This window comes from Tympanuchus pallidicinctus, unplaced genomic scaffold (genome assembly GCF_026119805.1).
Source record: "Tympanuchus pallidicinctus isolate F22 unplaced genomic scaffold, pur_lepc_1.0 scaffold4, whole genome shotgun sequence".
Taxonomy (NCBI): domain Eukaryota; kingdom Metazoa; phylum Chordata; class Aves; order Galliformes; family Phasianidae; genus Tympanuchus; species Tympanuchus pallidicinctus.
Genome location: NW_026294758.1, coordinates 39,000,190 through 39,061,137, shown reverse-complemented (window position 1 = coordinate 39,061,137; position 60,948 = coordinate 39,000,190). Strand labels below are relative to the sequence as shown.

The 60,948-nt window shown below is 39.7% G+C and overlaps 1 protein-coding gene across 5 annotated transcripts; it reads right to left on the bottom strand.

Annotated features, from left to right (window-relative positions):
• Positions 1–319: 319 nt before the first annotated feature.
• Positions 320–53,258, bottom strand: CEMIP2 (cell migration inducing hyaluronidase 2). Of its 5 annotated transcripts, none has more exons than XM_052701298.1 (24): positions 53,113–53,258; positions 35,400–35,736; positions 30,478–30,618; positions 29,379–29,940; positions 26,569–26,738; positions 24,998–25,186; positions 20,934–21,103; positions 18,259–18,468; positions 17,660–17,865; positions 17,049–17,118; positions 14,324–14,452; positions 13,180–13,268; positions 11,570–11,701; positions 11,044–11,079; positions 10,195–10,350; positions 9,908–10,085; positions 9,206–9,421; positions 8,295–8,503; positions 7,594–7,779; positions 6,166–6,385; positions 5,526–5,624; positions 4,084–4,232; positions 3,193–3,299; positions 320–2,559 (listed from the first exon to the last, which is right to left on the bottom strand). In XM_052701298.1, the coding sequence occupies exons 2-24, from the start codon at positions 35,722–35,724 to the stop codon at positions 2,363–2,365; spliced, it is 4,146 nt and encodes a 1,381-aa protein (XP_052557258.1). In that variant the 5' UTR covers positions 35,725–35,736; positions 53,113–53,258; the 3' UTR covers positions 320–2,362. The 5 variants fall into 5 exon arrangements, with proteins under 5 accessions (XP_052557258.1, XP_052557256.1, XP_052557257.1 ...); XM_052701296.1 differs by lacking the exon at positions 53,113–53,258 and adding an exon at positions 47,523–47,857; XM_052701297.1 differs by lacking the exon at positions 53,113–53,258 and adding an exon at positions 46,993–47,090.
• Between the last annotated feature and the right edge of the window lie 7,690 nt (positions 53,259–60,948).

Below are 60,948 nucleotides of genomic sequence, written 5' to 3'. Positions count from 1 at the left end.
TTTCTCCTTGCTGCAGGTATTGATGCACATGACTAAGCTGCCGTTCAGCCTTCTCGTCTGCAGGCTACTGTGGATAACAACACTGCAGTGGCCTGCACCACATTGAAATGGCTCTTTATGCAGCAGCTGCGACTTTAAGCCCACAGAGGCCCACTGATTCTGTAACCATTTGCAGCTCTATTCCTAGTATTGCCATTTGGTTTTTGAAGGGTAGAACACACACCATAAACCACCCAGGTGAACTGTTTGAAATAAAATGGTTTATGGTGTTCACACAACATATAAAGTTACTTGATGCAAGAACAGAAGAGACTCAAGCTTTTATTGCTTTGTCAGATGTAAAAATTTATTTATGCTATTTATCAAATGCTTAAGTTCACACAAAAGATGACAGTTTAACTTCAGGTCCAATTGTCTATCAGTACTCCTTACACTTGAGTAGCCTTGAGGTTTCCAAGAACAGCTTTTACAAAAGATGGCTTAAAACAGCAGAATCTCAAACAATGGCCAACTTCAGAAGCCTGAAGGTCACTATCCAAAAGGCATTTCTCTGCTAAGCACGACCCACAGATCAGAACAGTGGAAGTCTTAAGATCATTGCAATCCCCAGACACTAACCCTACTGCACTCGGAGCAAGTAAATCACATAGTCCTGCATTAGTAATACCAAACATTATAGCTAGTCTTAAAAATTTACCACACATACAAAACACTTCGTTTTTTAAGCATTATAGCAACTGTGCATCAAAACAACTGCAAAATACATAATCATCCATTTGGCTTGGTTTTGCAATAAAATAAAATCAGTCATCTGTATGTTAACTTCATCTTGTGTTGTGTTCCTTTCCCCTCCTTTCTTACTTAGGAAAAAAAGGTATTATGATCAGGCAGTTTAATGGTAGCACTGAGGTAGCATATTTTAATTGAATAGAATAATAGGTCTGCTACTGTGCCTCCTCTCCTTTAAAGCACAAAAAAAAATAATCCCCTGTTTTTCAACTTCTTTGGAGAAGACAAGTGAACAGTTCATTTTCAACAGCCACTCCATTTTAAATTCAAAGCACATAGCATCTCCGGATGGGACATATATAACAACAGCTAGAATGAATGAGAACACGTACAGTAACAAGGAACGATGTCAGTTTTATTAGAACTGTAGTTATATTTTCAGCTCTGTGGCACCTATTGTTCCCTATTATGAAATGCATCTTTACAGTCTCTGAAATCTAATTTCAAAGACTAGATTCTTGAAAATGGGCAGCTGTATCTCAGTTCTTCTAAACCATTTCCCCACCACCTATAGAAAAGGTAAAACAATTGCAACAAAACCCAACAGAAATCAAAGACAGCTAATAACAGAAATTACCAACAGGGTTACAATAAAAAGAATCAAAAGTTAAGGCAAAATAGATAGCATGACAGAATGAACTGAGCACACCTTCCTCTCAAAATTCAGAGCTGCGATAGCCTTAATCACAGACGGAGTAGAAGCTCAGCTTCATAACAACCTGAGAATGACCATTTTCTCAGTTCTGCCTTTCTGCTTAAGAGCTTTAAAAGAAAAAGTCCAGCTGTGCCCAGTCTTAACAGACACGTTAACTGATGAAGTAACTCTTACTAGTAACTCCTGTTGGAGTGAGTAGTAAACAGTGATCCTGAAGAATGACAGTCATTTTCTGCTCTTGTCACACCGCTACACATGGCCTCGTAAAAACTCTGTTGCACAGTACACAATCCCCACCCAGCCCAGGCTAGGTCTCCAAATCCCCCCTCTCCACCTTTCGTACAGCAAATCAAAAATTTTACTGCAGTTAAAACTCCTTGAGCACAACTGCAAGCATAATAGGATTTTTTTTTTTATTTTTTTTTTTTAAACACCCGGGAAAGTAATTTGAGAATGTAACTGAACTTCCTACTAAATAAACTCTCAGGAAAACCTGGATACAGCAGAGGGAAAATGCAAGTAAACTAAGTTACAATGACCAATTCAAGCTGTTTAGAGAGACCTAACTGTTAATCTTTCAAGTAATCCAAATAGCACTCCAACACCAGCTATCAAAAATTTAAGGCTTTTATGAACACTCTCTTAAATACAAAAGGAGTATTAAACAGAAAAAATTGTTTACAGTAAATACAAACATCTGAAAAATCTCTGAAACCTGTTTATACAAATACTAATAAATTCTTCCGTATTTTGTACAACTAGAAGGTGCACAGACTGGCATTCAAGCGGTCAATGATGGCAAACGTCTGTCAGATAATAACATGATTTCCTTGAATAATAACACAGTTTAAAATGCCATAAATTAAAAATAAGTTAGTTCACATTTTCTTCCCCCAGTTTTTATGTACAGCTTAGTCTTTAATGAGATCTTGTAGCCTTCTTCAGAAGCTCGAGGTCTTTCCGTCGACTCTTGATAGCTCTGGTACAGCCATATTCTTCCAGTTGCAAAGGGATATACTTTTCTATCTGAATTTGCCCATGACCAGCAGGACTGGTAAACAGCTTAATCCACGATGGCTTAAAGTTTCCTCTGAAGCCCAGGAAGGCCACACTTCCTGCAACAAAAATAGTGCAGTGTTACAGGAGCCTAATTATAACACATGGTTCAGCAAGAGAGAAACACTCTTACAGAATCCTCCTTCTGCCATTTACTCAGTATAGTAATCTAGCCTTAGTGGCACCCGTACCAAATTGGGATACATTAATTCAAAAATTTTCTGTTACTATTTAGTACTAAATTCTCTAAAATCTTCAATTTGAAAACAGAACCATCACAACAGTTATAAAAACTGTTCCCTCACACAGAACTTATGCCACAGCCCTGAAGGGATGAGAACTGCCCCATGGGGTGCATAGAAACTGATCATCCCTCAAAATACCACATCACATCACTGCAACAGGAAATACTGGAGTGGCAGTGGGGATTGCTTAGAAGTAGAGTGCGCGTCCCTCAGATTTGCTGCATGAGACACAACATAAAGGCTTCGGGAAAAAAAGCCCAGGCTTTCTGTATAATCAAGTTACAGAGAACTGGTAGTCACCTTCTTGCTTGCAATATGCTTCATGCATGTTTCCTCTGGGTGACATGAAGCAATGTCTGGACCCAGAAGAAATCTGTGAGGCAGACAAATGTGCAAATTAGGGGGGAACCTAAGTGGTATAAAAGAAATGTGCAAAATTTCACTAACCATTGCTCTGAAGGTAAGGTGGTTTGGCTGTCCCCAAGGACTTAAAGGCTTCTGCTAAGTTATTAGGAATTTCTACCTCGCCTCTTGTGCTCAGTAGAACCACAGACCTGCAATAGAAGCAGTGCAGAGACAACAGTAGTTACAATTGAAGTTTTCCTGGTATCCTACATACTTTTACAGCTGGATGTCTTCGTAGCCCACTTTTGCCCTCTTTCTGAAGAGTTTTTGGGTTAAAGCTGGAAGCTGAAGAGTTTTTGTGTTAAAGCTGGTTTTGTGGAAATAAGACAACATTCTTTGGAAAGTACTATCTAGAAGAGCATACACTTGGAAAAATATTAAAAAAACACCTCCTAAGTTTAACTCAAATCCTCTTAAATAAAAATTTCCAGTGACTTTTGTATATTAAAAAAATAATAATTAAACTCTTGATCCAAAATTAAAATACCAGAAACTGTATTTTCCAGACACTAACTTTCTATCCCCACTTTTTTTTTTTTTTTTTTTTTTTTTTTTAAATGACAATATTTTTCACTCTGGATCTGGAGAAAAGTCACTCCTAACCCAAGTAGAACATCACACAGTTGGTCGGTTTGTAAGAGTCCATAAATACTGAAGCAAAAGTTTTTCCTCTTTTAAGGAAAGAGGTGCTACTACATGAGGTTCAGTTTCTTTTTGAAGTGAAAGGCATGCAACACTGGAGGATTTTAGTGAGTGGCTTTGCTTGCTCTAGCAAAGCAAAGTTATCTGTTATATTTCTCCTTTTTCCTCAACTTCAATACACATTTTGCTCATTTTCAGTGTTGTTACATAAACATTATTAGTTAAAATCTTGTTAGAGAGCAGAAATACAGCTTGCAGAACACACTGGATATAAATGGTCATTACACGTACCTTTGTGGTATTTCAGACTTTAAATAGCCACCTACACGCTTAATGTCTGCTCCGGAAAATAAATTATTTCCTGACACTGTGCCAGTGCAGGCATCAACTACAACAACGAGTATACCATTATCCTTGAAGGAAAACATTGTGTTATTGACCTGTATGGGAGAAAAAAGAATTCATAAATCTACTTTTCATAAATCAACTGTTGTCATACTGTGCATACATAAATCTACTATTCATAAATCAACTGCTGTCATACTGTGCTCAGTGTTAACCTTCATGTGTACAATGGTGTACAGCTTAGAAATGCTCACTTTTCACTGTCATCTCTCTCTTTTTTTTTTTTTCCCCTTTGAGAAGAAACTTTCAGTGAGACTTCTGAATGAGAACCTTCAATCACTAGCTTCAGTGTGGAGACCAGTCAACATTTGGGGAGATAAACTACCTGCTTTGGGAAGCTAACATTCAGATAATGAACCATCTGCACTTCTTGTCAATAGCACAGTTAACCATTCACTGTGGATGCACAATTTTGTCCCAGTGTCACCTTATGCTCCTACTGCTCTAGATACAGCAAGACTCCTGTAGAAGTCTGCACTCAAGTACCACTTTTCTGCCTAAGGAACTCAGAGTTACACTATTTCAACCAACTGGCTTTGCAAAGCACAAGTCACTTAAAGCTTTCTAGTGTGAGCTTATCTGAAAAAGCTATCCTCAGCATCACATGCAGGTCTACTTCAGCATCTGAACAGAAGCAAAGCAAACATTTTATACAATACCACATAGAATCAGAGAATCATTTGAGTTGGAAGAGACCTCTAAAGGTCCAGTTCAAATATAGTTCAACTCCCCTGCAATGAACAGGGACATCTGATTGTTGGACTAGATGAACTGATAGGTCATTTCCAACCTTAATCATTCTACTGACTTTGCTGATCTAATGATACTATTATCTACAGCTAGATTAGGTTGCTCAGAGCACTGTTCAGCCTGACATTGAATGCATCCAGGCACAGGGCATCCATCACGTCTTAGCAACCTGTTCCAGCACTTCCTTCACACTCACTAGGACTGCATCAGAACAAATACTGAAAATTATGGGCTCTTTAGTAACTGACATTTTTTAGGTTAGCAAAACCTAATGTCTTGAACGATTCAATACAGCCATACAGGTTTCATCAGGAATTCAAAGATTTTAAGTTCTTCCTTGCTGGTACAATTTTCACTCTAGTGGCAGAGGATTTGCAATTAGAATACAAAAGGAGGAGTTGGGAGCCTCTTTTTCTAAAATTAGAAGATCAGGCTTCTGACCTACTGTTTTCCAAACCATGAACGAACACTTCTTATGCTGATGAAGAAGTGTGAGATTATCACTATGTAGGGCAGTACAACTGTTCCAATACCAAGATCTACAGAACAAGAAAAATAAAACTACAAAGAATACTCACGGAAATAAATGCTTGCTGAGCTCTGCTTAACTCATTTTTACCAGATAAATTAATCTGCACAAGGAGGTAGTTTTTGTGAGGATCGCTGGTGAATACCATCTGGATGTCAAACAGAACAGTTTAAGTACACATATGTGTATGTCATTGACACTTTATCATGTCATGTTTTGTAACAGGTAACTCATACTCCAAAGTAATATGACATATGAACAGTAATACATCTTATTCCCGTATTTTTCCTCATCATGTATAGTGAAAACACATAATGCAATTTCAAGTTTATGCTAATATGAAAAATCCAAAAAAGAGGTTGGCATTGGCCTTGAAGTATGCCTTGAACTACAGATCTCTGCAGGAAAGCTTTCCTGCATGGTACACAGTTGACAGAGTTGCTCTACTCATGTCATGTATTCTCTGTCACATGTAGAGCAGGAGGCAAAGCACAAATATGGAGCAATGTTTCTCCCTCATGCTGCAACAGCCCTCCTGCCTTCTTGAGCACAGGAAATAAATAACCTGGAATACTGCAAATTGGTAGGTGTTGTATTTTGTGCTGAAAAACTGAAACTATGCCTTTAACACAAGTAGTATGAAACACCAACTACACAGATGATACAAGTTTTTGCTTATTTTCTTTTACCTGAGTTGTGCCACACTTTGTGCACGGTACAGTAGTTTTTACTGGCATCTGCTTTATGACAGCTGGTCCTTGGTAGTACTTTGGGTAAGCTTTTGCCATGCAGTTACTGACCCATTTTGCTGAATCTTTGGTCACAATCTTGATCCTTTCACATCCCTGAGATGAGCAATAACTGTGACCATCCCTATTGTATTTGGCTTGAAGAAATAAAAACAGTAGTCTATGCACACAAAAAGAAAAAAGGGAAGGGAGGTGAGAGATGGAGAAAATAAACTGACTACAAGGAAGTATTTATGTTAAACCTTAGCAGGTACATTTCATGATTTTGAGAAGTAGAAAACTACAGTATTTACTTCTGTACCATTGTTCAAACTTTTTCGAAATATTTACGCTTCACTAGAATTACAAAGTCTCTACTGACATATCTGAAATCTCTAACAATTAAGTGAGATGTTGCTATGAATGCATATGTTTTGATAAGAACAGCCACTCCTCAAAATAGAGGCAGGAAGGTAGGAAACAATAAAACAAGCTGCAGAGCTTATGTATGTTTTCCATAACTGTAGATCTTTATGGATACCAACAACAACTGTTCAGATATTCAGCTGTATTTACCAGCACTGGACAATGTAGTTACACTGCTGCATCTTAAATAAATGCCTGGAAATGCCATTTAGAGTGTTACCAATGCAAAAGGGCCAATGATTTTTCTATTATATATTTAACTGTTATCACTGGTAACTGCTATTACTGTTGTAGCTCTTAGAGAAAGGAAACATAAACAATCTTTAGAGCACTGTCATCTGCCCATTTGCCAGATAAAGAAACAGAGTCCTGTGTTAATCATTTATTTCCACATTAAGTAACAAAATTCTAACACACACAAGTGATGTATGTAGGACTTAATTTCAGTAAATGCTGACCACACCTTAAACCTCTCAGAAGGATCTCTGTATACAGAATATTCTGTGTACAGAAGGCTTCTGTAAAGAAAACTTTTGAAATGGAAACTAGGACTTCCAAATACTATTCACAAGGCTAAAAGTGGGTTTTCAGGAATATATAGTTTCCAAAACAGTCTTGCCACAGAAAAGTTCTCAGAAGTTTAACAAGAATACACAAATTTTCTTTGAAGGGGGAAATTTACTTCCTGCAAGACACCTGTCTGCAGTGCTGTGGATACTACATTTTCCCTAGACATGGGACACAAAATATCTGTGTAACTGCAGTCTTCTTGAGAATGTGTGCTCATAATAACCACTGTATTTTGGAGATTCAAAGTCACATACATTATTCTTTCAAAGAAGTTTTGGACTCCTTTGTAACAGCCTCCCTCCAGCACAAGTGTCTCAATCAGTTCCTTTCATTGCTATCATGCTATCCATTATCATTAAAATCTTTCATCACAGGCAAGTTATAAGGCGTTACCCAGTACTGTTGTCAAAATAAAACTTCTTGTCTGATCGATTCTTTTCAAGCTCCAGCATTGAAGATACAGGTGTGTAGCGTTCTACCTTACTCGACAGAGCAGATGACTTCCTCTGAAAGGTTTCCAGAACTATAGTAAAATCAGTATTTGGTTGATAACAAAGACCAACGCGAATCCAGTCATTCCTGAAAACAAAACAAGTGTACGATTCACCACAGGAACAGTTCAGATGACAATGAGCAGCACACAAGTCACTGCAAAAACATAATTAACAGGAACACAAAGCTTTTAACCCTGCAAGCCTTCTTCCCCACTTTCTTTCACTAATTGTTGCAGTATCCAGTACATCCTTAGAAAACATCTGATTTTATGCTTCAGACATTTATCTAGCTTATCCAACAGTAACATCAAGTACCCCAAAGTATGCAGTTTCAATTTTGCCAAACTTCACTTTTTGGTATATTTTCTTCTACAAATGATTTTTGTTAAAGACACTGCACTAAATATAAAATTGACTTTAGGTGCATGTTTATTGGTTCATCTCCCGCTTTTAATACCTTAATATTTGTAATTAAGAAAAAAAAAAAAAAAGCAAAAATCCATTCTCACTGACAGTTACAAACTCTCAGCACACTAATTCTGCAGCACATTACTTCATTGTTACCTTATGGCTCAATGATATGAAAGAAAGAAAACGTACTTATCAAAGTTAATGAGGTAAAGATACGTGACATTTGGTGCTTTTCCATTCCAATGTATTGTGTAGCCCTTCTGAAGCATTACTACTGGCTGGTACTGCTGAAAGACAGCTTTCTGATTAATCCCTCTAAGAACCATGGGATTGGATGGGTACTCATCTCGTACAATAGCCATGGAAAGATTCTGTCCATTCCATGTTTGAACATAGACCTATACATTACAGAGAAAGAGGAAAGATTTGCAATCTTTAATCAGTACAACATTAAGTGAAACAGTGAAAGACGGACTGTATATGACTGCAGAAGAACTGCTGCAATTTGAGGTTTGCAAATATTTCACAGAACCATAGAATAGTAGGTGTTGGAAGGGAAGAGATCAATCATCTAGTCCAATCCCCTCTGTTTGCCCCTTTTCTTTCAAAAAAGATCCCTATTTGAAAAACTATTTTGCCTGTCTTACAAAAAAATAAAATAAAAAATAAAAACATTGGGGAGAGGGGGAAAAGTACAGTTCCAAAACAGTACCTGACCAATCTCATACAGAACAGGAATCAGACCTGTATGATATTTATATTCAGAAGGTGCGCTCCAATAAGAAAAAGGTGAGAAAAACAACAAGTAGTAAACCTTAAAACCCAGCCTGTGAACAAAACACAAAACGCCAGCAGAAGAAAATGGCTCTAATACAAAACAGATAGGACTTTAACACGGAATTCCTGGCATATATACTCCCAGCGCATTTGCTATTATCTGGAAGCAAGTATTGCAATCTAGTTTGCATCCTGAATGGAATGTTGTATGCCAAAATGGATGAAAATTGTAATTTACATATAAAAGTATTTTAAAAATTCCTTTCTTCCACACACTTTGTTCACATTGTAGATGTTTCTCCAGTAGAAGTCAGAGTACTAGCCTGTGCATAGGTCCCACTGCAGATCACTCCATTCCATTCAGTATTATTAATGCATTTGGGGTGTTGAATCAAGTAGTTATCCATTCTGCCCACATACGTATCTTTATAATCAGTCACTGAACCATCTAGATCATGGAATATTGAGTTCTTGTCACCATCCAGATCTACTTCTTCAAACCAGGGACCAGGTTTTCCAAAGAAGGCTTTCAGAGAAACCTGTCAACAACAATCAAAATGCATACATAGTTCTTTTACTCCAGGTGACATAGAGACTAATACTCTCAATTCTGCAAAAATACAGGAATTTGAGAAGAGTTGATTAAAAAAAACTTGTGGCAAGAGCAATGTAATCGTTTTGTTTTTCAGTAATAGGCTCAGGTCAGCTCTTGATTTTGTGTAATTATGTTGTAACTGCAACTGAAAATTCATTATCAAAGATACACCAGACCTTACAAAATCTCTTTTCAGTTTTACTATCAGTCAAAAAAGAGATCATTAATGAAACTTATTCTACGTATTATTTTTCTTGCCTGGGAAACAAAGCATATCTCAAATGATCTCCACCCAAGACAAACTGTGGAGTATGTTTGCATGCAAAAAAAAAAAAAAATTTTCCATAGGGGCCCTTGGAAAATTATTTAAAATAAAGCAAGAAGAAAACTAATCTACCCGCAACAGCAAAATAACTTCTAATGAACTTACATTTGGACCAAACTTTACAAGAGAAATGTTGTTTCTTGGTGTCATCTGCCAAGGATTTTTCATCAAGAAACCAACTGCACTGGTAAATCTGTCTGGAGTTGGCACAAAGTTCCTGAACGTGCACTTAGTGAGGTGAATAGGCCCATCGTAAATTTGAAAACCTCTAATTGGAAATGTCCTGTTAATAAAAGCAAATATTTACAGCACCCTGTAACAAAAATCATGACAAGCCTAAGCCTGAATATACATTTCTGAGAAACCAGCTCCTTTACTCATGACGTACTTACCGATTTCTAGGCAGAGTGCGCACCTTATTGTCTATTCCTCCAGATCCTGTATATTTATTTTGACCACCATGAAACCCGTAATTCTTGCTCTCCCCTATGAACAGAGATTCGGACACCACTTGGCTGGCACCTTCATCATTTGGAAAGCTCCCATCACTATCAAAGCAATGTCAGGGATAAAAGCTTTTAGCCAAGACTATCCAGCAGACTAAAACACAAGGCACGGTTCTACTCCTACTCTGTAATAGTCTTCATAAAGCAAAGCAGTTCATGTTCTTATTTGTAATATAAAGAACAATAAATTTAATCACTAACAGTCTTTTTGAAAGGACGAAAATCCTTGTGCAGAACTGTACATTTTCTATTCTCCTAGGATAATCAGCACTCTTATTTATAGCCCACTACCACAATTCTAGAACACATTTTTCACAACCTAAGCAGTAGCAGTTTTGGCTTTTTTCTACCCAAGTTATTAGATTTCCTTCCATTGAAAAGAGGCTCTGCTCACTCTAACCATTCACTCATTTCCCTTTACTTGCATTGAACAGCTCAGGAAGAAAATCAAAGCTGCTCAAGGCATCGTGCCATACAGAAAATACTCGTGTAAACATAACCCTTCTGGAGAACAGGTAGCAAATTGTTATGTAAAGAAAGCATAGGTTGAACAAAGAGCAAACTTTAGCAGACGTGTCAATTTGCAGCCTTAATAATATGTTTTACACCACTGGAAATGGACCTAATAGTGAAAATAAAGCCTTAAGAAAGTATACCTATTAATTTTTACTGACAGATTTATGTATGATGTTTTTCTAAACTTTTAAGAAAACACAGCAGTAATTAAATACTCACCTGGCAAATGTCAAACCAATTCCATTGTCTGCAAACCTAAAAGAAAGTCCATAAAATCAAGCTTCAGTCACATCTTCTGGACTATCCTATAATAAAATATTCTAAGACTTCATAGTGATATGCACTGAAGAAAACCTTTGCATTAATAGAATCGAGAAACTATTAAGTAGTTCTTATAAAAATTACGTTTTTAAAAGAAGAAAACAACAGAAAGAAAATACAGCTTTTCATATCTTTTAAGCAGGAACCTGGAAGCTTAAAAGAAAACATAGACATCTCAATAGAAACTAGTAGTCCCAATCAAGTTTTACACTTTATTTTGTAGTTTTTTTTCCTTCATTTAAAGAAGTTTCTCATCTAGCCATATATAAACTTAAAGCAATGGGTTTGTGTAAAAGTATTGGAAACACAGCAGTTCCCAGGTTTAAGCATCAGTCTTCTTTATAACCTTGTTGCAGTATGTTTTCATAAAAACAGCTTCAGGGGAAGCTTCTTAGCAACATGCAACATGCTTCTGGATACCTACCCAGAGTTCTGAATGAGGATATCTCCTCCCCTGACCCAAGCACCATGATCATTGTTTTTGAAAGAGATTAATCCATCAATCAGGGCAGCAACTCGGGGTTTTTCAGGGTCTGCATCTTGATGAGGACGAAACCTGTAGCAGATTAAAAAAAAAAAAACAAAAAACAAAACCCACATATGTTTGATATAAAAATACAGTTTGTTTTATATGGCTCAAATATGTTGGGCTGAGAGAATCTAGAAGATAAATACGCACTCTCACTTGACAGGTAAGAATCATCTCTGCCTCATGTTGGGACTGAGACAAGCCTGAACCATATGCATCTGTAGATACCTACTTCCAGAAAAGCATCTTTCCTGTGCCACAAAGAAGGAACCTAAAATTTCTCTTTCCCGGTAACTGTCGAACTTTTCTGAATCTTGCCAAGTTAATTGATGTGCATTTCCTTTCTTCTCTTGCTTTTTCTCACTGCCCTCTCCAAAGTATCCTCTCCCCACTTCTATTCCAGCATTAATGTCCCAGTTTAATGCAGGGAATTAGTTACTTTGAGGGATACACGGGTGTGCCATTGCACTAGACAAAAAAGGCTAGAGGTTTGTATAAATGTTTGCTATTCAGAGGGCAGGGCACGTCACCATTTGTCTGGCTGCTGTCAAAGATGAACCCCGTCTCATACACTCAAATTTTTACATCCAATCTTCATACCCTGCCAACACACTATAGGTTCTCTCATGCCATTCTACCTCTCTTAAGTTCTTGACTACCCGATGGCAATGCGTAAGACCTGTGGGACTTCTGCCAAAATGTCACAACTTCTGTTAAAAAGTCACAGTCATAACTAACAACTTACTAGCTTCCAATGCAAGAAGTATTAAATATTACCAAATTCTGAAACTTTCCTCTTTGTATCTGCAGCTATCACTTAACTATCCCCATCCTAAGAAGGCTGAATCAAAAATAATCTTATAACTGTATCTTCAGTCTTAGTTCTTGGTTGCCACAACAAAACGTTGATTTTTCTTGTCACTTTACACAGGATAACTTGAAATTTTCCCAGACTCTCCAATATTTTCTCTCACTTTGTAAGCTGAAGATAATGTGGCTGGCTGCACTATCCCAGCAAATAATCTTCAGTAAAAGCATACCACTGAAGTATGATCTCCAAGTCCAGAAGGCACACTAGGAAGCATTCAGAAGTAGGAAAGGCAAGGGAATCTATTACTTACTGCTGTTAGGCTTTTTCCTAACAGTTATTTAAACAGCCATAAATCAGATGCAGATTTTAATATAGGGCTTGACTTTGGTAGCAATTCCAGAAAATATTATAAACTTAATAGCAGAGCATGATTAAAATTATGTTTTCTAGCAGGCTGAAAACTACCCAGGGTCAAGGGCTCAAAAAAAAAAAAAAAAAAAAAAAAAAAGCCAATTCCTTCAGGCAAACTGTTCTTTCTTGCTGCCAAAGAGATGCATAGGTGAGAAAAAAGAAAGGGAACTTATTGCTCATTTATTATTTGTAGTATTTTAAACTTTTTTTCCCCTCATGTGAAGGTACAAACAATCTCAGAACGTTACCATTTTTCATTGACATGGAAGATAATATTCTTTACCTTGCATTGTTGTCCAAGCAAAGATATTCTCTGGGATCATCAGCACTAGCATTAGTTGTTTTAACACCCTTATCAATGAACAAACCAGCCTTTAAAGAAAAGAAAAAAAAGAAAAGGGAGGGTGGAAAAGAATAAATTTCATACTGCCCAACACTGAAAAGACAACAATTACTATATTTTTAAGATTACATTTCATGCAATACACTCTATTAAAGACTCTTAGATCTTTCAGGTTGGCCTAATAGAGAAATAGGATCTTTCCATGCAAATTTGGAAAAAGAACTGGAAATCCCAGGAAAATCACTGCCTGAAGTTAAAAAGAAAAAAAAAAAAAAAAAAAAAAAAAAAAAGTATCAGAAAACCATTAAAGTTCATTTCAAACTTTTTTCACATCTATCTATTTGAGGTTTTACACTTATTTCCAGATGATCTTCTGGAAAATTTGGAAGCCAACCTTGTGGTGAATGCAAAATATTCTCACAAATGCTGCTAATGGAGAAAAAATAGATCGTGCTGTGCAACAATGCTTTGTATTTTAATTTAAAACACAACTGATCTCACTACTAAAGCTGACATCTGCCCAGACAATCATCAACTTGAACCTCAATAATCCAGCATGAATACTTGACAAAATAAAAAAGAAAAAAAGAAGTGTTTGAGGCTGCTGAACCTGAATTACATATACAACATACAGTTACCTGTGATCCAAATTATGTTCAGAATTGAACGCTGCTACATGAGTGGATCCTCAGGCCTGGTCCTGGAGGCAGCTCTTTAAACATGGGTTTTCAGCATATGAACAGCTATCCTTGCTCAAAGATAATGAGCTACATAATTTTTTTTTTCCTCCACAATGCACTTTTGCATTTACTGTGTTTTAATTCCAGTCTGATCAAGTGCCCCAACAGCCTCAGACCTATAACTACTACAACACGGTGCATCATTTCTTGGTATCCCAGATATCCAGTTGTCAAGCAAAATCAATAAAAAGCTACAGGCATACAGATTACACACTGTTCTGTAATATCTAGACAGAGTTGTGCAGTTCAAACAAATTATTCAAGCACCTTAAAATTTAAGCAGACAAATCCTTGTGTAAAATAGTTACCAATGAAGACCTTCAAAATTTTTTAAGGTACATTACCTTAAAATTAGAATGAACCCTGTTGTTATAGAAGATTCCTAGGGGTGTGAGCTCTGACTTTGTTTCAATGCCTAGACCATGAGAATCTCCTGTAGCAATTTTGTGGAACAAATACCATATTCCAGCATCCTGCAAATGAGGAGAGAGAACATAACTCAGAAGAGAGTCTGATACTACTATCAGTTCTGACATATTCACATCTAATCACAAATAAATATATGTTAAGGAGTTGAATATCTTAAACAAGGAAGAAAATAACAGCACACTCCACACCAACCATATGCTGTGGAATTATTTATCAAAATAGTCTCCAAAGCATTCTTCAGTGAAGAAGACCACAAATACAGCTGTACTGTAGTGATAAAGATGCATTAAAAATTGTTTTCTTCTCAGTTAAATCATTTAACATCATACATTTCAGGTCTTCTAATATTTCAAGACAAAAAGAAGAAAAGGCTCATTTTCCTCTGTGATTTCTGTGTTCCATTTCTACACAAATAATCAATTTTATTTTGAAGTTAATCAGGCTATTTACAGAAAAACACTCAAAAGTCTTCCTCTCCTCCTTACTGCTACACTGTAAGATTTGTTCATCTATATTCACATCAGAATGTAACGACAACCAAAAAAAACAAAAACAAAAAACACACAACACAAGCACTTTCAGGAAAGTGAATAGAGACATCCAGAAGCCCAGCCAGTTCAGAGTTCTGTGCCAATAACATGCAGTAATAATTTCAGCATCTGTTCATTTCCTCCACTTCAACATCCCTGCTCTTAAAGAAGCTGGAGTTACCTGCCAAAGCAGACCCATAGAAGTTCCTTTTCTAACTCCATCTGAGTTGAAAAGGGGCAGTGTTGCAACAGCACCCATAACGCAGATATCTAAAGATACAAAATATGTTGCCTGCTTGCTCTGTGCCCTTAGAAAATTTAAAAACAAACAAACAAAAATGAACAGCATAAGGAGTATTAAAGTGTTATAAAAGTAGCAAAGAAAAAAAAAAAAAACAACCGCATACTGTATGTTCCATATAATGAAAAATAGTCTTCACCTTCCTGTTCAAGAAATATGGATAAAGTCCATTCATTCTAGCTTAAAAATCACTCCAAGAATATACTCATTTTCCAAACAGCCCTGGAAATTCTGCTTCTGAGTAACATATTCCCACCCGTAATGATGACATACTGTTACATTTCTGTCATTAACAATTCCAAAGAAAGTGTACATGTTCCACATAAAATACCAAAATCTTACTTCACATATAATTAAATACAGTTCCATGCTTGGCAAAAATCAAGCAATTTTTATCCAAAACACATCTTAATGCTTCAGAAAGAGTTTAATAAACTTCAAAGCTCTTAAAGCACTTGTAAGCACTCAGAAAAAAGAGCTTTTTTCCCCCTCTCATATAGCTGAAACAAAAGAAGTAAGTACTGCTGAAACACCCTTACAATAGGCTCCATTGTAATAAAGAAGTTGGAGAGAGCAATGGAATTATTTGCTTGTGAATTGTTACACTTTATACCCACAAAGCTCTACAGTGGAGTGTTTATATCAAGACAGTTGAAGCATTTTGTTTCTGAAACTGAAGCTACAGACCTTACATGCCAATGCAAGAAACACATATATCAGAATGGCAGAACTTAACCTATACAACACTCTCTGACAACACACGCTACTAATACAGAAGGGATTCTCTACAGAGACAGAAGATGATAGTGAAATAAGGACCTAATCGAGCAACCCATTTTCTATTACCTAGCCAGCAACACTAACGCCAGGTAAAGAAACATTATGTAGATAGACAAAATGGAAAGATACTGTGCTGTGCACTGTTTTTATTCAGTAATGTAGTCAGGCCCTTCTTAGCCATAGGCAGTCAACAAGAAGACAGTTTTGCTCCCACAAAAAAGAAAAAATTAAAAGTTCACAAGAAGCAGCAGAAGTTTTATGATTTTCTGTGTTACAGACATTACAACACACAAATATTTTCAGTCTTACCATATTGTTAACAATGCATTATGTACTTTCTGCCTAAGAATATGCTAGCACACCCACATTCTCCTTCCAGAGTCAAAAAGTCTTTCCTTTACCTATAGTCAATGACCCATTTAGAACAATCCACCTGGAACCACCTGAGTCTCAGCCTCTCATCTGCTTTATAAGCAGAACAGACCCCTGGCAATCCTCCACAGTCTGCACAAAATAGTTCAAAACTACTCTGCGAGCAGCTGAACTGAATAAGGGCTGCAAAAAAATCAAACGTTCACAGTTGGTAAAATCATTATCAGCAATTACTACTGAGAAGCTAGTGACAAAAGACAGACATGAAAGGTTTTCTGCACTTTCTTATTCAGTGAACTATTTTTCATTTCAATGACTGAAGCTATAAAAACAAAGTCCTTCAGAGCAGTGAAACAGTAAACACGTGACAGGGACTACAGGAGGTTCAGAAACAGGAAATACACTAAATCTTGGAAATAAAGGTATTTGTTTTAATGCATACATATTGAGACCACTGACAGATCTACTAATTAAAAAAGGAAGAGGTCTAATCCACACTAACAAAGCCTTGTAATTGACTGGTATTTGTAAAGCCAGTATACTGCCAACCTTAAATATTCACAAGTAGAAAAGAAAAAATGTATGCATTTTTGCATTATATCTTTTGTGAATGACTGGCACAAGTAGTTTGCATTGCGTTTCATCCATGCGCCTTACCTGTGAACCTGCTGCTGCATTACTTATAAGGTGATTGTTGGGATGAGAAATCCAGAAGGTTGAAACTGCCCTGAAATATTCAGAAAAGAAGTTAAGATGGAAAAAGCTCTAGATCCTACAGAAATAACTCACTCTTGAAGCAACCATCAGAAAAGCTAAACTGATGTGTAAAGTAACTACTTCCCACACAAGCACACAGAACTTCAATGCAAAATATTTTACGATAGTTCAGACACTCAGTGCAACTATAAACAGTTTTAATAAGCTTCTACAATACACTAGTGTTATGAAGACAAGCTGCAGGTGGCAGGCTAATGGTACTGGTACCTTAACTCAGCAGCCTTAAAAAAAATAAAAATCAACTTATCAAGTATCACAAGACAACAAATCTCGTTATAAATCAACCCATGTTTTCTCTTCAATGAAACACCATATGTTTTTACTTTTTTGAACAATACTGCCATGTGAACTGCAGTTAAGGTGTCCACATTCACCACAGATCATACAAAAAAGAAAAACAAAACATTCCATCTGTATTTTGTCAAGAGATCATCAGCAGTTTATTTGCTGCAGCTGGTTTGGTTTTAATTTTTTAACAATGAAATACTCACATGCAGTCTGTGGCTGGCACGGGAACGTAACTTCCATACACTTTATCCCTTATGCCAGTACACATGGTGCTGTTTCTATCCGTAGGAAGAATAGTGCCTGGTTTTGTGACTAGTCCAAGGTTGTGGAAGAGAGTATTCCTCTGCTCAATGCCATCCTCTATGAAGAAACAGTGACCTAGTGTGTCATAGCCAATGGTGTCCTTTATCTGCAGAAACACAAGTCCATTATGTCAGTAGCGATAGCATTTACTGAGATTTATTTGACAAGTGCCATTTAGTTTTGCTATCTTGGCACAGCTGCAGAGTGAAGTTTCAGTATCAGTGACTCAGATGATTCAAATATGGAGTTCTATTTCTCTATTACAAACACGCAATGCCTGGATAGCTTAGTTGCCTTCAAGAATCTAAAAAGCAGAATGACAAGATCTGTTAAAAATAAGTCACTGTTTGCACTTGTGTATTTATTCATTACAATAAAAAAAAAATTAAAAAAATCACTCCTGAGCATTTAAACTTTAAGTTAAGGAACTGCTTTTTGCTCTACATGTTCTTCTTAAGATTCAGGTCAACACAGCCTATTTCATTCTCCTGGCACCTACCAGTAAGCCATTAGTTGCATGAATAGTCACACATCTGGAGAAACAGTGATGAATGGAAAGACCATCAAGGTAAGTCTTAGAACTATAACCTCCTTTTTCATCCACATCCCCACAAAGGTGAAAGTGAACAGGGTAACTTCCTATCTGCTGCTGGCCCATTTGCTTTAATTCCACATAGGAGAGATGAACAGATGTAAAATTCTTCAAAATCTAGAAAGATAACGAAAAGTCCAGAATGATTAACTACTTGCTTGTTAACCAATGGAAATTTTAGATAAAACATCACCTATTCCAGATGCACAGTTTTTGCAAGCCAACACTAAGAGAACCAGGACAGCCATTACCGTCCTGCTCTATATCCTACTTTACAAAACAGTGTCATTCATGAACTAGAGTGAAAACTAAATCTTCAGGTGACAAAAACAGAAAATTCCATCAGACTGTACATTGCCACTTTGCTTTTTTAGGCACATTAGATATTCTTTACTGACAACCATGTACCGTTTGAGTAAACAGATGTCTTTGAAGTCACATTAGGTCCTGACTGTACTGAAGCTGTATCTGTGCAGTCAATCCAGCACAGAGTTAAGTCTAATAAAATTACAAAATAGAGGGTCCAGGGAACCTACCAGGAAACCTGATCCAATTAACAGCATAATACCGGGCCAGCTTAAAGATGATAGCTCATCATATCAGAATATCTACAAGGACAGAAACACTCAAGACAGCCCTGCTGCAGCTTGATCCTACTGTCTACTGTCTTACCACTAAGCACCTCCAGGACCTCTGGCACCTACTCTGTGCCCTAAGCCAGCCCCTGACACCTGCAGGCAGATTCACCCTCTTTGCCTTCCCCACCCTGAATAAGCCCTGTTTTCTCAGGTCCTCCTCAGGCATCATGTACTCCAGCACACTTCCAGTTATAACCTAAAACTGAATGCACTCTAGTGAAGAATCAACATCTTTCAGATGAGGACGCAGCACAGATCATGGAACTTCACAGTAATCCTATGTAATATATGATAAAAGAAAATAAGAATAAGCAGAGAAGGCATTATAATGGGGCTAGAGCACTAAAAGGGGAAAGCAAGAGTATTTTCTTCTACCTATTTCAACCTGAAAAGAGAAACCGAGTATAAAAATTGAACTACAAGGTACTGAAATACAGGAAGCTAAAGGGTGAGAGAGCTTTGTTGTTATTTTATTAATTTACCTATACTGGATATTTGGGTATTGTACAAAAATAATACTTTTCATAAGCATAGGTTACCCTCAAGAGAAATGAGCAATAAAGTGATGGACCATTTAGTGTGTTTGCTTACTTTTTGTAGCCTTTTCAGGAAGGACAAGGTTTTTTTTCTTTTATTTGATTGCACAGCTTAAATTTGCATGTCTGAAATACAGAGATGGACTATAACATGTCTTCCTGAGATCTGACTTCAGCACTTCCAGACAAGAATGTGTGGTAAAACTACAAGTGAGTGCCTCTCCCTGCTGTCCCCAGCCCATTTCACCCCTATGCAGAGTTAGCCTGGAACAGACTGAACCCCCAGGCCCTCAACATCTTCCAGTTGACCAGGGTCTCACCACTAGAGCACGTAAGGTTAATGTAAGCTGAAAACGCTTCCAGTGCTGAAACGCAGGCTTAGCAACAGACACTCAGTTTCTCTAAGTAGACTCCTGGGAACAGTTTAACTTTGGTGACTCAAAATATTTGTTTTCTGCTCTGCCTGCAAGGCATCTGAGGGGCCTTGCTGCCCAGCACCCCTGTGGAAATCAAGATCACATTTAATGAGACTCACAGCTTGCCATTTATCTTCTTTCCTTACATTATCTGAAACATAAAAGATTGGCTTAAGCTCATCTATTTCCCTTGCACACAAAAGCTGCCACACAGTAGGGAAAGGGAGCATTTTCTTTCCCACTATTATGTACACCGCTATAAAACTAAAATCTGCATCCAAATCCATTGAAAAGGGAGATTTAAACTGTGACCAACACATAATGAGCACAAATACATTTGCATTTAAAACTTCTCCTGCAGCAAAGAGCTGACACACTGCTGCTCTATCCTTTCATTTAAGTGAATACAAGTTTCATTATTAGTTTCTACAGCACTACTTTTATTCAGCTTTCCTTATGCTTATGGTAATATAAGAAATCAGCAGCAGTTTGCTTTACATAACCTTGGCACATTCAGATAAAATAAATAAGTCAAATTAAAAAATCCACCATAGTCCAACTCAGTCTCTTTCCTCACCATGCCTCTCTACCGCCTGATTTTGGAGATGATGTGGATCTCTAGGATTGAGACACTGCTCATCACTTTGGGAGAGAAAAAGGCAGGGAAAGGAGAAAAGACATAAAATGGAGATCAAGTTTGAAAATGTTTTAAGTTGAACAGGCAGATAGGCAACTTGTAAGGCTTAACCACCACCACCACACGATGTTGCAAGATATGGTGCATGCTTCTGCCACATTAAAATTTATATAACGTGCTACAGTGCCATAGAGTTAAATCAATTTTGAGAAAGAGAGAATAAAGTCCTTTCTATGAAAAGCAGTTGTATGAATTTATGTTTTTTAAGTTTTCAAATGCCTCCAAGACTAGTATTGACTTTTTTGTTCTCAGTGTACTTTTGAGATGACAGAAAGCTACTTAATGTTTTTCAAACCTTGATATGTCCACCAAACGTATCATAGCTGAAAAACTGACACTCCTTTTCACGATAGCAGGTATTTTCTGTCTCTCCCTTAATTAAGATGTTCCTTGTGAGAACTCCAACTTCTGCCCTCATGTCCACTCCATCAATAACTTCTCCCACATGGGGATATTGAGGTTTTTCTGTCCAAAAACAGTTTTGAGAGGGGGAAAAAAAAAAAGAAGAAAAAAAGACTGTCATTATCATAAACAGTAAACAACAAGGGCTGCTCTGAAAGTGATACTTCCTATTTTATAATGTTGGCCCATGACATCAAAAGGCAAATGATGGTGGTATGGTAGTAGAGGTTGAACCTTCCCCACCAATATTCCATTACATGTCGTTGCCATCTGGCAGATGGCAGCAGAGGAGCAGTCAGACAAACTGGCATCTGACATGGAAATGCAAACAAAGCAACATTGTGTCACTGAATACCTCAGTGCATAAAAGATGGCACCCACTTACATTCATTGATGCTTACTGGATGTTTATGGAGACCAAACAGTGGATGTGAACTTAATGAGGTGGCGAGTGGTGTGCTTCAGCAACAGCAATATGAAAGGCAAGTCATGGTCCAGACAGCCATGCAAACTGTCACATCACTAAACAAAGAGTGCCTCCATCAGATCATGACCAGGAAACTGCATACTAAGCTGAATACCAGCTTCGGTGCGTTGGAAATGATGGCAGCAACACTGAAATATCACAAAGTTTGTGCCAGGATGAACCAACAAACTCTCACTCAAGAACAGAAAGAATACTGAGCATGAGTTTGTCAGGACTTGCTGAACCAATATAAGGCTGAAGGTGACAGTTTCCTGGATTGAAGTATTACCAGCGGCAACACGTGGTTTCACCAGTATGAGTCAGCCAAAAAGGCAGTCCATGGACTGGTAATGTGAATCCACCAATTAAATAGAAGTTCAAGACGCAGCTCTCAGCAGGCAAAGTGCACTGCCTTTAGGGATAGGAAAAGGATGGTCCTTTAGGAATTTCTGTAACCCAGTTAAACCATAAACTACACTGTAGTGCTGTCTAAGCTGAAGGCTCAAACTTCCTGAGTCAGCTCAGAGAAGACATCTTACAACACGATAAGGCCAGGCCCCATACCCCTCTGAAGCATGGAGCGCCTCACCAATTTCACTTGGACTTTCAGACCACACCCACCACACAGTCTGGATTTGGTACCTTTTGACTTATGTCTATTTGGGCCAATGAAAGATTCTGAGCAATGATGCTGTTGCAGCAGTTGTAGGTCACCTCTGCTGGTGCAGATTTTTGTAAGTGCAGAAAGAATGCTTTTTTTCACTGCTGAAGAAAATGCATGACTAATGGTGGTGACTATGTTGAAAAATGGTGTTTTGTAGCTGAGAATTTGCTCTATCAAACAGTGTTATTGTGCTCTTTGTAGCTGCTGCATTTTCCATGGAAATAAATAGGAGGCATTACTTTCAGAGCAACCTACATAACTTGAAAGTAAACTAATAGTAGCACCAAAAAAGTAATATATTGCCATAACTTAAACACCGTGTTCTATTATCTTTTCTTATGCTAACGTGCACAAAAAAAGCATGTAATTTGGCAGATGATAAACACTAACCTAGCAAAGAACAAGCAAATTCACCTCTCTTGACTGAGCTCAACAAAGTGATATTTGAACATCTTTCAGGGCACAGAATCAAAGACGCTCTTGCATGTTTCATTATCAAACAAGGTGCCATCTACGTTCTTTCAGTACAGTAAAACTACTAACCCTAAAACAAAACAAGCATTTTATTTGTAGGTGTATGTTAATTTCAGTCCAATAGTTTGTGAATGGATGAAATGGATGAAAATTTAAAAAAAAAAAATCCTAAAAAAATTAAGAAAATTCATTAGAAAAGCTTTAATAAAAAAAACACAGATGCAGATTTGCTTTAGAGGAAAAAACATTGGCTGCCCAATCCACTCAAAACAAAAACTGGAGACCTGTAAACAAGGACAAAACTTTTTAGGAAACTCTGTATAGCTAATCTGAGGACACAAACTAAAATTAGGTAAAAATAACCACAGATACTCTATTTTTTAAATATTCTTCCAAAGAAAGCATCAGTCTGCTATTATCCTATACAAACCAAGAAAATTATCTGGAAATTTAAAGAAGATAATTATTTCAAGTTTTTCCACTCCCCCTTCTCAAAACTTACAGAATGATATCAGCTAAACTGGCAGATATCACGTGAAGAATACCAATACTGTTGTACTTACCCTGCTGTTTAGAAAAAAAAGACAGAGGTCTGCAAATGGGACTGTACTTATCTATTTGAAGGCCTGTCTGTTCTTTTTTCCCTCTATTTAACTATAACGTGTATACTGAGTGCAATCAAGCATCCTATTAAACAGTGCGTTGTTTTCTATTCCAAAAAAAGGAAAACATAAGAGATTTCAAAAGATAGTGTGTTCTTTAGTAAGTAAAATTTATCAGTTCACCAAAAATTCATGTTGCTCAAAAAAAAAAAAAAAAAAAAAAAAAAAATTAGTCGAAAAAGACCAGCAAGGTGGCCAGTTCTCTTTTAAAGTTCCCTCAACAGCTAATACAGCATTTATTTTCATTAAGAAAAAATGCAATCACCCTGTAGCCAAACTGCAAATTTTGTACATTTTTTTGATCCTCTTTTTTTTTTTTTTTTTTTAAAAATGAAGATTCTTTAAAGGTAGCTAGTTTTTCACAGTGCATGATTTCCAAGACAAAAGAGTTTGGGCATACTCCTATACAGTGGTGACAGAAAACTTTTTTTAAACTTCATAGTAGCTTGCACCTTGAACTATCTTGTACTTTAAAGTACTGATTAATGCATATCAAGTGAGAAACATCAGAACAAAAGCAATTAAGTATCATGCACAATGGGCACTAAGCCAGCTTTGTAGCTTTCTGCACGCTGGTAATCTCTGATGTACAGCAAGGAAAAGGCTGAGATATCTGAGTTCACCTTATCTGGATTTCACAAAGCAGGAAAACATCTTAGCCTCACCAGCAAATGTTGTGGAAGCTAACAATGCTGCAAAGTCAACAGAAAAACTAGCAATCCCAAAGACAGAGGAAGAGGAAAGTTTGAGGGAGTACACAGAAAACTTCTGAGAGCTGAGAAAGAAGAGATAAGAGGAAGTCATGCAGCACAGAGGTTGAATGTGACACATCTCGAAGAGCTACTACCAAAATTGGTTGATGAGTTGCAAACCAACCTCAGAGCCCACCAGAAGAGAAGGAGGGAAAAAAGCTCCAGATTGAGGCTGATGGACTGCCAGGGAAGGAGGGTGTTGGCACACAGAGGGGTTACAGGGTGACAGAAGAAAAACACAGATGTCTGCAATGTGAAAGAGCCAACCCCATGGGAGGCTCTTGTGAAGTCAGACTGAGTCAGATAATAAAACAGGAAATGGTCAACAACATGCAAGACCATTTTGTGCGCATCACACCCAAAGGAAAAACAGATTGCAACTAGTTAGGGATATCCTGTGTGAGTAGAGACTTGGAAGAGCCACTTGTTTCATAACCATTTTACTGGTGCATGGGTGAAAGAGATGGTAAAGGGGAAAAGAGATTTGAAGACAGCTGTTTTCTTCTTTTCAAATAGAAGAAAAAAAAAAAAACATATACAATGATAAAACTTTAGAAGAGAAGGACAATAGAGATGACAAACGTAGTGATGACCACAGCAGCCATTCAAGTTTGTATTAAGAGAACCAGTGAAAAGACAGAAAGAAGCGAAAGGAGAGTAGACAAGCATAAACCAATCCCCAATAAAGAATTCACTGAGACTGTGAAAAAAGGGGAGAGAAAAGTTAGTGCAGTAAGCTTTACAGGTCAGATGCAGATCTGACATTATACAGAGAATTTTGTAGGAAAGGCAAGTATATCCTCCTGTACACGGCAACAAAGCAATACTGAGACTGATAAAAAGACTGTTGTTACTGCTTGGGCTGAAAGGAACTATTTGGGCTGCACTGCTACTAACAACTTTTTCACACAACTCTTCAGATAGCGACCACTGCCATACCTTTGACTTTGACCTGGTGCTTGGTACACTCCGGGCAGGGAAGGAGTGTAAACTCCTCTGTCTGATACATTGAATAGTCTGTACTTGCAACCACAATTCGGTCTCCAGGCTGCCAACTGCTAACATCATCCAGAAGATTCAGTATCACTCCACCAACAGGTTCTACCTGGAAGCCTGAAATTGGGACACCTAGTTTAAAAAGGAAAAAAACAAAAGCAAGAGTTAACACAATGCAAGTATATGGGATTTTACAAGCTCAATACCACCCACTACGTGCAATTATGCTCTGAAACATGCCAACGTGAAATACCATTGCAGCCTGCTTTTTTGGTGGATTTTAAATAAAACAAAGGGCAGAGATGGAAACAACCAGGAAAACCAGTCAAAAACTATGAAATAGAAGTAAAATACCACACCATAATATATCGAATACCAACAGCATGTAGGCCCTGCTTGCTCTGCTTCCTTCAAGTGGTGTTCTTCTGCCATTTAACACTGTAGATGTTGGCAAGGACTTAGCAAGCCAGACTAGGGGAATTTTTTGTTCTAAACACAACTAATAAAACAGTTTTGCAAGCTATACTGTACACGTATGCTATTTCCCTACCTTTAAATTTAGCAGACCTCCTTTTATTTAACATTCTCCTATTTTATTTAATGCATAGGAAGAATGCAATCACAATTTGGCTTACTTATTGAACTCAACATTGGGCTCAACACTACAGCACCAGCAAGTCAAAGATGTACTTCTGTGGATTATTATTTTTAAGTATGAGTCAGTATAATTCCATAAGACTGTAATGAAAAGTAGAAGGATAGTATTAAAAAGATTACTAAAAAAAAAAAAAAAAAGTTTTCTAAGAAAAAAGAAATATTTTTTTTAAATTCTTCTAAACAAATGGGATATTGCTAATAATTCAACAAACAAGGAGAGATGACTGCCCATAAAAGTAAAATGCAGAACAAAGACCCCTGAAACACACACACACACACACACACAAAAAAAAAAAAAAAAAAAAAAAAAAAAGATAAAAGCATACAACATGACGGTTCTTCCAGAGTTTATATTAAAAAAAAAAAAAAAAAAGTTGTCTAATTGATGAGAGAACCAAAGTCTGGCAAAATAACAACACAGAATTGTAACATAGATAAAATGTTTTGGCTCCTACCCAATTTTCTCATAACCAACATCAGTGAAGCTTAAATAAAAATATATGACCAAAAAGAAAAAAAGAAAAAAAAAAAAAAAAAGACTGAAGAAAAAAAAATCTGCTTCAGCACATTTTAAGAACTTTTATCTGTAACTAATATGTTAGAAATGAAGATAATTAACTCACTGTCATGTCACTTGCATTCTGCACGTAATGATCAAAATTGTGACCAAGATGCTGTCCTCATACTTCACCCAATAATCCGGGCACATAAGCAGCAAAAAGCAAAACTTACAGCAAAAATCAAAATTTAAATCAAAAATTTAAATTGTAACCAGTAGCTCTAGCAAAAAACAAACAAAAAAGCACCATATGCAGTATTTACTTTTTCCCTACCCACAGGTGTAAATGTTTTCCTACCATCATTCCATTCACTGTAAGCTCTCACAACAAACTTCTGACCATCCACTGTGAAAAATTCTTTCTGAGCAAGAGCTTTCCCACCGGTGCTGTGATTTTCATAGTCTCGCACTGATTCATTACAGGAAGAATTCCCACCACCTATAACACCAACTAAAGCCCAGGCTTGCCTGCAAAAAAAATAAAAGCATGTGTTTAAATATAATTGCCCTTAATTCTTCACCAACAGGCACAAGATGAGACAAGGTGCGAAGAAGTTACTTACAATCCTTTGACCTGCATTCCCAATTTCATTTTAAACCACAGTTTCAAAATGAAGAACTAAGACCTCATTGGAAAGGTGCATAACCCTACATAACTGGATGTCCTATAAGCAAACTAACAAATATCATAGTTCTTAACTGAGAGAGCTTTCAGATACATTTTTTAGTACAACATACAAAAGAGAACCACAAGACCTGAGTGCCAGAAGTGATATGGGTTCCTGCTCACAAGCAGGCTTAAGGAAGCATGGGAAGATGTTGAGCCAGTGCTGACTCTCCTGCCACAGCATATTCCCATCACAGGGCTGCAGTCAGCTAGCCGTGTCTACACAGAGGAGACAAGAAGCCCCTGGGGACCAAGATTGCATCAAGACAGACATGGCCAGCAGCTGCTGGTGATCAGTACCCCTGGCATGCAATACATTTTGAAATATCCCAGACACTTGGACTCAAAAAAAAAAAAAAAAAAAAAAAAAAGGTACTGTATTCTATTGCACAACCTTTGCAAAAGGGATCATCAGTGTTTCTGAAGGCTGAGGACAAGTTTTTTTTTCTTCCCCCTCAAGAGTCTTTCCGTCAGCTGAACACTTGGCTGAGCACCTGTGGGGAGCAGGGAACTGTCCCAGATATCTCTTCACTTTCTACAGCTCTGCTCAGAGAGTCCAAGTTTACGAAAATGGAAAACCACACATCACAGAAAGCTGCCATCAAGTTCAAATAACAAGAGTATTTGTTGTCCTTGACTGCTCTGTAATGCTGTAATTACGTGCAGAGGAAGTAATCATCTATTAAAAAGTTGAACAAAATTGCATCATTAACATTGAATCATTGACACAAAGTGAAAACAGCAACAGCTAGTTGGACTGCAGCCCAGCACCAATGATTGATTCAAAGGCAGATATTAAAACCTTCAATTCAGTTGCCTTCTATTTCAGCCCTTTTGTGTTCTTACTAATCATTATCTTTAGAAGGCCAAATCAAAGTGCTCAGCATTAACGTCTTCACGGAAATAGGATGTACTGGGCCACCTTTTAAATAGCACCGACAAAAATCTGAGTGTTTCGTATATCAACATTTAAAATAAATACAAAGCTATTTTAAAGCACACTATTTTGCATGGGGAGGCAGAAGTGGAGAACAATGGAATGGATCATTCACCTCCAAACACAGCTTCTATGGTTCTGTGAAGCTCAAAACCCTTTCACTAGCTTTACAAGTTTAACTAATTGTCCCCGTTTTCCCTCAGCAAGCACTCAGGCGAGCATCTCACCGATCTCCCACAACACATGGGACATGCTCATGTGCACTCAGAGTCTCTATCAACAAGTGAAAATAGTCAGGAAACAGTCCTGAAAGAAATAATTATTAAAAAAAAAAAAAAAAAAAAAAAAAAAAAAAAAAAAAAAAAAAAAAGCAGCTTCCTTCTCCACACTGCAGGTTAAACAGTTCTCTCACTTCACACCAGCATTAAGGCCACCAGTAGAGGTGAACACCAGAACTGTCAGTTCCAGGTGAGGCAGAGACTGGCTGCCCAGTACCTGACCAACTGCCTGCTCATGCTTCCAGAAAATGGGGGCACCTATGGGATGCTGAGGCATTGGTCCCTCTGGTGAAACTGCCTCAAAGGCACTGCAGGCCATCTCCCCACTGCAGGGCCCCCATGACTACATGCTTACACAGTGGTTGGCATAAACATGCCCCTAGAGGAAGCAAGGTCAGAACATGCCATCCTGACTGACGCCCCAGCCCAGCTTTGCCAAAGCAACTCAAATCCAGATGTTAGGGGATAGCAAGAACAGTAGAGAAAATCTAAGGTATTGATTTCCTGCACATACTAGGAAATAAAACCAGCTTATACAAAGCCATTTTAACAGAAACTGAAGGACTGGCTGGCAGTAGATTTGATGTACCATCCACATGTACAGTTAACCCTGCACAACACAAAGCTAGGGTCAGAATGCACAAGAGGTCAAGTTTCCTGTTTTCGCAACACTGATTGTGTTTCTTCCAGAGCCCCACCATTTCAGAATGATCGAAAGACACAGACACACCTGACAACTGTACTTCAATAATAGAATACTTTTTTACAGATCATTCCCCTGCAGAATCAGCGAAGGGGACAGTGAAGGGGGCAATCTGATACATGTTTAGAGTCCTCTCCTTGTATTCAGCTTTTAGCTTAGCTTTCCATGCTCCCCAAATATAACGTCATATGCATTAAAAGCTTTTTCTAGACAACTGTTTTCTATCTGAGCATTTGAACACAAGAAAGTCCTTTGCTATACCCACCCTTATCTTCCATGAAGAAAAGTGAAAGTATAATTATGAATAAGCAGTGAGATCTACAGAAACGCCTGCGGGCTGCAGTCTTTGCTCTGCATACTGAATACTGCAACTGTAGTACTACACAAAACCTTCAAAGGATAGTCAGCGTTGTAAGAACAGATACTGTCCAAGTTTTATAAGCTCCCTATCCCCCTCCCCCCACAGAAAGCAGAATATATATCTAATCTTTACTCAACATAAAAGGGAGAATAAATTAGTTACCTGTAACTCAATCCTCTGACAAACCTACTTCCCAGAAGATTTTGAATAGTCACTCTAGTTTCTTCCAGTAAGTTTTTAGCAGCTGAATCTCCTACAGCAATAGCGATAATGCGACCAGGACTTCTATTCTTCAGTAAGTTCTGGAGTTTCAAGCTTTCTTCTGAAAACTCATGAGTATCAAATTTCAACACTTCCAAAACACTCGCCGTGTCCTGATCAATCACTCTCACATTTAGTCCTCGGGAAAAATTCTTTTTAAATGCATAATGACCACAGGCCAGCCCTGAGAAATTCATAGACTTTGACAGAAGAGTCCATGATAGCTTCTGATGCCCATGCAATTCCAGCGTTCCTTCAGGGCCCACACCAATAAATTTTTTGCCAAATTCTGGCACATCAGCATCTTCATTTGACTTCCCGTACAAAATAATAGTTGCTTTGGATTTATAGCGGCATTTCTCTGCTCCAACATGAAGCATTCCACCATCCTTTATCAGGATAAAACGAGTTCTCAAAGTAATATTTTTAGAACCATCTTTATCATCACCAAAAACAAGTAAACCTAAAGGAAAAAAAATATATATATTTCCGTAAGTAAAATCAATTCTGAGATAGACGCAAAGAATTAAGATTTGCAATAAGAGCAACAGAAAAATTAGAAAGATTTATTTTCCACACCAATTAAATAAGTTACTAAGCTTATAAATATGTTTATGAACATTTAGCAAAATAACTTCTTCTGGTTGTGATTCATCTTTCCAAGCATCTGGCTAGCTTGTCCCTACTTTTCATACTGTCTTTCTAAAATGGCCAGCATACTGTTTGCCATCAGAACATACTAAGATTCCTTACCTGGAAAGCTACTACGTAAGTCTAATTTTACTATATCATATAGAAAACCATGCCATTATTCCCAGTGACAGACTTGATAGTGTTCATTCAGCTTTTTAACATCTGGTATAATTGGCCTGGCAGAAGGCAGAAAAGTGGAAGCAGAAGAATTGTTCAATATCAATATTCCAATGCATTTTTCATGTAATCATAAAAATACAAGCTATGCAGTGAAATGAAGCATTTTCCTCATTTTGCCTTTACACACCTCCATCCTGTATGGTAATAGAATGTACTGTAGCATCCGAGTTCAGACGAAACAGATCTCCCTTTTTGATGATAACCTTCTTTTCAGGATCCTTCCCAGGGCTCCAGTTTTTCAGACGAGGATTCTGATCAGGACAATTCTCTGCAATATAATATGAAATTCATTATTTTACAAAGTTAGACTCACCAACAGGATGACAGCAATGTTGGAAGCATGATGATGAACGTGATTAAAGCAGTCAGTCACCCACAAAGGACTTCCACCTCCTTCCATGGTTACAGTACTGCTGCAACAGGTGTTCACATTTAAATTAATGGAGCCAAAAAGGTAACTGAGCAATGGTAAAGCTTCCAGGGGGTGAGAAGGGATTGTACACCAAATTAAATCACTGAGGATCACAAGCAGACTGAACTGTCAATGTATGCTGCACTTTTAACCTATTGCTAGGCATCCTTTGTTTTTGCTTCAAAAATTTCTACATCATCTACTGTAGATGAGGAGAGGTAAGTGGCAAAGTCTTAGATTCATAGCAGTTACTCTGACTCCTAGGCATCATACCTGAAATACTAACATGGTAGACACAGAACCATCTCACCTCCCTCAAAGTTACAAGTGGCTGTGTGAGAAAGGCTGATCCCCTCTTGCTTTTGAGCATCTTGATCATTTCTTTCAGCACAGATTTGCCAGTATGGAACAAAGGGGAGAAAAAAGAAAAGACAACCTTCATATATTTACTGTAATGCTTTACTACATAGAGCAGTTTCCTGGGAAGTGAGGCATCTGGATCCAAACTCACTGTCCTTTTTAGGAAGTTACTTTAAATACCAGGCTCTGAATCACACTAGAGCTGAGATGTACATAATCCTTCTCAAAATCCTGCTGAAGGTTTAGCACCACACAGGCAGTGGTGCCATATTATAATGCCAGAAAAGGAGAAGTAACATGAAGAAGTGACAAGGTCAAGTGACTTCAGATGCAGCTACAGCAATGTGTACTTAAAACACATCTCTTTACAATATTAAGCAGTCAGAAATGCAGCAGCACAAGAGGTACTACGAAAACAGGAAGTATATTTCTTGAATTTTCAATTTTCTTACAAAATGACAGACAGCAAATATTTTTGTTGAGAAAAAAAACACAACAAAAAATGCCAAAAATAAACAGGTTAGAAACTCAACTGAGAGAAATAGTCTCAGTAGCCTTTTCAAACCTTATCTTCTGGAGAAAAAGCCCCATACATCTGAAATGAAAATCAGGGAAAAAGGCTACTTGCAATAGCCCATTCTTGCAAAATCTAAAGAAAGAGAAACCTACCCACAGATTTAATACAAGCCATCCTTAGTTCTGCTGACAAAGTTGTTTTCGTTTGCTGTTTCTCTCTCCACATTTCAAATCCTTTCCAACCCAGGAAACCCACAGAAACCAAGATTTGACTGCCAGTGGAAAAAAAAAAAAAAATAAATAGCAGAACTGCATGAGGCCAAAAGGCATCTAAAGTAGTAATATAAAAACAAAAGTGGTTGTTTTTTCTTTCTTTTTTTTTTTGAGGGGGGGGGAGGGAGAGCCAAATGCTGCCAAAGAAAGCAACATTTAAAAAGCGAAACTCAACACATGAAGGAAAGCTGAAAAGCAAGAAACACTGCTATCTTGCAAGATGCTGAAAAAATGCAGTTCTGCTGCCTGACTCATGCAGAGTCAGTAAGCTCCTTTCCTCAACACTGCAAAAGTACTGAAAAGAGACAGAGACACGCACTTCCTGGCTGGTAGCAAAGGGCAGTGCAGGGAAACCATGAGTCAGCAACCTGCTAATTTCTGTTTAGCATGATTCATGGAGGAAAAAAGATTTAGTAACTGCAAGTTTTTCTGTTGAGTCTGAAAGATGAGATACAGCACAGCAACTCAATAAAATGAAATCAGAGTCTAACTTATCCTATCTTTGAGCAATTGAAGCCATTGGAATTGGAAACGGGCGCTCCTGCAAAATGAACATGCTTCTGAAGCACGGCGGATCAACTTTTTGGCAAGAGAATCAGATGTGCTCAGCAAAAGCATTCTGAAATTCTCCCTTAGTAATTGCAGTGGGTTGCACGGAAACATCAAATATTTAGTACTTCACCATATGTTACCTCCAAAATTACTGATCGGGTTTTATAGACCACAGTCATTGCCTGTACAGTTAAGGTTAAATGGAAGCAGAAGCATAACACAGAAAACGTTAAGTAGCTACAGCCTTGCCAAATTTAACCACTCACACTGAATTTTTTTTTCAAGTCAAGCCTCTACTTAAGTGCATTTTTGTAAAAAGGAGTCGGCTGTCCTTAGGGTTTAGTTGTTTCTAATAGGGTTAACAGGGTGAAAAAGTGATATTTTTATATACAGTAAAGAAAACAGACAAACAAAAAATACCTCGCCCCCCCAGAAGTTCTAGAATCTTTCATGTGTTGGGGAAAGGATATGAAGTTTGGCAGAAGAACAGACAGGAAACAGTTCTCAAAACACAGTTAAATAGTTGCGTTCTACCTGCTTAGCCACCAAGTCTGGAGTTCCTGAGGCCTCTGGGAAAAAATTATCAGTGTTATATTATGCTGAGCTGAAGTTTATCACACTTTGGCAGCTAAATTTTCTGAGGATCCTGTTTACCCTGGGCAAGCTCCAGCTGAGAACTGCAAAGGCCACAAAGAACTTTTTCCCCTAAATCTCCCCTACTTCTCTTCCTGACCCTGTAGCACAAGCCTCTGGAAATGGGGAAGGAAATTGCATTTCCAGCACTTTACATGTGTTAAGGCCTCTTTAGGAAAAAAAAAAAAAAAGAAAAAAGATGATGACAGGAAGATAAAAGCAAGGAGGAAAAAGAAACCAGCTGACAGGCAGGAACAGAAATGCAGACAAGTATCATTTTCCCTGTGGGGAGGGTATGCCGGAGGTTTAGGATTTACACGCAATTACTACTAAGTCTCACATTCCCTACACTGCCTTTCAAACAGCCATTAAAAGCACTAACAATATGGATTTGCAATTAGCCCTCAGCAAGAGCACACCTAGCTGGAACTGGAGCAGTTGGCTTTAATACCACATGTGTGAGGATGGAGCTAAAGACATTAACATTTCAACCTATCAAGAATCTTTTGGCAGAACTGCTGCAGTAACACTGTGACAGAATGAAAATTTTTGTCACTTTTTCTCTGGTGCCTGGATGAAGTTTCTCTTGCATTAGGGCTTCCAACACATTCTACAGATGTGTGGTTTCTCTTTTAAAAGACAACTCAGGGAAAATTCAGAAAGACACAGTGCAACAACTGATGCTGCAAGCTGACCGGATATCCACAGAAAGGCAACAGGACACTGGAGGAAAAAAGTCACATCCTTAGGTTATTTCTCAGCTTCTGTGCATGTCACTACAGCAAAGATACAAAATGCTCTACTGCAAAATCCCCTGTATCCTCACTGATCCATCAACTCCTTGCTGATAGGAAGTTCAGTGCAGGAATTCTAAACAACCCAATGCCTCAATGAACAACAGCAAAGGAAAACAAACAAAAAACCCCACTCAGAAAACAATTTGCATTTAAAAAGCAGGCAAACTCATGTCCTGCACATTATCAGTTTCTAAAGCATAGAAGGAATATTAATTCACATAGTCTGCGAAGCACAACCCCACTTCTACCGAAACAACCACAAAACCTACAATCTTAATTATATGGTATAAAGTCCTGGTATCATAGTGGAATGGTTTGTTATGTTTGTTTTGGAGGGAAGGTCTTTTGTTGTTGTTTTTTCTTCCTCTGAAAGTACTACTGTGTCAACACCCTAAATCACTTTTCAGCCTTTTCTTCAACTTGTAAACAGAGCACTTATTGCACATCTGGGCTCATATTACCAGAGACCTAGATCATAACATAGCAGTAATCTTCCATTCACTACTTCCTAAAAACTGACTTTCTTTTACTCTACAGTTATTAGAAAAACTCAATAACTTCACCTGAGAAGAGATCTCTGCAACCAAAAAAAGTGCCCCCGTTAAAATGCATGCATCCATTTCATACTGCCATCTGAAATTCACCATCGATTATTTTGTTTGTTACCTAGTGTTGCATTGACTCTGGAAACATAAACCTCAGAAGTACTACTCCAAAAGTCACTGTGCAGTCAGAGCTCGTGTTACAACAGGTAATGGTTTTCAAATTAATTTTAAAAAAATCATTTTGTTTTTAGAAACCTGTTTTCTTCCTCAGAAAAACAAAAACAAACAACCTGTGCTCCAAAGGGCACTATCAGCCTTATCTGCATGTCACAGTAGTTAGCAGTATTTGGCAGTAGGGATGTCTAGTTAGTGAGCAAGAGTGGATCATACCACCTCTTCATGCTTTACAGCCAGACGATTTGAGAGATGATTTCCAAATTCTGTGAAAGTTGCACTGCGTTCTAAGACAAGCTGAAAGCTCAGGGCTGAGAGGTCAGTGAGCTCCCTGCTCAGTTTAAATAAAGCAAATAAACCATTTGGTATAAATTCACAGACTTTTACATCTTTTACTTGAATGCCTTTCTATTGTTTTCCCTGATTACTGCTTAAGCAGAAAGCACTTCATTTCAACTATCCTTCGCAAACATCAAAATCCTACGCACAGTAATTATGGTTACACAATGCTCACACTTCTTCCCCTCATCTTTATGTCTTTATTTACTACTTCGCCTTTTTTGCTTCAATTAAGCAAGTCATATCAGTCTCAATAGAAATAAGAAGTGCCACTGAAAACAGCAAAAGGAACTGAACTTATCTCCAAATACAGCTTCCTTTCACATTAAAACTGCAAAGTGCTCAATTACTACACTCCATTTTTAACAATATTTCTGATGCAGAATTACTGCACTATGTTCACAGGGGCTTCAACTTCTAGGATGATTTTGTGTGTGTAAGAACTTACCATCTGGTGCATATTTCGAAGCTATTCCCATAAAAATCCCCAGTGCAACAAAAAGTGAAAAGCTAGAAACAGCAAAGCAAATGAGAGTATTTTTATGTCTGTTGGCTTCTGCCTGGCGGCGGTGCTGTCCTGGTGATGAGGATGTGAACATGGCCCGGGCTTCTTGTCTCGCAGAGGTAAATTCAGCTGATACATGGCTGTGTGAAGGCGGTGGGGGACGAAGAGGGGCAATTCTCCCCGGGACATACCCAGAAGACCTGTGACTGCTCCCATTCTGAGGTGGAAGGAAAGCAGGGGAACTCCCCCTGGCATCAATGTCTTGCATGTTACAAAGTCACTGCAACGAGCACACACAGACAGAAAAAAAATAAGAGAGAGGCTTTCAGTATACAGTACATTAAAGAAGAAGAAGAAAAAAAAAAAAAGGCAATTTTAAGCCACATGCCTTCTCCTTAATGTGTTTCTTTATACAGTATCAATCACACTATAGCTACTGGTCATTTACCACGCTGTAACAGTTTGAAACAATAGCATGCAAAATATCTTGAATACAATTAAACTTGAAAGGATCTGGTAAGGAAACAAAGCACAGCACAAACCATTTATGTTAGGTATTTTCCAGAGGTTTGTCACAGTTAACTTGCATTGTCCAATTAAGAAACAAGAACAATGAGAAAGCCAGCAATTCCTTTCTTCTCCATAGAATGCCCAAATGTATTTCTTCTCCATGCAGAAGCTGAACAAGCTCCTCATTGTTTTCCTTTATGGAAGGGAAGTTGAAGGAGACAAGCTTTCATTCCACATTGGAAACAGCAAGAAGCATGTAAATTTAATAGGTAAAATACAAGACAATTTTATTTATACTTGAGAAGATGCAACCTAGTCAACACTTTTTATTAACTGAGGCAATTTGGAGTCTACAAACTTTGTCCACTCACAACAGGTTTCGGTTGCCAGTAAAGGTGTGCTGGGATTGATCCTGTAACAAAGTAATTCCACAAAGCTGAGATATCTGGGCTTGGGCATAAAGACTCAAAGCAATGCTATTGCTCCAGGGCTCCCTACCTACCACTGAGAACTGAGCACTTTTATTCCGGTTACTTGTGTTATTTCTATCTTTTCCTGAAGCAGCCAGCAAGAAAAGCCACAAGAAAACATTCCTTCCTGACATGTTCCAGCCAACAGTTCTAAACTACTGCACTTTTCTGCTTGCTTTAAGGGATCCAAAACTGCATTCAAATACTTTCTTAAGCTTTCTGGTCAAATCTGTTGCACAGCAAGGAGTATTCACAAAGCTAGCATGATTTTTAATTGACATTTCTTAGGGATAGAGCATTTTTTGAGAAGGTTGCTCAAGTTTCAGTTCACTGAAACCCAATCTTCGAAACCAAATTCTGAAGAGGATTTAAGTGTAAGCTAGATGTATTAAATCACAAAACGAATTATGAAAATAGGGACCACCAATAACAAAAACCTCCAAATGCATAAAGATCCTCTCTTTCGTTTACAAAGGGAAGTCTGAGTCATGTTCTCAAGTGCCAGGCACACTGGTGAAGGAGGAACACTACAACTGCAATCTTCTTCTGAAATGTAGCAAAGGAGCCTTTTGTCTCATGCTGTAAAATCTGACACATCACTGTTTCAAGGCGAGAGAGTTGTTATTATTGAACAGGCTGGATTACTCCTTCAGGGAAGACAATGCACCACCAGAGCTATGCAAAATGACAGTAAAGGCACTGAAACATAAACTGGAGCCGCCAGCACACAGGAAAACTTATGCCAAATCCCCCAGCAGTGTTCTTTGCACCTGTTTGTTGCAGCAAATTGATTTTCACCATTCTCTTCTTAAAGAAGCTGTTTCCCATACCTAATCCCTTGTTCAGACTTCACTGCCCACTGCTTTATGAGCTCTGTGTAACAACCTTCTTCCACCACACACTTTTAAACACAGCTAGACAACTTTCAACAGTAAAATCTTAACAGCTTCTGTGTTTTAGAAGTGCTGCTAAAAACTTAATGCAGAAGGAGCTTTTCAATTTAATTCAAAAACAGTCTTTATGCCTAACTGAAACAAATACTTATTCTTTTTTAAATAAAGAACATTCTGATCCAGCGTTGAGGTTTTTTTTGTTGTTTTTTTTTTGTTGTTTGTTTGTTTGCTTTTGTTTTTTTGTTTTTTAATGGTTTGGGCCCCAAACTCCTCAAGTGTGGCTAAAAAGCTTTCAGATATGGCATTTACTTGTCTCACTGACAAATTGACTATATGGTGTCACTATAATATGAAACATATGGAGTTATTAAGTCATTTAATTGCTCAGTTGTACTAAACCCAAAATACACAAAGCCTAACTTACTTTCACAGCATAACTTTTTTTTATCAATGAAGGCATCTTTAAACACTGCCACCACTTAAAAGAAAAAAGTCATTCATTACAACAGAGACTGAAAATGCTTGTGTACTATTTCAAGCATATGTTCTTTTTAAAGCACTCAGTCTTGTTTGCAAGGCTCATCCTGCAAACTGTAAAGTTTTATAACTATCCCACTGGAGTGCAAACACCAGTCACCCCAACAACAGGTGGAAAAGAGAGCTCAGAGACACAATCGTCCACATCACAAAACAGAAATTATGAAACAAATGTAACAAAATATTCAGCACGAGATTTACCAGATAGTTTGCCATTACATGAGGTGTAACCATTTCAACACTTCCTTCCCTCTTCCTGTGCCATCTCAAGTTATCTAGCTGAGAGAAAGATCTTCATCCCTCAGAGCAGCTGCTGACTTCTCCTTAAAATTAAGATGAGCTCAAGGATCTGATTCAAGTTACTGACTTTTTTATATCCACTGTGAAAATTTTCAGATGGCACCACACAAATGTAACTGAAGCAATGAGCTATAAAGCCTGTAATGCCCTAGACAGTGATGTTATTTGGCTGTACAGAGATAGTATGAGTAAAACGCATGGGAGGAGAAAGAACTTAAAAAAAAAAAAAAAAAAACTTCAAGTTCCCATTTACTGGAGTTTTTTCCTCTTTAAAACCTCTTTCTCCACCTTCAAAGGCTTGCCATTCCCCTGTGACCTGTGCCTATGCTGTCCTCTTTTAAAAAACAAAAAGCAAAAAACTCTAGGTATCAAAGGTCCCAGGATTCTATGTGCAGTCACAGACACTAGAGAGAATTGGCTTACCTCTACGTCCTTGCAGCCCCACAGAAGCATAAAACCTCATGAAGGAGCTCTGAGATGTGTGCGTCCCCCCTGATAGCGCAGCCATGGGCAAGAAAATCACCACTTTGAGGAACCTACTGCAATTGCACTGTGTCACTGTGGTATTTTGCTTTGTAGCTTGCTGCAGCATGATTTCAGTGAAAGTCAAGTTTGTGCACGATACACAGCTGCTCAGCTTACCTACCCAAGTGCTATTGAGCTGTCTGTGTAAACCTGCTGTTGGCCACGCTGTTTGGGCAGGCTGCTGTTTCACCATTCTCAACCTTCTCAGCCTTCAACAGAGTATTATACAATATCATCAAATCCATTTTTCACCATCATTGTTCACTCAGGGATACAGACAGGTTTGGGCTTCCCGTTCACTGCACCAGGGAAGCCTGAAATACACTAATGGAGCTAGAGGATGACTGTCATTTTGGCCCATTACATTCCTGTTACCACCTCTGAGCCGGAACACTGGACATGTTTGCACACCATCCTTCTGATTGTGCACTTCCCCACACAATCCAGATTCTTGCTTCCTTCCCCTCCTGCCACCATCACTGAACAGATATGTATTTCTCGTATTCATCATGCTAGCCAATCTAGTCCATACCACCTTAAAAAAAAAGTCTATTTTGCACAGAAACTCAGAAGAGCAACTACAGTACAAGTCTGTTTCTACCAACAGAGCACTTGAGCTGCATGGATAACAAACTCTAATGCTCACCAAGCAGGCTGTAGCATCTCCAAGGCCCTCACGTGTTCCTTCAACCGTTTGTCCTTGTGCCATATTGTACACACATACAAGCCTAAGGAAAAAAAACTAGGAATGTACTTGCAATCACAAGATAACACCGGGTTCTCCTGAGGCATGAGCACATGATCAGAAGCAAGTGGGATGCTTATCTGTTACTCAGAATGGGGCTACTTTCCTGAACAGGAACTGGATTATTCTGTGCTTTTCACATAATCCAACATCACCAAAAAAGTGAAAAACACACCATGACATTTCAACACTTCAGATGTTAAATAAGCAGCATAGCAAAGCATGTCAGATTTGCTGTAAAACTCCCTTGTCATTGCATCTTCTCAAAATTCTGTAAGCAAAGTAAGCTAACTTTCATACAAGGCAAAGATACTAATGTTTCCTTAAAAGGACATCTTAAGGATACATAGTTCATAGGTATGAGGAACAAAACAGAAAGGAAGTTAGAAGAAATTCCACTTCTGTTGTTGCTGGCTATGAAATGCTACCAGTTGCAGTGCTGATTGTTTCCACACTCTTTAATCTCAGAGTATGCAACTGCTGTTAAGTAAAGGACCAAGGAAGGGTGGGCAAAAACCACACACTGAAAGAATAATAGCATTTCCCCCTGTAACACAGTGCCACATTGGTCACTGCTGCTTTTCTGGCAGAGACCTGACTGGTGCGAGATCAAAGGGCAGCCAGGAGCCCAGGAGGGTTCATGAGCTACAATTATTACACAGAACATGATGTAAATTTCTGCCAAGTACAGCACACACACCTTCACAAATCTTCAAGATGGCCATTAAATTGCTAAAGATATACAGATTTCAGGACAACGTTTCAAAAACTTCAGAAAGTCCCCACTTCACCATGACTTAAACTTTCCCTTAAGAAAAAAGCCTAGCCCCCAGGAACTGCAAACTCTGTGATCCACATTGTCTTCTGTTGCCTTGTTTCAAAATTAAGCCTATTCATTCTCATAACATGCAGCATATTTATAGGAACCTACTTTTTCACCAAGATGTGCAAAAGCTAGAAAGCATAAGCGTACAGTAAAGTAGTACCACAGTTCAGCAACTGTGGGAAATCACAACAATTTCTGCAAAAGCTTGAAGAATCACATTTGACTTAAACTGTAAAAGCTCTAGATGACTTCTGTCACATACTGCTTGCTGAATACTACCACTGCTGAGTCTACTTCCTTGCCCAGCAATTTCAGAAGAAAATTAGAGGACAAACAGCAACAGTTAATGAGAAACTGAAATATAAAAAAGGTAATAATTACAAAATTTTCTCCAAAATTAATAACACTGATTCAGATTTTCTTGATTTCCTATGCAGCAAATACTAATTTTTTTTTAATTTTTTTTTTGGCACACAGAATGTGCAAAATACTTTTGGCAGTATGTACATTTGTGAACAAAAGTTTTCAGAGGTGAAGTACAGGCAAAGGTCATTAACAGTTCTGATGAACACTTTCAGAGCTCACTAAGAATTGCAGCCATTGCCATCGAACCAGACTGATGCTTTAGGTTCACAAAAACAAGGTCAAATATTCCACCAATTTCATGTTTCGTGGTGCTCTTGTATGCCTTAAAAAAAAATATTTTTCAAGATAATTTTGTTAGTTACAGGCATCAGCTATATCACATATTTCATATGTGCCCCAAGACAATTCCTCTTCAGTCAAAGAGGCCCAAGCAAGCCAAAAGTTTGGACACAAATGGCTTACAGCATAGAGAGGAACCATTAATTTAATTTCTTGCCTCTTCTGGTAGTGTTGAATAGATGACCCTTAAGGATGAAAGCTAACAGATTAAAGGTGAAGTGTTGCCTTTCTTTCCCCCCTCCTCTTTCTCTGCAATAAAAGTTCTTCTTTTCTCCAATGATAATTGGCATGCTTTTGTCTATTTTCCATAACTTGTGTGAATGAGCTCTGTAGCAGTCACTTGGCTTCGTGTACATAGTTGGCAGGAAAGCATATGACACAGCAGATGAAATGCACAACTTTTCAGAAAGCCCATGCACAAAGTTTAGGGATTTACATAGTTTTGAGACTGGAGGGACATGTTTGTCTTCTTCAGTGCCTACACACAAAACACCGTCCCTCAAACACTCATCTGTTCCTAACTGATGCCAAGAATACCTATTTTTAATTTGCTCTAAGACATTAATAACATCCTTAGATGTTACATCTCACTGAGTCAAAGAAAAAAAAACCAAGAGCCACTGTAGTTCCTGCAGCCCATGCATCTGAAACAGTGCCTAATGCTTACAGTGACTTCAATTTTGTTCCATTTGTTTGTGTTTGACATAGTTAATCTTTATAAATCATTTGCAAATTGGAGAATTCTATCCTGTTTTCCATTTATTGTTTAAACAATAGAATGTTTGGCTGGAAGAAATCTTTCAGAAACCTTTTTTTTGTATTCTATTTTATTTTGTATCCTTCTGAATCTACCAGTGCCTCAATTACAGCGGATCCTGCACAATGCAGTGGAAATATTGCATGCCTGCTATGAGAGACAACACAAAGGGAATAATTCCTGCCATGTTCCTTATTTCCAGAAAGGAAAGCTTTAATAATTAGCAGAGGATATCAAAAGTGGAGACTTGCATTTTAATCACACATCTGTCATTAGCTTGCTGTGAGTGTCACACTCATTTGGGCCCTGAGTCTGTAACATGAGGAAAAAAAAAAAAGGTCCTTGGCTTCACAGTAACGTTGTGAGGCTTCGTTCACAGAACGCTTTTGTCTCCCTCAGCTCAGCAACACATCCCAGCACAAGCCTACTTCTAAGCAAATAAATACTTGTGTTCAAGTCAACAGCGTTGACTTGAACAGAACAGCATGAACAGAACAGTGTGAAAGTAACTGATCTGCAGCATTCACCTTAGGGAACTTGAAGAGGATGGTAGCAGAAGAAAAGCAAAAATAAAGTAAAGCAAAAGTATCCTAAAGTACCTTTTGGGTTAATGATGAGGTGTATGTACAGATATTCACAGTTTCTGGAAGAATAAACATCACTGAAAACTACTACGTCTTAGGACACCAGAAAAAATAAATCTCTAATAGACTTCAGAGGAGAGAATTCCAGCTCAGGAGCTAATCACTAAATGGCTGACAAAATTTATTTTTGGCATTCCAGAGGAAGAAGGCCAGATTAGATATCTAATTCCTTCTTGTCAAGCACTCTGATTGAAAAATCCTGAAGAACCAATAAACACGCATGAACAGGTAGGACAGTACAAAATATAAAATGGAGTGAGAAAGGTCTGGTCCCCATATTCAGCTTCAGTCAGTAGACATAAACATACATGCTCCAGGAAACTCCTGAATGAATTGCTAGAAGCACTTAATAATCAGTGGCCTTTCATATTTAAATCCCATCTGTAGCACTACTCAGGAGCGTAGCCGGCTCTCTTTCATAGCTGTACATGCTTTTCCTTCTTTCTCCTCATGTTGCCTTCTGTCTCCGCTAAAGCGCTCCGCATTTTTTTCTTTTTTCCAAACTCACATTTCAGTATGTTATATGCCATCCCCTGTTCTGCTTACTTGAAGAATTATCTTCTTTAGCCATCCATCAGCTACAGAGGAAACAATGCTGGCTGAGAAGTTGCCACCCCACAGCTGAAGCACTGTAGCTGCACATCACATTCTTTCAGAACAGCCAAGCATTTCCACAAGCCAAGGAGTTTGCATTAAAAGATGATTAAGCTAAGGGCTCCAAATCACATCCACTGAGCAAACAGCTCTGACATCAGCACCTCTAGGCTATTTGATCCCCCAAAGGATTCTTCATCCTGTAAAACGATGACTAAGAGGATATATGACAGAGGTCCACACAGTCAGTAGTAGCACAGAGAATACAAATGACTCTCTTCTAATGGGAAAAAAGAAAGGGGGTGGGGGCAATTTGGTGTCTGAACCCAACTCTAAATTGCGAGTTTAGGATTTTAAGAATTTATAAGGGTTCAAAAAGCAGTGGGGTCACAAATGTGAAGCCAGTCAAAGACTGCTGCACAAAGAGCTTACGAAGTTCTCCAATAGCAAGCTGTGGCGTCTATTACTCACTGCTGTCAGACATCAGGTAATTGTCTGGATGGACATTAGTCTGCCATGACAGCACTGTTCTTATACAATGTTTTAAAGCCTTATTTAACCACTTTGTTCTCATCAGAGACCTCTCCCTAGAAAAGCAAAAACCTTCAGATCAGCCACTGTAACTGCTGACATCGTGAGCACAAAATATATGCCTCTATCTGATAGTTTAAGTTAATGCACCAGATTGTCATGCAGAGGGTGAAGCATGGGAAGCATTCCATTTTGCTGCAGGAATGGAGGCTTTCAGCAGAAGTGCAGCGCAAACAACAAAAAAACAACATGCGGCTTTGGAAGCAGCAGTCGTGCTCCAACTGCATGCTGAAAAGAGTTTGTGCAGCCAGGATAATGTCAAGTAACCTGACTGCATGTCTGGATGCCAGCTTTCAATATAGATAAAAGGCATGCACAGGAGTCACAAAAATACTCAAGCTGAGAGCCCGGCGAACCATGCACAGTAATTTAAATTACTTTACATAAAACTCTTGCAAGAGAATTTAAGAATAGAAAAACTTTTTTCATCATTTTCCCAGCCTTTTCCACGCATCAAAGGAGAAGCAAGTTTTCAAAAAACAAAACAAAGACTTTAATCCACTACCAAGAATGTGTTCTGCTGAGCTGGTGGCTACATTCATATTTTGGATTACTGTGGTAAATTCCTTTCCAGGGAACTCCAAGAACTTTGCATCCAACAGCCAAATTTTGCAACATCCTGCCAGGTGAAGCCAGACTTTCTGCGTGACTGCACTACATTTTTTTAGCCCAGTGCCAAAAAAGATAGCAGAGCTATCAGTACACTCCCTTTTGTCAACTTACTTGACAGCAATAGAAGGTACAAGTCATAAAACACACATTCTCTAACGTCTTGAGCATTTCCTTTCCCTACTGGCAATTATATCACTTTTCTCGCTCATATCTTTCATCAAAGTTTGCCACCCTCCTTCCCCCCCCCTCCATTTCCTTTCTCCAAGAAAACACTTTCGTGGATTTCTGAACCTACATCTACAAACAGCTCATTCCCATTTATCTTGCCAAAAATGTTTTCAATACATCAGCAGTGAAATCCTTTTGATTAAAAAGAAGCTTGAAATGGATCAAGTCTAATTGTGACTTGACTCCTAATTAGAACAGTACTTTGTAAGTTACAGATTTTAATCTTGTTTTGATGTATATTTTGGGTGACTTTAAAAAATTGCCTTGCTAATGCAAAGAACAAACTCTGTTGATACGCTTCAGACTGTGCTCCCAGCGTAGTTTTTGAACACACAGAGACCCACCAGATAGTAACCCTCCCACTAACTGCTGTCAGCAGCTTTTCAATCCTGAACAGAAGCAGGCAAGGAGATGGGAGCAGCCCCTTGGGGATGAAGGCTGCTGAGCTCCCCTGGCCTGGAGCGATGGAGGGTGCACCCTGCCCAGCCCCAGCTTCATGTGGCTGGGGGAGAATAAAGCAGTGCTGCAGCTCAGAGACAGTGCTCTGCAGCATCACTTCCTCACACTTACAGGTCGGATGGGCATCATCCTTCAGTCCCAGCACTCATTCTCCTTCCCTCACTGAGAGGAAAAACAAGCTGAGAGCAGAGCCCATTTTTTGAGTGAAGCTCCTACAACAAAAGGCTGAACTGACTGCAAAATGCACAACAGCAATGTGAGGAATGGTTGTTGAGTACCTTCCTATAGTGTACTGCAAAGCAGGGTAACAGCTATACTTGGCATTAAAAATCACATCAGTAAGTTACTTTTCTGTATTCTTCTGCAACTGAAGAATACTTCTAGTCTCAATTGTCTACAGCATGGGCATCTATACACCTCTTTAGTTACCAGAATGCTACTATTGGGCATTTAACTTGGGCTGAAAAGCATTTGCCCCAGTGCTCCCTACCATCAGCCACCAAAGCAGGAACACCCAATCCCTTTCCATGTACAAGGCATTCACGTACAACTCACGTGGAATTTTCACAACTTCATGCTACAGAGCACATAAGCCCTATGGTTTGTTGGCTCCCAGGATGAGCAGATCTCTTTGTGCTGTACCTATTTTTATTACCATGCCTTACAGGAAAAACAACTTTTTTGTTCCCCTGCCCCATGACCTGCTTCGTCAGTTCGGAAGAAGTGTGATATGTGACACTGAACTGTACCTGTTCCTGTCACAGGACAGTCACAGCCTTCAGAGAATCTCACAGGCCCAGCCAGAAGCAGCACTGCTGTTTTCCCCATGCTGTGGTCAGTGCTTAGCCTCCCACTAACTCCAACCACCATCAACCCCACAAAATATTATGGCCTTAAAGTGATTAAAACAAACCTACAGTCTAACACCAAAAAAATACCCGCATTCCTAACAGTATCAATACAGGTAACATTAAAAAGATGCTTTGTTGCAGATCCTTGATGAATTAAGATTGCCAGTCTTCCTTCTTCTGTGTTTTTTTTGTTGTTGTTGTTGTTTGTTTGTTTTGTTTCTTCCTTCTCCCTTCTAAGTTTTTTTTTTTCTTTCCTGGATTCCATTCATAACCGGGGCTATTGCCTGCGGTTTATATAAAACGTACCCTTCATGATGCTTTGCCCAGATCAGGCCCAGGACACGCGCTCTGCTGGGTGCTGGAACAGAGCCACAAGAGCCGGCAACGCGGAGCCAGGCGCACCCAATCCGGCAGATTTCACACTGCCAGAGGCGGTGCGCAGGATCCCTGCAGACAAAGCACCTCTGCGATCTGCACGCTCTGCAAGAACAAAGATGGTCCTCACCGCTTCTTCACCCCACCGCTGCCCATGGGCTATTCCGCACCAGTCACACAGACGTGCTCTTACATATCTGTGCTGCATCAAAGCCTGACTGACGCTATCCTAGAACTGGCTTATCTTCCTCCTCACGTTATCTTTGTGAAGCCTCGGGTATAGTTTCATCTTTGCAACTACAGGGGCATGTGTAATCCCTCTGGTTTTAAAGAATCCGTGCCCCTAGTCTACCTTTAAGAAACAAACAAGGGCAGCACCTTCAGCACGCGCCCCGAGCATGAATGGAGCACGTCTGGCTCCGCATGCCATGCAGAAGGATTGAGAAAAGCAGCTCCCACTGCTTTTTGCGAGCCTCCGGGCAAGGAAAACACGTCTGGGTTATCACAAGCAGGAAAGGCAGCCCATAGCAACCCAGACGCCCGGGGACGCCGATCAGTCGGCGCTGTTATCGTCGCTCTGCGGGACGCCCCGCCGCCCGGGGTGAACCCGCTGAGGAGCGCTCGGAGGGCAGCGCCGGGCAGCACCTGCCGCCGGACCGCGAGGCACTTCGCCCACACCTGCCGTCCCGGAGGCACCGAGCGTGCGCTTAACGCCAGCCTCCAGCACGGGCCCTGGCCGCTCCCTCCCCTTCCCCCCTCTCCGCGCCGCCGCTCCCGGGAACAAAAGAGGCCGGGGCGGGCGGGCGGCAGCCGGCCCTGCTCTTCTCCCCGCGGCTCCCCGCGCCCGCCGACCCCGTCCCGACCGGCGGCGGCTCCTTCGCCTCGGCCCCGGCGCCGCGCACGCACTCGCTCACCTGGGCCCGGCGCGGCGGCGCGCTCAGGGCGGCGGCATGGTGCTCCCCGCCCCGGACACCGCGGGCGGGCGGCTCCGGCTGCTCGCCTCCCCTCACGGCTCCCGCCCCGGCTCCCGGCCTTACGCAATTGGCGGCGGCCGTAGCCACCCTCCCCCCGCCCCGCCACCTCGCCGGGACAGCGATCCCCGGCCCCAAAAGAGGCGGCTGCGCCGCGCCGCTGCCGGACCTCCCCCCTCCCCCGCCCCCGCGCTGGGGGAGGAGCGGCGGAGCCCGCCCGCCCCTCGCCCCACCCGCGCCGCGCCGCCGACCCGGCCCCCTCCGAACCGCCCGGCGCGGGGCTGAGCGCGGAGCCGCCCTGTGAGCCCCGGCTGCGGCAGCACCGCGCCGTGCGCTGAGGCGCAGGGAGAAGCGGAGCGAGCTTGGAGATGCTGCTGGGGGTTGGCAGGGCTCCGCGGGGATGCTGGCCCTCCCCCGGCCCGGAAGATAGGTGGCAGTCGGTATCGGCTCTTAAAGAGAACAAAGTTACTTACAGGAATCGGAGCCCGGGCAGCCTCTGGTCCGGGAAAAGAGCTGGTTGGAAAATCTGATTCTGGTTTCTGGGAATTTCTTTCTTTCTTTCAAAATCTGATTTGGACTATAGTCAAAAAAAAAAAAAAAAAAAAAAAAAAAACCAAAAAAACAAACAAAAAAAAAAGGTCAGATTTCAAGGAATCAGTGCAGGCAGCTGTTCAACACCAAAGAGCATCAGAATGGTTGAGGCAGCAGGCAGGCGGCGAGTGGAGTCGCAGCGCTTAGCTCTGCCGGAGACGCGGAGCTCTGGGAGCGCAGCCGCCCAGGTTGTTGGCTTTGATGTGGATCTGACAACGGACCTCTCTTAAGTTTGGGACCTCCCACCGCTTCCAGCGCACTGAGGTTGGGCCAAACTCACTACAGATCAGAAAACGGAAAAAAAAAAAAAAAAAAAAAAAAAAAAAAAAAAAAAAAAAAAGCCCCGATTATAAATGCGTTGAATGAAAGGATTTGCGAAATACAGCCAACATTTTCCAACTTAATTATTTCCTTGGGAAAATTCCAGGCAGCTGGAAACCGAGTGATAAGTCATTTGCACTCCTACAAACACTGCGCCGCTTAACTTCAGCTCTAGCGATTTCCTCTTTGTTTACAGCATGCACATCCTGTCCGCGCTGCTTGCAGCGTGCGGAGACATCTAGCGACCGAGGCGCGCACCGCGGCAGCTCCGACCGCTTCGGACCTCGGACGCGGCCCGGGACCCGCAGCACGCAGGCACGGCGCGGCTCCCGACTCGTCCTTCGCACGGAGCCGCTGGGAAGGAAGCCCGTGGGTGGATGAATTAAGCCGTTTTCATCTCGTTTTGATCGCGCCTTTGTCTCCTGCTGTCATTTTTTTAAATGTCCCGCAGCACGATTCTTTCAACACGTGTGTCGTCACTCAGTACCAACAAAGGCACGTTTGCCAGTGACGTTAGGTTTGAAGAACAAGTGAAACTGAAGGTGGTTATCTTTGCTTAATGTGAAATTCAAACATCTCAGGTGCAAAACAAATCCCTTCCTTAAAGCAAAGAAAGCAGCACTGCCCTAGGAATCCATTTTACACGCACACACGCAGAGCTGTGCTTGTCAGCACATGTGCTCAGTAATTAGCACTCATTCAGTTACCCTTCTTCATATAATCTGGTATAAAATAATGCTTAATTATTCCATGGGAATGCCAATAAAAAAAAAATGTTCATGCAATTTGATTTGTGGAAATTCCAGAATGTATTCAGTCTTAAACCGTTTGTCTCCTTTAAGAAATTGTTTTCACTTAATGCAGTAGTTACACATACACACACAAGTATATAAAGATGACATTGCCAGATGGATATGTTTTCTTTCCCAGAAAACATATTAGTTTCTTCTCCATTGGCGCATTTAAAAAGAGAATGCTTTTGTTTTTCACTAACACTGAGTGGTACTTATCTATAGTATGAGTCCGAAATCAGAAGGAGCCATTTATGTGCTGTATGCTTGTGTAGAAAAGTATAACACACCCACTAGTCACCAAAATTCACAGCCCTGAGTGTGCAGGGATCTCCTTTCAGTTGTATCTGGGTAGGTGCTTCTTGTTACATCCTATGAGGGGATGCAAGGTAGAAACACTTGTATGTGCATATGGTAGTTTGAAGCTCAGTGTATTGTAGGATGCATTACACACATATCCAATTAATCTTAGGCAAATATAAGAGACCCTCTGTTTTTACAGCAGATTTTGTGGGATGGCGTTGCCACCCAACAACTACCATTTGTAAATGTGGTGCTAGCAGTGGCTGTAACAATACCTATGCCTGAATGATATGAAAGAGTGAGCTTTGTGATTACCTGAGCACTGTGAATCTCTGCATCAAAGCCAAGCGACACAGTGAAGGACTACACCTGTATCTAGTGTGACCTCATTCCTCATCTGCTTTGGGTGTAAACAGACAAATCCTTGCGTCAAATGTTTAACCCAAAGTTTAACAATAGCAAAAGACAGACTTGGAAGACGCCATCGATAGAGCGACTATGGTCTAATGATCTCAAAGAGAGAAAGGAAAAAAAAAAATCACCTTTTGTCTTTCTAAGCAAAAAGAAATTCCAGTAGACTGGGGGAACGTATCCAGTTACTGCTTGAAGTCATGTCCTATCTCTGCATTCCCACCTGGATCGCCGTGACTCAGAAATGTTGCTGTTAGTGTACTGTAGACAGGTAAGGGAATGCACATCGTTCTTTCCTTGTTTAAGCCTTCCTGGCATACATCCCAGGTACTCTGTGGCAATACCTTTTCCATGTAGTAGCCGTGTTTTCAATTACCATACTAAACACGCATTTTAAATTATGTCTCTGGGAGTTTGACGTACCAAGTGGCAACAAGAGGTGAAATTCCTGAAATAACGCAAAAGCTGCCAAGCTAATAGTTAACAAAATACAAAGACAATTTAAAAAAAAGAAAAAAAGAAAAAAAAAAAAAAAGAGTTTAAGCTGCGTGCTGAAGGAATACTTGGATAATTTGTTACTGGCTTTTATCAAGGAACAGCTTAATTGTGGTTTCTCATGTTTTAATGTTTTACATTCCCCTCTGACTTTCAATCTTCCCCTGCCCACTGAAGCACTGTGCCTTTTTGTTCCTGCATGTCAAAACAAGAGCAGAGGGGGTGATCCTCCCCCTCTGCTCTTCCCTGACGAGAGCACATCTGGGGTACTGTGTCCAATTCTGGGCTTCTCAGTTCAAAAAAGACAGCAATTCTACGGAGAGTCCAGCAGAGGGCCACAAAGATGTTGAGAGTCTGGAGGACCCTTTCCTTTATGAGGAAGGGCTGAGACGCCTGGGATTGTTCAGCCTGGAGAAATCTGAGAAGAGATCAATGCTTCTAAATATCTAAAGTGCAGGAGTCAAATAGATGGCGCCAGGCTCTTTCCAGCAGTGCCTAGTGGCAGAACAAGGGGCAACTGCCGCAAACAGAAACACAGTAAGGAACATCTTTACTGTCAGAGTGACAGAGCATTGTAACAGGCTGCCCAGAGATGTTGCAGAGTTTTCTTCTCTGGAGATATTTAAGATTCATCTGGATGAGATCTGCTATGTGGAACCTGCTTTAGCAGAGGTGGGACTTGATCCTCAGAGGTCCCTTCCAGCCCCTAGAATTCTGTGATTTGGTAACATACAATTTGCATTTTTTTGCAGGTCCATGAAAAACCATGAGGAAACTCATTAGAAGCTTCATTTGTTATTACTGATATTAATAACATTAAAAACAGACAACAAACACCAGTACTATGTGGCATACTTTCACTTAGAAGTCTGGGTTTAGTCTTTACCTATCTTACACAAATTCTTATTTTCTCCTGCCATTTTCAATGGCAGTGACTCTCCCCCACAGCAGTGATACTGACAGGAGATGGCCTCAAGGAGCATCCAACGATTTCACCACCCTCCTCCAAGCTTCCTCAATAGATCCATCACCGAGTTCTATCAGAATCATTGAATGGCTTGGTGTGGAAGGGACCTCAAATATCAGTCCAAACCCCCATCACAAGCAAGGCTGCCACCCACCAAATCAGGCACCAGCTCGGGCTACTGAGGGCCCACCAAATCTGGCTTTCAGCACCTCTATGGATGGGGCAGCCACAGCTTCTCTGGGCAGCCTGTGCCACGGCTTCATCACCCTTTCAGTGAAAATTTTTTCACCGGCATCTAATCTAAATCCTGCCTCTTGTATTCCTGCTTCACTTCAGCTGTTATCAATGATTTTACAGTGGAGAAATACATCAGAATTTTAAGATTCTAGATCAGACAGAGAATACAAACTGATTTAAATCAACAAGAAAAATTGATGTCTGTGACTCAAACACTAATGGGGAACCAGTAAATTCATTTCAAAGTTCCTACTAATGGAGTGGCCGTAGACTGCACTAGAGGTTGAAAGGAGGATTAACAGACGGGGATTTTCGAAGAAATAGTGAAGACACATGTGAATAGCAAATGAGAACAGGCTAAGTTACATTTATAATGTCATGGAAGATGTGGCTTCTAAATTTCTCCTAATGTACAGTTTGTTGAAAGACAAGACGCATCAAATTCATGTTGCACTTATTTTTAATATAATGGCAGTGGAAGTTGCAATTCCTTTCCAAGCAAATCTATACACACTGTGCAGTCTCAAATTAAGAAATAAAGATAACATTTTTCCCCCAAAAATATGTTTATATTTTTGATCAGTGTGACTCAAAACACTTAGTCTGACTTAAGAACTTAGTCTGACTTAAAAACATTTTCCTTGACAAGGCTTTCTTTTGAAGATGGCCACCTTCAGGTCACTTCAGTATTTATTGTAATTTGAATTGAGTTGATACATATGCCAAAATTAATAGGAAATGACAATAGTAAACTCAGCTTACAAATTTACAATAGTAAATTTAGTTTGCATTTAACAGAAATATTAATGAAAACTGATTGTTGAATGAGCTGCTTACTAGGTAAATAACACAAAGGGCCTTTTGCTCCTATGTGCTGGTTTGGCACGTAGAAACAGAAGCAAAATACTTGAATTCTGCAGATTTTTGCATAACTTACAATTCTTACAAATTATGGATTATGAGTTCTTAAGAGACATTTCATAATACATAAGGAAGACTAAAAATTGTTAAACGCACAATTTCCTATGCACTATCAGATGTCAGTGAAACTGCTTGACACATCTATGACTGTGTTCTATCTCATGTGTTTAGCATTATCACTTTATTGCAATTTGTACGCAGAATTATGCACACAATATTTCTATGCCATAAACTTATGTCCTGCAATTTTTGGTCTTAATAAATAGAGAATGAGTTTTGTTTGTGAAATTTTAAGAGGAAGAGCAGAGCTTAAACCACAGGTGTTCAGTTTCATTGGTAGAAATATACAAACAATTTAGATACATAAAAAAAGAAATAGCTGTTTCATTCTGGGAGAAATAGGGAGTCTGGCTTCCACTGATAAGAACTGTATTTTATGTGATGTACTTCTACTCTTAATGATTACATATCTGATTAACGGCACAGTACGAATATTTTCACAAGTAGAAATGTTCTGATACATCAGATAACTAAAAAGCATTAGTAAATACTTCTGAAAAAAAGAAAAAGAAAGAGAAAAAGAAGAAGAGAAAGAAAAAGTGAAAGAAAAAGAAAGATAAAGAGAAAAAGAAATAACTGTAATGCTTCCAGACTGTTCCCTAAACCAAACATAACAAGTTCTGAAAACCTGCATTTGAATATAACCCATCTTATGAAAGAAGAAATATATACAGTAAGAATATACTTTTTGTCTTTGAAAATGTTACAGGTATATTGCAAACTTAGGGTGCTGAGGGAAGGCGTACTTCCCTGGCACCAAACTGATATTTAGAGCATGGCTTTGCATGATGCAGTGCAAGACAAGATGATTTGCTGTTGCAAATCTCTGTGCACAGCTTTGGGCTCTTAACTCTAATATGCATTCCGATTATGGTACCCAAAATTATACTCTTTTATTAGAACAGATATCTAAAACAGTGTAAAGAGAGACATAGTTTTTTAGTAATACTGTAGAATTCTGCTTACCTTGTACTGAATCAGCAATCATATGTAAAAGTGGAGGGGTTTTGTTTCCAGTAAATTTTCAGTTTTCTGTCTATACAGTGTGTCACCAAATGGCTGACTGAACCCTTTTCCTTTTGGGAGAGAACAAATACAATGGCTAATCACTGTTACAGGAAGAGTTATCTGTTGGGTTCTGTGCATAAGAGATCACCATGACCTTTTTTTTTTTTTTTTTTTTTTTACAAAAACAGGAATTAAAGCATCCCATGAATGACAGCCAAATGTAAAAACAAAAAGTATTTGTCCATCAGAAATGAAACAAGTGTAGGCGTCAGCATCAGCTAGAGACCTCTGCTGTTTCATGATCACATTTTCTTTCCTGTGATCATAGAATTACTAAGGTTGGAAAAGACCTCCAAGATCATGTGGTTCAACTCAGCAATATACACCTTGGAGCACTTTGGGCATTACAGAGGCTCAAACCTTGTCAGTGCCACCTGACTTTCTGAAATGCTTTTAAATGCAGTTTATGAGTGCAGCAGGGGAAAACTGAAAGTTCGCTTAGAAACTCATTTTCCGGAGAGATCCAACAAGAAACATCCATTCTTGAAAAGCTTCATATAGAGGAATAATAAAAAAAGATAAGCTTCACAGCACACAAGCTCTTTCAAGAAAACAGAACATAACTTTTTTTTTTTTTTTCTCAAATGCTGTAATTTAATGTTAAGATAAACAATTGAATAGGAATACCTAATAGAGTACGTAACATGCACAAGACAAGACACAGTTCTCAGCCAAAGCTTGCCATTCTTTGCACACGTAAGGATAGACAACACTAAATCTGGAAAGCTCTCTTCTGGTGACCTTAATTTTCCTTCAAGTTTTTTTTGTTTTTTTTTTTTTGTTTTTTCTAACCAACCTATTGTTCCTTTCTTGCTTCTTGGTCCCACTCCCTTCCCCCAGACCTTCTTTTACTGCTGTGGAAGTACATTCACTAAGCAAATCAAATGTATGTGTTGGACTGATACCAACATTTTATAGTTAAGTTTTATCTCCACAAAATTCTGTGGAGGAAGCTGCATAAAGCAAGAGGACCAAAGGAAATAAAACAAAACAAACAAAAACAACTGCTGCCGGGAACATACACGTTAATATTCAAGGCATCTCAAACCCAGAGAGCAAAGATTTATACAGTGATTTCTCAACTGAATCTTCAGGCTGAGGATATAATAAAAGTGTATATCTGACAAAACAATTTTCTCCACATCTGATTAGGCCAGGGGCTCTATGGGGATGAAAAGGTAGCCATAACTTAAGCCCTGGGAAAAGAACACTACAGTTGCTTCTACCAAAACAAAACAAAAACACAGTGCCTTGAAACCAACCAACCAGCCAACCAAGAAGAACACCCCACACAAACAAGACCTTAGGCAATCTGAAGTAATGACTGTGCAACGATAGACACTGGGCAGAAGTCCTGCTGGCCTCACGTAGACTGTAGAACCAGTTCCCCTGATGTTTTTCACTACACTGTTTCCTGGCATGCATTTACCTTGCTTACAAAACATAAGGCATCACAGATTGTGAACCTCACTCTGAGCTGAGCAAATACAATGATTAGAGCTTTCTGTGGATTCAGGATAACACTCCGGGGAGATCTAAAAAACATACCAGCTTTGTGTTGGCCTTTGTCACAGGGATGGTTTCATGCAAACTTTGGACTAACCTTCCTAGTGAATGTGAACCAGAACCGTACTCAAATTCTAAGGAATGAAGAACAAAAGAGTCAAGAGAAGAAACAAACAAATAAATGCTTGGTAAACATATTAATGTGTATGATGAGAACTACCTATACATTCAGAAAAGAATGTAGCCTAGAGCACAGCAGCTTTGGTGAGAGCAAAAAGCTGTTTGAGTCTGGCTAAAACTTAGGTCCTCTCCTTGAAACACTTTCTGACCGGAATATAAACCCTCAGAGACTTACAGTCTTGCCAACATAAGAAGGTAAAGAGTGAAATACTGCAAAGATACGGATGTTTTACAGTCAAATGTCTTCCTATGCAGAAAGGATTGCTTATTCCACAACTACAAAGATTATCAGGAAGTTTGTTATTTTGGTTCATTTAACTTACCTAAGGCTAACACTTTGACATTGCTGTTTCAACTCACGTCGTTTTCAGGATGCAAAAAAACCCTAAATCCTACATGCGCACTACTTAGTAACTTCATCTTTGTGGTGTAATTGAGAATAAAAGTCAAAAAAAAAAAAAAAAACAGTAGGAAAAAGAAAGTTGGGAAACTTTATAGCTGAAATTTAATTTTAAATAAAAAAAAAGATTAAGTAGACTCTTCTTTTTTAAACTTGGTACACTTCAAGATGCATTCATTTTAACTGAAAGAAGGAAGAGCAGAAGGCTTTTCTCCATTTATTTTGCATTTTTGCTAACAGCTTACCTCCAGTGAGCATCATGATTTGTATTACCCACCATATGTAACCAGGAAGAGACAATACTTCTTCAGAATCAGAGAAATATGAATACAAATCACAGACTGACAGAAAGCTAGACAGTACATAAATCATCTTCTGTTTAGAAAAATTGTCCTCAAAACAAAACACTGAAGGAGAGGTAATGAGATAAAATAAGATAATGGGCATAAATATTTTTGTATGCAGTCATTTCAGAATGGCATTGAAATTCACCCAGTGCTATCTGATCTATTGATTCTGTATAGTAAATATTCTCAGCGGCGTGTTACTAGATACAACAAGCCTGCTCAGTAATAATGATCCATGTTTTTGAAATGTATGCCTCTATTTGGACTCTAAAATTCAAGATTTAATTCACCACCAATAACCTGTCCTCCCAGGGATTGCAATTTATTTCATGCATTTAACATTTCTTGTGAGTTATTATACAAACATAACCTAAGCCCTTCTATCATTCTATGAAATATATTCAGGCTGCCTTAATACCTGCCTTGGAATGCCTGCAGCTATACTATTACATTTCACAATACAGACTGCATATCAACTTAACGACTGAGGGTGCTGACTGGTGCAACAAAAGGTATGAGATGTGAATGGCTCCTGTATGTCTCATAGGTGCTAATCCTGAAGTTCATTAATCACATCTGAAAGAGAAATATTAGTAATTAAACCTGATCTGTTCCAGTAGAGAGGGAAAAAAGTTGATATATTGCTGATATCTGGCCGCCACTGCTCTGGATATTACAAACCAGAACTAAAGTGGAAAAGCCACTCACAACCTGAAATTGTATGCTTGGGAATGGAGCTGCCTGCTTTCTTCAAAAGAGTTTCACTTTCAACCTAGTATATATTATGTTCCTTGCACTCATCATATTTTCTAGTATTTCACCACTGAGGAAGTCAGATAGCTACACACGTTCTCCTTTGTTGATAAAATGCTGACCTTCTCATATGCAGCTGTGTCAATGGTTTACGGGCTGGTTCAGCTCGATTCTGTGACCAGCGGGGCGGAGGGATTTTGCAAAATCCGCACCTCTGGAAAAAGGGAACAGGGGACCCCAAAATAATTAAAAACAGCAGCAACGTTCTGAGGAGAAACAAACCAATTTACTAAATACAGTATTGGATTGCAAGATAACACACCATAACACAATATGATCAGAATTGAAGATAGTAAATCAAATATAATGAGAATGTGCAAAAGGTGGATAGGCCTCACCATAACACTGAGGTGAGCTGCACAGTCCAGCTGAGCAGCAGGGAGATGGGAGGAGAGCCAATGAAGTGTGGACGAAGAGAGCATCAGGTGACCTTGCCAGGAGTTCTATCTCCTCTTTGTGACCACAAAGTCCCCAGGGGAATGTAGTTCTTCTTCTCTTCTGGGCAGGTACCATAACTTGAGCATTTACAGTTAAACTCCCAGTGCCCCAGCTGATGTTATGATGTGGAATGCCGAAAACCAAAAATCACAAAACCATGACATTCCACCCCTTATTCTACATTACTACATCATGCTTAATATATACAAACAAACAATACTTACCAAACATTAAACATGTGCACACACAAACCTATATAAATGGAATTAATGACTGCATTCCCCCATCAAATTCCCTTGTAGTACACACTGAATATCCCCATTTTTCTGCATCACCCACTAAACGGACCAAGGTCCCTGGGCAAAAACAGTTCCACAAAGAGGTTTGTCCTTCCCAGAAGCTGGAAAGACTCAAACTGCTTTTCCCAACATGTTCTTTACATGTACTACAGCGACCTTATCTCCCTTGACAGAATGTAGGGAGCTAGCAGGACCATCGTGATTGATTGATCCTCTAGTATTGACCAACCAGATGGCTTCTGCCAAATGCTTCTCCCAATGCTTAAATGTTCCGCCACCCATTCTTTTCATTATGTTTTTTAATAACCCATTGTAGCGTTCAATTTTACCAGAGGCTGGTGCATGATAGGGGATACGATAAATCCACTCAATGCCATGGTCTTTGGCCCAAGTATTTACAAGAGAATTTTTGAAATGAGTCCCATTATCTGACTCAATTCTTTCTGGATTGCCATGTTGCCACAAGCCTTGTTTCTTGAGACCCAGTATGGTGTTTCGGGCGGTAGCATGGGGTACTGCATATGTTTTGAGCCACCCAGTGGTTGCCTCCACCATAGTAAGCACATAATGCCTACCACTGCGAGATCGTGGCAAGGTGATACAATCAACCTGCCATGCCTCCCCATATTTGTACTTTTGCCATCGCTCTTCCCCCCAGAGAGGTTTAATTCTCTTGGCTTGTTTAATTGTGGCACATGTGTCACAGTCATGAATAACTTGTGCAATAGTATCCATAGTTAAGTCCATCCCTCAGTCTCTAGCCCATTGGTATGTTGCTTCTCTCCCTTGATCGCCTGAGGTCTCATAGGCCACTGAGCTAGAAATAATTCACCCTTGTTCTGCCAGTCCAGGTCTATTTGAGCCACCTTAATTTTGGCAGCTCCATCTACCTGGTGGTTATTTTGCTGTTCTTCAGCAGCCCGACTCTTGGGCACATGAGCATCTACACGGCGCACCTTTAGAACCATATTCTTTATTCGGGCAGCAGTGTCTTTCCACAGTTCAGCAGCCCAAATAGGTTTACCCCTTCTTTGCCAGTTGTTTTATTCCCACTGCTGTAACCACCTCCATAAGGCATTTGCTACCATCCATGATTCTGTGTAAAGATAGAGCATTGGCCACCTCTCCTGTTTAGCAAAATCTAAGGCCAGTTGGACAGCTTTTACCTCTGCAAATTGGCTTGATTCTCCTTTCCCTTCCATGGCCTCTGTAACCTGTGTGGGGCTCCACACAGCAGCTTTCCATCTGCAATGCTTCCCCACAATACGACACGATCCATCTGTGAACAGGGCATATTTCTTTTCATTTTCTGGTAGTTCATTATATGGTGGGGCCCCTTTAGCATGTGATACTTCTGCTGGCGGTGTTCCAAACCTTTTGCCTTCAGGCCAGTCCATAATGACTTCTAGGATACCTGAATGGCTGAGGTTCCCCATCTGCGCTCACTGCGTAATCAACACAGTCCACTTACTCCAAGTGGCATCAGTGGCATGATGGGTGGAGGGAACCTTTCCCTTGAACATCCAGTCCAGCACTGACAGTCAAGGTGCCAGAAGGAGCTGTGTTTCAGTACCGATTACTTTGGAAGCAGCCTGAACCCCCTCATACGCGGCTAAGATCTCCTTTTCCGTTGTAGTGTAGCTTTGGACCTTCTGTACGCTCGACTCCAAAATTCCAGGGATTGGACTCAGGTCTCTCCTGAGGCTCTTTGCCACAAACTCCAAGTGGGACCTTTCTCTCCAGCAGCAGTGTAGAGGATGTTCTTTACATCCTATTCCATCTGTACTGGCCCCAGGGCCATGGCACGGTCTATCTCTTGTTTAATCTGCTCTAAAGCCTGCTGCTGCTCAGGACCTCACACAAAATGATTCTTCTTCCGTGTCACCTGATAAAGTGGGCTTACAATGAGGCTGTAGTTTGGAACATGCATTCTCCAAAAACCCACTATGCCCAGAAATGATCGTGTCTCTCTCTTGCTAGTGGGCGGAGACATGGCAGTGATTTTGTTGATCACATCTGTCGAGATGTGATGACGGCCATCTTGCCACTTTATACGTAGGAACTGAATCTCCTGGGCAGGTCCTTTCACTTTGCTTCGCTTAATAGCGAAACCAGCACGGAGAAGGATCTGGATTATTTGCTCTCCTTTCTCAAAAACTTCCTTTGCTGTGTTGCCCCACACAATGATGTCATCAATGTACTGTAAGTGCTCAGGAGCACCTCCCTGTTCCAGTGAGGCTTGGATCAGCCCATGGCAAATGGTTGGGCTGTGTTTCCACCCCTGGGGCAAACGATTCCAGGTATGCTGAATGCCCCTCCAGGTGAAAGCAAACTGTGGCCTGCATTCTTTGGCCAAAGGAATGGAGAAAAAGGCATTAGCAATGTCAGTGGTGGCATAGCATTTAGCTGCTTTTGATTCCAGTTCATACTGGAGTTACAACATGTCCGGCACAGCAGCACTCAATGGGTGTGTGACTTCATTCAAGCCACAGTAGTCTACCATTGGCCTCCATTCTCCACTGACTTTATGCACTGGCCATAGGGGGCTGTTAAAAGGTGAGTGAGTTTTACTGATCACTGCCTGATTCTCCAGTTGACGAATCAACTTCTGAATGCGGAGCAAGGAATCCCTGTTGGTGCGGTACTGCCATCTGTGCACCGTTTTTGTAGCTATTGGTACCTTTTGCTTTTTCACTCGTAGCAACTCTACAACAGACAGATCTTCTGATAGGCCAGGCAAAACAGACAACTGCTTAACACCTTCTGTGTCTACAGCAGCTATTCCAAAGGCCTATCTCTACCCTTTGGGATCCTTAAAATATCCCCTTCTGAGGTAATCAATACCAAGTATACATGGAGCCCCTGGGCCCATCACAATAGGGTGCTTTTGCCAGTCTTTACCAGTGAGGCTGATTTTGGCCTCCAACATAGTCAGCTCTTGGGAACCCCCAGCCACCCCATGAATATAAACTGATTTTGTCCCTTGGTGACTCGAGGGCATTAGAGTGCACTGTGCACCAGTATCCACCAGGGACTTATATTTCTGTGGTTCTGATGTGCCAGGCCATCTAATCCACACAGTCCAATAAACTCTATTATCCCTTTCCCCCCCCTGGCTGGGGGCAGGGCCCCTCTATTTGTTACCTCCATTGTCTGCAGCAACTGGAGCAATCACCTTTTTGGAGAAGTTCGCCTTGGTTGTTGATTTGTCAAGTAATTCTTTTACTCCATGCTTGAAGTGCAGGAGTAGATTGTTTATGCCACTTCATATCTTCTCCACGGTCACGTAGGTAATGCCACAAGGCCATACACGATGTAGTCTTACTGCTGTGACTTGCTTGAGCAGGAAGATGTCTTCTTTTGATAGCTGAGACATTGGATGACACTAGCTGGGAGGAAACCAAGTTGATCAGCCCCTCCAGTAGGCTGTTTTGGGAATTCTGTTCCCCATTGGATGTATCTGTTACCACCATGGATTCATCAGCATCAGGCACGGTTGATAATTTGTCTATCTTCTTGTTTGTTCTCCATCCTGTCCAGCTTTTCAGCTACTTTTGCAGTGGCTGAAATACAAGCTAGTAGAGGGCTTATATGTAACTCGGAGTCTTGAAGTTTATTAACCAATACATTTCACAGAATTGTAGGGGTTGGAAGGGACCTCCAGAGATCATTGAGTCCAACCCCATTTATAAGAGTCCCCATTTATAAGAGTCTTCTTTCCCCTTTGCCATACATTGCAGCAAATGTACTG

Excerpts from the sequence above, each read along its gene's own strand:
- CEMIP2 (XM_052701298.1), bottom strand. The coding sequence starts at position 35,724 with ATGCAAGACATTGATGCCAGGGGGAGTTCCCCTGCTTTCCTTCCACCT. Across the intron at positions 9,422-9,907 it reads TTGTAAAGTTTGGTCCAAAT|GTTTCTCTGAAAGCCTTCTT; the intron begins GTAAGTTCATTA and ends TGTTGTTGACAG. Across the intron at positions 2,560-3,192 it reads ACCTTACCTTCAGAGCAATG|GAAGTGTGGCCTTCCTGGGC; the intron begins GTTAGTGAAATT and ends TTTTTGTTGCAG.